Source organism: Amborella trichopoda, chromosome 11, assembly GCF_054954075.1.
Source record: "Amborella trichopoda isolate Santa Cruz 75 chromosome 11, AtrichopodaSantaCruz75HAP2 v2.0, whole genome shotgun sequence".
NCBI classification, from domain to species: Eukaryota; Viridiplantae; Streptophyta; class Magnoliopsida; order Amborellales; family Amborellaceae; genus Amborella; species Amborella trichopoda.
In genome coordinates this window covers 37640939-37713027 of record NC_142346.1, presented here as the reverse complement: position 1 = coordinate 37713027, position 72089 = coordinate 37640939, and the positions used below count along the sequence as shown (strand labels likewise).

Below are 72089 nucleotides of genomic sequence, written 5' to 3'. Positions count from 1 at the left end.
AAGGAGGAAACACATTGAGGCTCTCAATGCTTGTAAGAATGTATCGGACTAATAAAATACCCATTTTTGTTTTCTCGGCTTCTTCTCATCATAACTCCAAAAGCCATTGAAATAATACCAACAGCCGCCATTGCATAGAAAGCTCGATAAGGGGCTGTGGCCAAGCCCGAGAGATAGCAATAATAACCGGAGAAGAAGTAAACAACACTTAAACCCATTTGTCGACCTCTTGCCATTGGAGATGGGAACAAAAACGCATTACAATCTTGTTTCACTCCACTAACTCCATGAAGGATGATGACTAGTGAGAGAAGTGAATCTGCAAACCAGGGAATGCTCTGATCCTTCCCTATTCTCTGTTTCAGACCGAAAAAAAGAAAGAAAAAAAGAGTGGGATATTATCAAGTTCAAGACTACAACTAAGTAAGTCTTTTTTCCCTTGGTTCAGAATTCTATTACTGAGAGAAGTTATAAAGATCACACGTATAGGGGCTCTCTGGCATTTTACAAATGTGTTCTGGTGTATGTTAATGAGACGGTGGTCCGGCATTTCGCAACTGCGGTCTGGCATTTGCTTTTATTTGATCCGAAAAAAATTTGTTCATACGAGAAGGGTATTTTCGTTCAAAATTAGTCAACTTTTTGTATTGGGGGGGTATTTACTATGATAGATGGTTTTGTCCTAAAAGTTATTAGGGAAAATAAGGCTAAGGGTAAATTGATAGGAAAACTTAATTTGGGGGGGTTTATGCAATTTTTCCAAGAAACATCCTAAATTTTTAGAGAGACAAACTATCTTAAAATTTTTAGAAAGAGAAAATATTGTAAATTTTATGTTTTTGAGAGAGAAAGTAGCTTAAAATTTTAGAGAGTGAAATTATATCAAATTTCATATAGAGAAAGTACCTGAAATTTTTAAATAGAAACCATCTCAAATTTTTTGGACAGAGAAACTATCTCCAATTTTAAGTCTTAGAGTGAGAAAAAATCTTAAAAATGTAAGACTTAGTAACTATATCAAATTTTAGAGAGAAAAAGTACCTAAAAATTTCTAAAGAGAGAAACTATCTCAAAATTTTTAGGGAGAAAAACTATCTCAAAATTTTCAGGGAGAAATTATCTCAAATTTAAATTTTAGAGAGAGAAAGTATCTTAAAATTTTGGAGAGAAAACTATATTATGTTTTAGTGAGAGAAACTACATAAACAGTTTTAGCGAGAGAAACTATATCAAAATTATTAGAGAGGGAAACTATCTCAAATTTTAAGCTCTAGAGAGAGAGTATCTTAAAATTTTAGATAGAACAATTATGTTAAATTTTAGAGAGAGAAAGTATTTGAATTTTTTTTTGAGTATGAAAGCCCCTGAAAATTTTAGATAGAGAAACCATCTCAAAATTTTTAGAGCAACAATTTTAAATTTTATGTTTTAGAGAGAAGTATATTAAAATTTTATAGAGAAACCGTATCAAATTTTAGAGATAAAAACTATCTCAAAATTTTTAGAGAGAGGCTTATCCCAAATTTTGAGTTTCGAGTTTTATTGACTTGGAAATTGATTGTAAGGAATCCATAAATTTTATGAAGTTTATCCAAACAAGAGATTTGAAAAATCCATGACAAAAAACCTTGATACTGAAAATCCATAGATTTTATTGGATTTCAAATTTCAAAGAATCCTAATTTCCTCGTATCCCAATGGTCCTGAACAGCAAGTCTTCCAAAAATGTTAGTTTTCTATTTAATTTAATATTTTTTTTTCTAGTTTACTTTAAAATTTTTAAAAATAATGAGAAAATTATGTATTTGCCTCATTGGGACTATTAAGTTAGGGCTTCTCATTAGATTGTGTCATGAAGTTTCGGTTTTTAGGTATTATAAAGGACTTTTACATATTTTAAAGCCCCTCAAGATATTATCCGAAACTGTAATTTTAAAAAAATGTTTTTTGAAAAACCCTAGTAGTTTTTTTTGCTTTTATTGTTTTTACACATGATTCTACTTTTAAGTTTTAGCATTGTAAGTAACTTTTGCAGGATTTTACGATTAAAATTTGCAAAAACCCTTATTTAGTAGGAAAAGTATACAAAGTGTATTTACTTTTGAGCAAGCTATCTATACTTCTCCTACTGCATAAAACTCGCAAACTAACCGTCGATTCTGAATGGACGATTGAGATGACCCCAATCACAATATCACATCTCTACACTACTTTTATTTTTTGTTTTTTTTACAAAATACTCTGATACTAAACTTGCACCAATAAAAAATATAAAAAAAATATTTGTCAACAAAATAAAATGACCAATATACCCTAAAAGTTTTAAGGAGTATTTTGATAATCATATTTTATCACAAATTAATTTTAATATTTTTAAGTGTGCCCATTGAGATGATGGCACATACCAAATCTTATATTAATATAATTTATATAAAAAATAAAAAATAAAATTCTCTGAGATGTCGAATCTAGATCACTTGAGCTTAAATTGGATGGTATGATGAGGGAAAGTATATATCTTCTATGAAGTAGGGGAAGTAAAAGACCATTTCATTTTACTTTTAATACACAGAGGTCATAAACATTCTTGTCCATTAAATTTCAAAGCAAATATTTATAAATGTACTTGTTGTTAAACTAAAAGTCCAACAAAAAATTGGGCATCCAATTGGGCATCTAATTGTTAGGATTGATTGGGACTTCATTGTACTAAAGATAAATGCTCTCGTAGTCTACAATCTCTATTAGGTAAATTCTAAAAGCCTAAAACTAGAAAGAAATAAATTTTTGGTGCAACTTTTTTTGCATTTTATTTTTTAAAAGCCAATAAAATATTAAACAAAAAATGAACTGAGAATACAAAAAACAAATGAAATTGTTTGAGGGCACTTTTTTGTTTTTTCTCTTTTCTTCAATTTCCATTGGAAAATTATAAGTTTACGTTATTTTTGGTTAGGATATATTTTTTGTATTTTTTCTTATTCTTTAGAATTTTCTAGAGTTTTCTCATTTTTCCTTAATTTATTATTTTTATTAATGTTTTAACTTCCTATGCCAGTTTAATAGATAAACTGGACCGATTTGGCCGGTCCAACAAGACCAGGGCGCTCGCTGGTACGGTCCTGACATCATTGGCATTTGTAAAACTGAGCCACCATTTTAAACCAACAAGATTTTTGTAGCTTGGTCAATGCAATAAATGTTGCCACTCAATTTCACATGGTCAAGATTAATTGTGACCATTTTGTACCAAAGATAGATGGTGTCATTGTATACTTTTCGTTTATATTTATGTAGTTTTTGAGAATTTTTTCCATTTTTTTAATTCTTCCTAGCCCACCTCAAACTTGGGCCTAACTCGGGCGAGTCTAATCGAGCTCGGGCTAGAGCTGAGCCTGAGATAAAACTTCAATACCAGCCATTGGAGCTCAAGCTCAAACAAGCTCATCTAAAATTCCTAACAATGGCGCCGTAGGCTTATTTCTCCCGAGAACAACCTTCAAAAACTCGAAATGAATAAACCATAGTTTGTTTTCCTATAGTTTATTGTGTCTTTTTTTTTTTTTCACTTTAATTTTGGGGGATTAGGCGGACTTCCCTCCTGTTTTCCATTATGAAATTATTGAGTAATTGGTGAAATTAAATTTTCCATAATTTCCAAAATACCCTTTATCCATCAAAAGAAATGATCGTGTCTAAATGACCCAAATTCCACCATTGGGGACCATGATATTTGAGCGGACTCATTAGCTTGTCTTTCCTCCGGTGAAAAGGAAGATGTTGGAAGCAAGGGAAAAACCAAGAACTATGTCCAACTGATAAGCACCAAGAAACAAAACTTATTCAAGGGGTTGTTGACACAAATCGGACCAATTTGTTAAGCTATGACACAATCTGAACATATTTTTAAGCTTAAATAATCACATAATTATTCTTTTAACAAATCAAAAGCTTCAAAGAAACTTTCAAAGGGATTATGATACATAAACCAAAATAAAAAAGTAGGTCTATTTTACATTTTACAAGAATCAGACTAGAAACGAACAAAGAAAGTTTGACAGCCATAATTTGGATGGCCACACTCTTATCTCCTAAGAAAAACAAATCAAGGATTACAAATCCAGTTGTTAAAATATCATTTATCGACTTAGGAAACATGGAAACTAACAATTTTGTTGCTTGTCACCGGCTCTTCTTGGTCCCTTTTAGAGCTCTACCTTCGGGGCTTAATGCATGGTGGATGATTTACATCGCCAAATCATGAGGACTAAAACCCTGACCCCAACCCTAACCCTAACCCTAACCCTAACCCTTCCTCTCTTTCTTCTTCCCATTCGACAACTAGTGAGCGCCTTCCGCACGTCGGATGATTATGGGAACGAAATCATCCACGTCGACATGTACCACAAGCCCACTTCATTTCTCACTCATGAGGAACGGCACAAGTCCATGCTGGCATCAGTTTCAGCCGAGGCGGGCCACCTCTACACCTACAGCACGTCATGCATGGCTTCAGTGCTAGACTCTCTCGAGCCCAGTTGGCACGGCTTGAGCAGCTGTCGGGCCATTGCGCTACCCGGCGCGATACGTATGCCAAACTCTTCACCACCAGCACCCCGCGGTTCTTGGGCCTAAGAAAAAGGAATGGGATTTGGCCGGTTGCCTCCTTTGGTCGTGAAGTCATCGTGGGGATCATTGACACTGGGATTTGGTCGGAGAGCGAGAGCTTCTCCGACCATGGGTTGTCTGTGGTGCCGGAGAAGTGGAAAGGGGCATGCGAGAATGGTACCGGATTCACCCCATCCCTTTGCAACCGGAAACTCATCGGTGCTCGCTCCTTCAGATAAGGGTTTACGAGCTGCTGGCCGACCAATCTCTCAGCATTTACTCTAATTAGAGTTTACTCTAATTCCTGTCTGGTTAAGCGTAAGAACCAGTCATGCCGATTGAATTGGTCACAACCTATGGATTGGCTGGTTCAATTACTGGACCGGCCGGTCCAATGGTTCTGAAGTGAACCGGTCAGTCCAAAAAAGGATGTTTTGTACCTCTTCTTTTATGTTTTTTGTAGAACATAAAATAGCGTATTGTTTTTTAAGGGCAAAGAAAGTTTTTATTTTTATTTTTGAAAGTTTGTTTATTATTATTACTATTATTTATTTTTTTAAAAAAAGATACAACGTATATTTTGCCCTCGCAGGAGGATGCTATGTATCTACTCCCTCACTCAAAATATCTATTTAAGAGGTTTTTTTTTTATGTCTAAAGTTTTGGGAGCCAGATAACAACTATAAATTATTATTTTCAGAATAAAAATTTGAATTTTGAGTTTTGTAACACCAAGATCTAGCCCTTAAAAAATTGGACATGCTCTTTTCAATATTGAGGCATTAGTTTTTTATAATACATTAAACGTTTATTTTGGAAATTCTTTTTATTAAGATTAGTCTATAGGTTGTAGAGGTTACATCCCAAAAATTTGAGATCCAAACAAATATCCCTAGCATGTGTTTTGCCCGAGAGAGTTAGTAAAAATGATACTGCCTTGGTTATGAAATCTTTTAGGAAAAAGATCAAGTATACTATGCTCCGCCAAGAGCATATTATGTCTGAAATTCTTTTTACTAAGAGTAGTCTATAGGTGGTAGTGATTCATCAGTATTAGAGCCTTTTCTTAATTATTTGGAGTTGCTTAAATGAAAAAAATATATATTTAATTAAACCTGTTAGTCTCTATTTTTATGTAAAAATTTAGACGCAACATACATTTTTATCCAATTAATGGCATGGACGATTTTTATATACTTAATATATTCATAGAATTTTCTTTAAAAAAAAACGTTTTATCAAGAAAGAGAGTCTTTTGATGGGCACACACCGCACACGTTGTTAGAGAGAGTATTGATGCTGCATGATGCATGAAGGTGCACTAAGATTTAAAAAAATGATTGCGGTTTGTGTCAGAGTATAGGTGATGCTATCGATGAACCACTTTTATCTATGTTCAGTTCAAGGAACTTTCCCCTTTCACCTCACAACTCTCCCTCTATTTTAATACTACAAAGAACATTCCCGTCCACATCACAACTCTCCCTCTATTTTTACTCTCTCCTACCCTTTATCTATGCATCCAGCAACCTAGCAGTGCAACGTCCCTGGTATGCCCCTCTCTCTTTCCTGCCTCTCTTTCTCTGTCTTTGAGCCCTAATGTTTCTTCCTCTAAGCCCCTCCAATTTTTATCCTATTCTCTTTCCACACTATTTAAGCCTAACACATATCACATCAACTACGAGATTTAAAGTATTTTACAACCTTGTCGATTCTGTCCATGGCCACACCCAATTCATCCTAACTCAAGAGTTAAAGTTCAAAACTTCAAATCATACATATTTAAACAGTTAGCTATTATACAGGTGGGTTGTGTCTTATTGATTTTGTTGGTTACTATACTTGATTAGATGTGGCTTGTGAAACTTTCCTTAGTTTGGTTTGATTTAACTTATTATATTTTCAATATTTGTTGCAGATGTAGACGGGTCACATAGCCTTTGTGAAAGGAGTTATCTTCAAAAATCTACATAGTGGTGCTTGCCAAATCAAGATTGTATCATTACATTGTTAAAGAAGGTGTTTCAGCCGTCTATCTCTGTAGCCATCGAAGAACTGTGGTAGACTCTGGAGCCCATAGCCTTTTTGAACTGAATTCTCATTCCATGCCATATATCTGACAACAAGAATTTCATTTGAACTTTAACATATTTTACCATTTCTAATCTCTTTTTGAAAGATATGATTTCAAGCTAAGAGCATATAGAGGTTGTGAGATTAGGTGAGTCAGGCTGAATTAGGAAGTAACCTTTCATGTGGAGTGTGTAAATTTTCACCAAAGTTCCCTTTCGGGCCCAAAACCTGCAGTTTAGGGGTCGAACAGGTTGTGTTTTTGTCAAACTGGCCGATTTTGTTGCTAAGCGGACCTTCATGAATTGAAATTGCGGTTCGATTCCTAACCGGCGTACCGGTTGTGATTTGAAAGGGTGGACTTTCATGCCTTTTGAAATTTCCGTCGTTTCATCTATATCGTCCTCAATAGCCAATGGTTTTTGATGAACTTTGATGGTTTTTAATCCTAATCGAATTATCTACCATATGCTTCTTTCAATTTGTTAGAAAACCAAATTATTGGGGGTTGATTTTGGGCTGAAAAGCTACTACTCGAATTCCTTGTGTTCGATTAAAAAAAGCAAAATTTGCATTGATTATTTGGTTGTTGTTTATCAAATTGATCGTATTTTGATCATCAAGGCTTCGTCTGTCACATAAAATAGGTATGGTTATTTATTATTAAGTAAATATTTTTATATGAATTTTTTTCTTGCTCGATATCGCATATATGAATTTCTTCAGGATTTTTTCCATTGAATAAAATACCCATTGTTTTTTTTTGTGTATTTGAAAGGATGATCGAGTCCTTTACAGGGCTTGTGTATTGATTTATTCGATAATCCAAATATTGAGGGTCGTTTCTTGCTTGAAATATTGCTTAATTTAGAAGTTTGTAAGAAATAAAGTTTTCAAAAAAAATTTATTTGCTTAATAAAAATATAATTTTTTAAAAATTTGGTAAGTGTTTTTGCTCAAGGCCATTGTGCCCGAAAAAAAAAATTATCCTCAGTCGTAAAGCAAATTAGGTGGCGCCTGACAGAATGCAAGTTAAAAAATGACAATATTTGGAACCTGCCAAGATCTCTAATTTTCAATTGTGGAGAACCAAAAAACAGAAATTTTACTGGGCTTATGTATTGGTCGTTTCTTGCTTGAAATGTTGCTCAATTTTAGAAGTTTTTGAGAAATCAAATTTTCAAAAAAAATTATTTTGCTTAATAAAATTATGGAAAAATTACAAAGACCCCCTCAAGTATACTATCTATGCAACTTACCCACTAGCTAATCTTTCCTCTAATGTTTTTCCCCATAACTATCTTTTCTCGCAAAAACTACCTAATCCAAAACAAAAGGAAAAAAAGACTAAGCTACCCCCCTCTCTCTCCTCGTGGTTTTTACCCACGATTCTCTCCCCATGTGCTCTGGCAGTCCATTTAAATGCTCCGGCAATGAAGACACGTGCTCCGGCAATGAAGACACATGCTCTGGCAATGCAAGAACTCGCTCCGGCAGTACACGTTCTGGAGCCATAGTACTCCAGCGGTTGAATAGGTCGCTCCGACAATGAGGACGCACACTCCGGAAGTACAAAGACACGCTCCGGTAGTACACCTTTTGGTGCCACAATGCTCTAGTGGTTGAATAGGTCGCTCCGGCAATAAAGACAAGTGCTCAAGCAGTACAGATACGTGCTCTGGCAGTACACCTTCTGGAGCCACATCGCTCCGACGTTTGAATTGGTCGCTCCAGCAATAAGCGTCTTGGGACCATTAATTGACTTTTTTTTTGTAAGGAAGGGCATTTTTGTCAAAAAAATAACAACTTTTTACCTTGAGGGGTTTTTGCAAAGAAAAGTGATTGTGGGGAAAAAAGTGAGAGGAACGGTTAGCTGGGAGAAAAGCTGCATAGATAGTATACTTTGAGGGGTTTTTTGTAATTTTCCCTAAAATTATCCTTTTTTATGAATATGGAGAGTATTTTTCTAGTTTTCTTAATAAAATAATGTTTCTTGAAAAAATTATTTTTTTGATAGTAAATATGTTATTTTCATTAATATGACAAAACCTATATGTATTGGCCTCTCTCTCATGTGATATCTTGCCTTTTCCAGATGAATGTTTAGATGGACATGTAAAAGTTGTTGGATCAAGTTCTTTTCTATTGTTTCTAAATGTGATTAGCAGTATCATGAAGTGTTGTAAAACTTGAAACTGGAGTGCGTAAACTTATATGTGTGCTTATATATTTTAGTAGTAAGCATAGGCTAATGTAATTTTTCTGCAACACCCGCATACTTAGAATATGTGTTACACTGGGGTAATACATTTGTGGTAAGGTATGAATTTTTAAATGGATATGTAAAAGTTGGTGGATCAATTTCTTTTCCATTGTTTCTAATTGTGATCAGCAGTATCTTGAAGTGTTGTAAAACTTGAAACTGGAATATGTAAACATATATGTGTGCTTTAGTAATAAGCATAGACTAATATAATGTTTCTACAACACCTAAGTATGTAGAGTGCGTATTTACACTAGGGTATTTCATTTGTTGTAAGGTATGAATTTTTAAATGGGCATGTAAAAGTTGGTGGATCAATTTCGTTTCTATTGTTTCTAATTGTGATTAGTAGTATCTTGAAGTGTTGTAAAACTTGAAACTAGAATGTGTAAAAATATGTGTGCTTATATTTTTTTGTAATAAGCATAGACTAATGTAATGTTTCTGCATCACCTAAATATCTAGAGTGTGTATTTACACTGGGGTATTTCATTTGTTGTAAGGTATGAATTTTTAAATGGACATGTAAAATTTGGTGGATCAATTTCTTTTCTATTGTTTCTAATTGTGATTAGCAGTATCTTGAGGTGTTCTAAAACTCGAAACTGGAGTGCGTAAACATATGTGTGCTTAAATTGTTTTGTAATAAGCATAGACTAATGTAATGTTTCTGCAACACCTGAATATCTTGTGTGTGTATTTACATTTTTACACTAGGGTAATACATTTGTGATAATATGTTGTAAACTTATTATCAGATTTCATTATAGGAAACAAAAAGATTCATGCAACCTGCTTGGCTAACTTGGTATGTGTTTTCTTGCTTGAGGATATGGCTATTCAAAGGGTTACAATATGAGAGGTTTAGAAGCAAGAAATTTTGCTTCAAGAAGCTTTGCCTCTCCAGGCATTGCCTCTTGGAACTGTGGGGAAGACCTTATATGAATGGGAATTACAGGTTAATTGGGGCCATCTATCTATGAAGATGTCATCCCAAACCGCTACCCCAAAACATCTTCTCTTAGGTCTCGTGTTGGCCTCCTCCCTTGGCATCTCTCCCATATTAGTGACTGAATCCTCTTCTGAAGAAGACGTCTCTCTTAGGTCTCGTAACTAGTCCCAAAAGCTGTAAAGAGGATGGAGGTCATGGGGAAGAATGATAAAATGCTTAAAGCCATGAAAGTGGACTATACGGGGGAGATTGTTTTGGTGGAGGAAGATATTCCAGTCGTAGACTTGAATTGGAACCAGGCACCCAGAAGAAGGAGACCTCGAAGGAGAGAGTTCCAAAGATTACTTGCGAAATTCCCGTATGACCCGCTATTTGCTAGCCCCTCTGGGGTCACCAGGGGTGGGACAGAATTTCACATGTATTGATGATCGCTCCTGAAACATCAGGGGTCTTGGGGATTTTAGGAAGAAGAGCGATTTGATATGATTATTGAGGGCTTCCAAACCCGACATCTTGCTTCTTCTAGAATATCACTTGTCTTCCCTTGATGTGATGAATGTGTGGAGTTCTTATTCCTTCTTTTGGTGCTTGGTGGTTTGCGATGGCCTTTCAATCCCTCTATGGTTTTATTTGACAATTTCAAATTGTGCCATGTATGAACTTCGTATTTTGGGAACCATTTTATAGTGATCCAAAAATTATGCATTGAACTTTATATACATATATGTTTAATTTGGATGATTAGTATCAAACCTTATTTTTTTTTTCTTATATATGTTTAGTCCAAACATTCTGTACTGAACATTTTGATACATACATGAATTCTGCACTTAATATTTTGATACATATATGAATTCTGCACTGAACATTTTGATACATATATGTTTACTAGTTTGGATTTTTCACCTTATTTCAATTCTTCTTACTCTTGATTACTGGGTTCAATCTCTCTCTCTCTCTCTCTCTCTCTCTCTCTCTCTCTCTCTCTCTCTCTCTCTCTCTCTCTCTCTCGCTCTCTCTTTATGCCTTGGAGATTATATTTGTTGAGGTGATCTATTGATTGATACTAATTCATTTTGTTGACACAGTGAGTTGCTTGTGTTTTTGTGTTTGTTTATTTTTTTTTGCAAACTATTTTTAATGAGTAATGATCCTATGAGACCCTCTCCTACCCAAGTGTATGAGACCCCACCTGATGACCGTAGGATCCACATCTCGAGAAAATGGGATGGCAGTAATTACTTGGTTAACCCATATAGAGAAGCTTTCTCTTGGAGGAGGCGCATACGTTTTTTACCGGATAGTAGCCTGCCTTATCTCTTGCCCTTTCCTTTCTAAACTTCCTCTACTTTTCATCCTTGTCTTTGGTTTTCTGCTTACATCCCCTCGAATCTCTTGCTCTCTCTATTTATCGACAAATTTGGTTTTCTGAAAAGGGAAAGGTTTCTATACGTCCCCTACATCATAGAAGATCTATGCTTCCCCTACCATCTAGCCGTCTGATTTTGATCAAGAGAGCCACTCACTGTTTGATCTTAGATCTGACGTCTCAAATTATTTTATTTTTAGTATTTTTTATACAAATTGTATGAATATGAATTTGGTACGTGCCATCTTCTCATTGGGGCGCACCTATAAAAAATATTTAAAATAATTTTTTGATAAAATATAATGATCAAAATACCCCTTGAATCTTTCAGGGGTATTTTGATCATTTTATTTTATTGAAAATATTTTTTTTATATTGTTTTCTAGTGCGAGTTTAATAAAGGATTGGATGTCCAAAATCTGGTGTCAAAATAATTTATAGAAAAAAATTAAAAAGAAAATAGTGTACTGACATGACATTGTGATTGGGGCAATCTTAGCCCTCCATTCAGAATGGTTAGTTGGATAAGAGGAAGTACATAAGTTTTATATTGTAGGGGAAGCATAGAAAGCTTGCCCTTCTAAAAAACCCACCAAAACAAAAAACTATCAGCTTTAGAGAGAGAAACTCCGACAAAGACAACACTGACTGTGTTCTATGGCCCAAAATCTTGACGAGGAGGCAAGAAAATGAGGCACCCCTTCTAAAATCAATAGAAAACTCCCAAAACTTCAATGAAGCTTCATTTTCAGGCGCCATTTTCGATCGCTCAAGTGCAATCAGTGCTCGAATCATGTTCATTCCTACAATTCTAAAGATCTAGGGTGTCAGTCCTGCCATTTTCTTGGCGATTTTTGTTGGATTTTGATGAATTTGTCGGAGCAAATTAAGCTGAAATTAATGAGTGCAGTATTTCTACGACTTGTAATGGATTAATGGGGAATCATTGAAAAGATTGGGTCAATTCTTTTGCAAAATTGTGTAAAAAAACCTTATATTGCGTCTTGTATTGTACGGTTAAGGTGCACCTATGAAACCCACTAGTAAAGGTTCTTCCTGTGCTAAAAAACTCTCAAATCGATCATCTCAACCTCGAGATTCATAGACATGAAAAAAGAAGAGATTGAGAAGTCCTAAAAATAGTTCATCTTCTAACGCATTATCTAGACCGTCCATTTTCAAGATTTTTAAGTGTTTATAAATTTGTTCGATCATCACTATTTCTAGAACTTTGAATTTCATAATTGAAGGCAAAAATAGATTTTCATATTATTACAAGGTTTTGTGGCACCGAAACTACATTTTGGCCATAGTTTTGAGGCACCGAAACTACATTTTGGCCATAGTTTTGAGGCACACCTTACGTCAATAGTATAAGGTTGACACCTTATACAAACCTCACCCCTTTTTTATTGAACTATAAATCTTTATGAGGTTATCCTTCCAAACGGTTCTTATATTCTATCTTAATCATTTTTTCTTGGCATATGAGAATATTGCAATTTTGGGTACATAAACTGACACTTAGTCTTTCTAAGTCTTGTCTTCTTCACTCTCTATATCTGAGTATTTCTTAGCTTTGTCTTGTTTACTCTCTATTCTGAGTCTTTTTATCTCCAAGGAAAACCTCTAATTTTTGTGAGAGCACTAACATATCTACCACAAATTTTTTTGATAGAAAAGTCTATTGTTGGACTATTAATCTTTGGGAAAATATTTGATGAATCTAGTAACACCCTCAATTGTACGAAGAATTTTGCGTCTTGCAACATATTATCTAGATTGTCCATGCTCAAGATTTTTATAGGTTTATAGATCTACCCGATTTTAACCATTTTTGGAGTTTAAAATTTATAATTGAAAATGAAATTAAATTTTAGATAATGTTAAAAAAAAATTACACAAAATTCCATATTATGATAAAATTTAGATGTGCGCCTTAATTGGATTGTTTAAGGTTGTAACCTTATAGAAATCACGCCCTATACAAAATTAAGCCTTTTTTTTTTTGAATTACTATAGGCACAATTAAATGCCCATTGCAGAGTATAAAGCACCGACTACAATGAATAAATAAATAGACATGGAGTGAACATCTGAGTTCCTAAGGGTTGCAATCCCAGATTTCATAAATCGAGAACCTTATACTTTCGGGATTGGATCCACTTTCCTCATGAGCGAGCTCCATAGATTATAGGATCGGGGTCACAGCCTTGTTAGGATCTAGTTTCAAGAATGTCGGGATGGTGATCTTAAAATTCTGAGAGCGGGGATCTAATTTGTTCGGGAACCACATCTAAAATGTTACGGAACGCGTTCCGTGAGACAAGGGGAGCGAGATTTGTTAAGTAGAGGGAACGAACTCTATTGTGAATGAGTCGAGATTCGTGAATTAGCGGAAGCGAGCTCCGTTGTAAATGAAAGCGAAATCCATGAAGTAGAGGAAGCGATCTCCATTGTGAATGGGAGCGAGATCCTTGAAGTAGAGGGATCTGTTGTGAATAGGATCGAGAATCCTAAAAATTGGAGCGAGATCCCAAAAAGATGGGAACGGGTTCTGGGCGAGATCCATGCTTCGAAAAGCTGGAGCAAGATTCCAAATCTGGCGGTGGTGCTCGCGGTAACTATGGTTTGCCCCACTGGTCATCTGGAGAGAGAGAGAGAGAGAGAGAGAGAGAGGGGGAGAGAGATGGCTTGCTAGTTTTGGGGATAACACATAGATGTCGGTATTTCAAACACTAGACAACTGTTTTTCTTTGCACGATATAAAACCCACCTGTCCAGTGTTTGTATTACCGAACAAGGGGGTAACTTGGGAAAAAAAACACCACGAAAGGGGGTGCCACCCGTAATTTGAGACAAACGTGATCCCATTTTGTATTTGACCCCCCTAATATGGTCCGTACGTAAATTTTTCAAAATTTTTTGAAGGGAGATATTTAACAAAAAAAAAAAAAAAAATGCTTCTATTTGGGCTGGCCGAGGCCCAGCCCAATAGATCATTTCGAGCCCTGCCGGCCTCCTCACTTGTAAATTTTTGGCCAGGCCAAATAGTTTTTTGGGCTTTTCCAGGCCCCGAACCGACCCGGTGGAAGCCCTATCCATCACTAAGGAACTATTGAAGGATCCGATACCCTAGTATCTCTAACAAATGCTGAACGTTGTCAAGTTCCAGTTTTTGGCAGGTCCAGAGTACCCTAACAATGGTGCACCTTAACAATCTGCCACACGATTCACAACTCCCCCTTTCCCCCGCCAGTGGACTGAGGATTAGAACGGAAAAGAAAACCCATATCATTAATGAATGCTAGTGCTTTAGTAGTGGTCAAGCTCCCTGTTTTAGCTTGTTAAAAAATTCTACTAGTATAATTTTAGAAAAGGGAATAGATCCTAGGCTCGAGTGTCAGAGTGGGGGAGCGATAATGTGATGTCTCGGTTTCATTCATATTATCCCATGAACAGGTTCCAAAAAAAAAAAAAAAAATACACGATTTTTAAAAAATCAGCCGACTAACTTGGGATCAGTCACTGGCCGATCCCGTTTTGGCCCGATTCTAATGGTCATGTATGCATGAATTTTTTTTAGTGCACTAATCGGCACTAATCGGCCAATTGGTGCACTAATAAGCGATTTGTTCTAAAAATCAACTAATAGGTGCACTGTCATAGTGCAGAGTCTACAAAGTTGTCATTTTAACATTTTTTATATATTTCTCCTTTTTTTTCTTTTCCCCATTCTTCTATTTCTTTACTTAAAGCTTTATATATTATTATAATTTTTTTATTTGCTAACTATAGGGTTTGCCGCCTTGGGCGAGTTGACTCAGACGCACCATAGTTGGTCGGCGCGAGAGGGTGCCAAGCCTGTAATTCCCTCAACTCGGGGGGATAAAAAATTTAATCATTGTTCATCTGATTTGATCTTCAATCTTATACCCTACATCACCAACCCCCCGAGGGGCACATAGACACAAATATGAGAGAGATGGAAATTTATCAAAATTGTCATAATGAGACGAACATTTTTATATTTGCCCTTTATTTTTAATTGAATTCCAAAATACCCAAAAAAACAAACATGGTCTTGAGTTGAAATATTATAATATGTTATATTATTTTACCATATTATATTATATATTGTATTTATTTTTATTTTATTGATGTAATTTATCTTATATAGTGTATATTGATTACATATTAAATATTTATTATATATTGATCACTGAAAAAGTATTGCTTCAGGTGCCTAATCATTTTCTCCGAAACCCAGTTATGCTTATAATATATTTTTTTTTTTTTGTTTTCTTTATGTGCCAATATAAAAAAAACAATACATGTAAATTTTAAACATTTTTTACAATTTTTTGGTATATTTTTGGGATTTTTACCAAAGTTGTATTTTTTTTTTTTTAGAAAAAATCGGGGCACTAATCGACCATCTAGTCGGAATTGGTCAGACTAATCAGATCGGATCAGACCAGGACCCACTAATCAAATCTGGCCACGAACAACTAGTCGGCCCGATCCGTTGTTTCGAGCACCGATATAAAAGAATAACCACCAGAGTTTACATAAGAGAGTGGAAATGAAAAAAGTGATCAAATGAAAAGAGAAGCTTTCAAAAGTTTTACATGAGTGACGTTTCAAGAAATCAAAAAGTTAAAATGCTAGATAAAGCCCAATATAAAGTGAAAACGAAGAGAGAGAGGGCATGACCTTATACAAGAACAACGTTTAACTTGAATGAGGGAAAATCATGGAACAAATGGAAAACGCAGTAAGATATAGATCCGTATAGAGAAATAACTGTCCTTAAAAAAACAAAAAATTGGAAGAGAGATCCAAGGTGGTCATATTAATAGCTGTAATCATTTTATTGATTAAATTCAAACTTAAAATTTTTTTTTTCTCAAACTTTGTGACACATTCAACCTATAAAATTCTATAAAATTTCACATTGTATGTTCGTAAATAATTGTGACCAAAGGTAAATGGTCTCATTGTATACAATCCCTAAAAAAATTGCATTAAACTTTTCAGTTTGGAATTTAAAGAAAGAAAGTGAAAATGGGCAGTCTTCCTCTTCGCATTTCATTGAAGAAACCTTATTTAGAGTACGATATTGAGATAGAGAGAAATAACAATTCCATTAAATTAAGCTTTTATTTTGAACTTTGCAGATTAAAACAGAAGATATTGAAAGGAAGAGAAATAATTCCATCAAAATTACGTAAAGCTTTTCTTTTGAACAAAACCATTGTTCATCAAAACTTAAGTTATAGAGAGATATAGAGACATGAGAAACGTTTTTATATTTCTCCTACAGCATAAAAGATATATATTTTCCCTACCATTCAACCATCAAATTTTGTTCAAGAGAGTCACTCACCGGTTGATCTTAGATCTGACATCTCAAAGTATTTTACTTTTTGTTTTTTTTATACAAATTGTATGAATATGAAATTTGGTATGTGCAATATTCTCCTTGAGGCGCACCTATAACATATATTAAAAATAAATTTTCGATAAAATACAATGACCAAAATACCTTTTGAAACTTTCACAGGTATTTTGGTCATTTTATTTTATTGAAAATATTTTTTTTTTATATTTTGCGCTAGTGTGAGTTTAATAGAAGATTGGACCTCCAAAATTTGATATAAAAATAGTATATAAAAAATAATTAAAAATAAAATAATATAAAGATGTGACATTATGATTGGTGTAATCTTAACCCTCGATTCAAAATGGACGGTCGGATAAGTACATAAATTTTATGCTTTTGAAGAAGCATAAAAAGCTTGCCGTAGAGACAAAACCAAGAATCCATCGAAACTTACCGTTTCGAGTTTGGACTTTAATAAAAGAAAAAGAAGAAGAACTTATGTTTGTAAATCCAAGCATAGGGTTGGCAATAGGGGCGACCAAGCCAGCCCAATAAGCGGAGCCCTAAAAAAAAAAAGTAGGGCTTGGACGTCCTGGCCTGGGACCGATGCCAGCTCATTCGGCCATGATCAGGCCTGCTCTTTTTATTTTATTTTTATTTATTTATTTATTTAAATCTTCATGTTTTTAAGCCCAACCTAGCCCCCACCCTTTATTCCCGAACTTCATTAAATAAAAAAAAAAAAAAAAAAAAAAAAAAAAAAATTCTTGGGGATGTAACGATGAGATATGAAACACGCTGCCGTCTTCTCTATTCGTCGGAATTTCGTCCGCCTACTGAGTTTCCAAACACCTGACATGATTCCTTTCTCAAAATTAAAAACCAACCCCCTCTCTCTCCTGCATGCAGAAAAAGATATGCATCTAAACAAAACCTCCTCTTTTCCCTCTCTCTCTCTCTCTCTCTAAAACTAAACCCCCTCTTTCCTCTCTCTCTCTATTTCTAAAATCTTCCCTCCCACCTAAACCCCACTCCCGTCTTCCTCTCACCCATGGCTAAATCCTCGTTCTCTCTCTTGATTATACTCTCGCTCTTCTTTCTCTTTCTAAACCCTGTCAAAGCAGATTCAGTCCATGAATTGCTGCAGAGCAAGGGTTTGCCTGCTGGTCTTTTGCCCAAAGACGTGAAATCGTACTCTCTTGAAGACGATGGCCGCCTCGAAGTTCATCTTGATCAACCCTGTTACGCCAAATTCGACGGCATGGTTTATTATGATCGAGTAGTTCGGGGGAACCTCAGCTATGGCGAGCTTATTGGAGTTGCAGGTTTCTCTCAAGAAGAGCTCTTTCTGTGGCTTCCTGTTAAGGGTATCAAGGTTACAGACCCCGATTCTGGTGTTATTCTCTTTGATATTGGGGTGGTTCATAAGCAGCTCTCGTTCTCTCTCTTCGAGGACCCTCCGGATTGTAGGCCAGAGGTCAAGCAATCGTTGAGGCTCATATCAAGTTCCGTTTTCTCTCTCTAGTTTTTCCCCTGTTTTAGGGGTATTTTAGGGTGCAATCATGGTCCTATCTTGTTCTTCGATGGAGAGTTTGTGGTTTTAGGGTTTATGTGATGGGGTTTCATATTCTTGTTTAAAACCATAAACTGGGTTCCTAAATTCAGAATCGGATGACTCACCTCGTTTCTTTATTTTTTCCCTTGAGTTTAGATGATCAAATTTGCTCTGTTTTTCTTAATGAAATAACATATAAAACCAAATATATATATATTTGAAATATTTCCTTTGATATATATTCCTTTTGTTTTATGGAATCTATTAATGAAGTTGTTCTTGATTTCCCAGTTTCTTATTTGGGTTTCTTGCTTTTGTTCCTTTAAACCTTCATGGGTTTTTTTTGCTCTATTACCTATACCATAACTGCTCTGATTTTGATGCAAATTTATCTTCTCTGCAGATGATTTGTTGGGTAAGATTGACAAAAATCAGGAGGAGTACTTCTAGTATCAAGGCGGGGTGATTTGGGTCGTTAACACTTCAAAACTAGGAGCACAATAATCAAGACTTTTATGCTAATCTTAGTTACCTCCTAATCACTAGAGTTTCTAGGTGAATCTTACTGGTGTATGAAATAGGGATTAGGGCTTCACTGTAAATGGGATGGCATTAATGAGGTTTCTTTTATGTTTAAGTCTCTTGAGCATGAAAAAGAGGTGTTGCTTTTAAGTTTAACAAACTACTCTCTGCACCGCTTCTGAATTGGGTGGGTATTGAAGAAAACTGTGGGTGAGTACAGTACATAGTCTCCCGGAAGATCATGTGAGCGAGTTTGTTTTGCAACCCACAAAAAGGCCGTCTCCTTTTCAGGTTTCTCTATCTAGGTTCTCTCTCTAAACCATCTCTAGGTTTCTCTCTTTCTCTCTGTAAGCCTGCCTATTGTTATTTAATTTTTTTTGGCGTTTTGGCAGCTTCTTAATGGCTCTCTCTGCATCTTGTGTCTTCTTGAGTTGGGCTGGTCATGCGTCGATTCAGTTCAGAGTTTGATGCTCCAGTTGAGCAAAAAATTCTTGGACTTCTTATTTTTTCGAGATGACGAATATCTCCTTGTGAACTTTTCCAATAGACAAAATTGACCCTAGTTCATCTATCATTTAGGGGGTGCGGCTTGTATACGGCTGCAATATTAGTTTGAAATGCTATATGTGCGTGAGAGTTACAAAGATTTATACTTATGACATCGAAGTTCAGGTCACATGAGTCCGACAAGGTTACAAATTATGATGAAAAATGGAATACTTGATAAAATGAATGGGGACTTAAAAGATAAATGTGAATCATGCCTAAGGGAAAAATGGGTAAGAAATCACATAAAAAAAGGTCGATGGGGGTATAAGCTTTTAGAATTAGTTCATAATGATATAAGCGGACGAATGATTGTGACAACAATAGGTCACATGAGATACTTCATTACTTTATCGATAACCACTCGTATCTTTTTAGGACGAAAAGTTAGACCTTGAGTAAATTTTAAGACTACATAGTGGAGGTTGAAAGCCAAGTGGGGAGTACCATTAAGAACCTTAAGGTAGGATAGGGATATAGAGTAATCTTAAAGCTTTTATGACGTTACTTACCAAACCACCATGTCCTACTCGCTTCGACAAATGGAAAGGCCCAAAAACGAATAAGCAGTTGTTGGGTGTGTTGTTAGTCACATGCATGACTAGATGGATACTAACAAATACTCGATGGGAGAATAAGATGATCATGACTAAAAAGGATATGTTTCACCTTTAAACAACTATGAGTAGTGATCTTGACGTCTTCTCTCTCCTCTTTGTCTAGCATAGTCGATGAATCTCAACGTCGACTGTGTCCTCTCTCTTTTCTTCTTCCAACACAGCCGGTGATGCTTAGCACCGACTGCGTCTTCTCTTTCTTCTTCTTCTAACACAGCCAGTGATGCTTATCGTCGACTGTGTCTTTCTTTCTCTTCTCTTTCTAATACAGCTGGCGATGCCAAGCGACGATTGTGTCGTTCTTTCTCTTCTTCTTCTAACACAGCCGGCGATGCCAAGCGCCGACTGTATCTTTCTCTCTCTTCTTTTCTTAAATACAGTCGGCGATGCCTAGAGTCGACTGTTTTTTTCTCCCTCCTCTCTCCTTCCTTATCTCTTCTCTCACATTCTTCTCCTTTTTCTCTTTCTTTCTCTTCTCTTCTTATTCTCTTACTTCTTATTCTCTTTTTATGATTTCCATTCTTTCTGTTATTCTTTCGTTGATTAAGAGGGGTCGAGATTAGCCTTTCATGATAGTTCTGTTGTCTAACCGTAATGTTGTTGTGCCAAAATTTCTGTGCCCGCTTTATTGCTACGACAAACTAACCATCGTGTCTAGCTAGTCAGTATCGGTATTGACGTCTGGTAGTAATTCTGTTGAGTTGATTTGAGTTATCGAGCCCGTTTTGCTACTACGTCAGGCCAATTATCCACCAGCTCAGTCATTGTGCTGATCTCCCCACTTGGTTAAATTCTTCTCTCCCCCATCTTCCTACTCTTATTCTTCTCTTCTTCTTATGAATGTGCACGCTTGTGTACGTTCACCAAAGAGGCAATGTGAGGTCTGTTTATCCACTTGTCTTATAACATTTGCCATATATTTGCGATTGCAGAAAGCAGGAGACTACAAGCCAAGGGAGGCGATTTCGAACCAATTTTACGACTGGGGGGCATTCTTCGTGATCTAAGAGAGTGCCCACGCGAGCCAGCCTGAGTAAGTCCCGAACCCACCTTAAATTCCTCTCTCATCGGTTTGTAATACCTGTCTTTGTTCTCGAACAAGGTTCCCGAGGGAACGATCTCAAAAGGTCCCAAGTCTTCGTTGAAGCCCGAGACGCATGCCACCAGATCATCCACATTTAGAAGGCAAGATCGAGGCACCTAACCGCACACATTTTTGATAGACATAGTTGAGTAGAAATAAGTGTTCTTGTGGGTTTTTTACCTCAGTAAGAATTAAAAGTGGAAGAGAGAGTTGAGATATTCAGGACACGAGGAGAGAGATAATCGTCTCATACGATTTACTTGAGACCTGATCTCTTAGGAAGACCAGACCAGAAGGATAATATCCCCACGTACGTCCACAAGTATCTGGGTCGATATGCCCTCTATGTTATCTTTTCCCTTTTGATATGTTTGTATATTTTCTTCCTTAGAAACGAATGTATAGGTTTCAAGACTAGAATCTAAGGTGTTTGGCTTAATTTTCTTTTATTTAGCGGATGCAAATTGTAACAAAGGATTAAACCTTTGGAATTGTTTAGTGCCTAGTATAATATAAAGCTTTTGTTTCTGATATAGAATGCACGAGTGAATTTGGCCTCGAATGTGATGTCCTCTGGTTTTCTATTTGGATTCTAATGTTTGTTTAAACATTTCATTTTAAGCATTCACATTTCGGAGCATCCAAATCTCTGACAACTCTACTAGGGAACAATTCACTTTTCATCTCTGGTTGAGTCTAGGAAGTCGAATCTCTCTCTAGGATATGTCTTGAGTCATGATCTTTACCACATTTACTCTCTTGCCTTCTTTACTCACCCTGACGAGCAAACCCCTGCGTTAATCATAGGTCGTCAGAGGTATAAATGGTTGCGGTAGTGACATCTTTCGAAGTAGGAACCATGGAGGTCCCACTACACTTCTCCCCAACAAGGGGACAATCTGATTTCAATGAAGCCACTGCTAGGCCATGTGTTATGAAGACAACGATGGCAAGAAATGAGTCCAAGCCATGAACTTCAAAGGCTAGGACAATGCAGAAATTCCAGGCTCAAGTGGACTTAGTCCCAGGTAGTAGGTCGTTCAAGGTAATCTTGACTTACCCCAGCAAGGGTTGATGAGCGAAAATCAATAACAGTGCCTTGGCACGTGTTATCTCAAGGCAAACACGACCACAACGTCCCATGAGGCCCACCATCCTTGCCTGTAAGAAAGATATCCATGCTGCTCCTGCAAGGTTCAAGCCAGGATCCTCGAGTTTTAATCCCTCCATTTCATCACCTTCAGATTCCTGGTTCTTGCCTTTAATCATACGGGTTCTGTGCTCAGCTATTCGAGATGCTCACCGGATGGCTGTTAGGGATCCTCACGATGCTAACCATCCAGGCCGCCATATGCTGCTCACATGCCGAAAGTTAGGCATCTTCGCAACACTAACATGCCCAACCCTAATAATGCTTATCGGTTGGCGATAAGGAATCCTCGTGATGCTAATCCATCCAGGCCACTATATGCTGCCCACATGACGATAGTTAGGCATCTTCACAACGATAACTTGCCCGACCCCAATAACGCTACTAGTTAGCAATTAGGAATCCTCACGATGTAACCCATCCAGGCCTCCGTACGTAGCTCACATGCCGGCAGTTAGGCATCTTCGAAAGGCTAACTTGCCCGGCCCCAATAATGGTCACCGGTTGGCTGTGAGGAATCCTCGCGATGCTAATCCATCAAAACCGTTGTATGCTGCTCACATGCAGAAAGTTAGGAATCCTCGGGGCTCCAGTTTCTTGCCTTTGATCATATGAGTTCCGCGCTCACTTGTCAATACAGCCCAAATGTCGGAGGTTAGATGTTCCTATGGAGATAACTCACCCAATTCACGCGACACCTATCGGCTGGCAGTTAGGAATCCTCATGATGCTAACCTTCTTAGTTCGCCGTATGCAACCCAGATGCTGGCGGTTAAACGTTCTTATGGAGCTAACTCACCCAACTCACACGACACCCATCGGTTGGCGATTAGGAATCCTCACGATGCTAACTTGCCTAGATCGCCGTATGCAGCCCAGATGCCCGCGGTTACACGTTCTTATGGAGCTAACTCGCTCAGTGGCTAGGAGTTCTCGTAAATATGAGCCACCTAGATCATCTTGTACTGTTCTTTCACAGATCACCGTAGTAGAATGGGATTTGAGGCAAGTCGATTACCAGCCTTGCTCGTGGTCCCAAGGCAGAGTCCAAAAATTCACACTAGCTCATAAGGCACATTTTAAGATTGTTCTCAGGCATACGCATGGGGTTATTACCCAATACGTCTTGGACAAAGCAAGGGACGCCATTCAAATAGATCAATGTCGTACACGACCACTGCAAGGTCAGAGACCGGAATCGATCTAGAAGGAGATCACGCACGACCTAGGAGAGGATTTTCTCGAAATTTGGTCGTGTAACAAGATCCGAGTAACCACCCAAAAGCTCGATGGAAATGACGAAACCCCAAGGGGCCAAATTGCCATGGGTCTTGGTGATGTCTAATCCCTCTCGTCTGAGCTCCCACCTGCTAAGCCTCTTGCAAAGAAGGCAAGCGGGGAGAGGAAAGAATTATCCACTACAACATGCGTAGTGTCTCCAAGGTGCAGAAGGATCCCCTTGTACCTCTGTTGTGTTTCCTTTTCAAATTCCCCGAACAAGTCTCGGATAAGGAGTCCACTGGACCTTTTGAACAAGACCATATCATAAGTGTGCTGCTGATGGGAGTGGGGAACGACCCATCCGAAATTGAGGAAATGGAGCACCTAAGGGCAATATTGGCCTAGAAAGAAGCAGAGTTCCGAGTGTAGACAGCCGAGCTCGAGGTGCTAAGGGCCACTAGAGAGGCTCCCAATCATAGTGGCCCTTCAGGACAACAGTCCTCGAATCCGGCAATGGAGAACTAATCAGACCCCGCACCTACACCGCTTCAATCTCTAGCTAATACTGCCTTAATGAAGGAGGCAATGCGAAATTTGGTGATGGAGAAACAACAGTCACTCCATATTTTAGGGGTACAAACCCTAGACACGTATTGAAAACCATACCCAGCATATGTTGATGAAGTATCGTATCCTCCAGGGTACCAGCGCCCCAAATTCTTGAAGTTTGATGAGCAAGGTCCCCTCATCAACACTTGGCCCACTTCGTGTCTGGGTGAGCAGACTCAGCCAATAATGGGAACCTCCTGATGCGACAATTTATATAGTCACTATCGGGACCAGCTTTCACTTGGTACTCACAACTAGCTCCGAAGACCATATTTACATGGAAGAAAATGCAAGAGGCATTCTTAGCAAGGTTTTACAACAGAGAAAGGATGGTCCATTTAGCTGAACTCCTCAATCTGAAGCAAATGGATCATGAATCTATGCAAGTATATATGACTCGGTGGCAAAATATCATCATAGGACAGGCAACCCCGCTCCCTGAGGCCTAAGAGGTGCTCATGTTTATTAAAACATGAGATCTGACATTGCAGTACACCTACATGCTTCCAAATCCCAAAATTTCAATGACTTGATAACTAATGTAATTAACTTAGAAAGTCTTATGGAGCATTTTAGCCTAGGCCTGAAGTTAGTAACCATTAGGAGGGACTCAGATAGAGCTAAAACTAAAGCTGCTCAGTCCAAAACTTCCATGACTACTTCAGTGGTTACCCAAGCGAGGAGAGGAAAGAATTATCCACCACCAAGAAGTTATGACTCTCCACAACCGTTGGGATGTGGACGAGGAACAGGAGAAAGAGGTGGATATCGTAGACGTATCAACTGAGAGTACTCTTTCGAAAAATACCAGGTTCTCTAGATTTTTGAAGAGCTTTTAGCATCTAGGACCATTACGCTTGCCGCGGACAAGGTCAGTCAAATAGATCAAACCGACCATACCATCGGATGAGAGGACATGTGGTAAAAGATTTATATCCCTTAAAGGATATCATCGAAGGCCTCATTAAGGACAGAAAGCTCAAATGTGCTGTGCAAGAGGCACTAGAGGCAGAGACTGTGCCGGCCAACATGGTTTATTTCGTAACAAGCGAAGCTAGACCCCAATCGGTAGCTGAGAACCTCCTGTATCAGGGGCCTTATGAAACTTCTTCCCCCTCTGAGAAGGTGGAAGACATCGAAAAGAAGGCCTCCCTTAAAAGGAGCCCCCTTACAACCAATACCCGTGTTCCCGCACCCACGGGCTGGAAGATTGTTGGACGATGATGGATTTGATATAATAATACATAAACAAGGGGACTATATTCACAAGTAAGCACATCCATGAAAGCTCCTCCCACGCCTCGAAATGTTACGAGCCAGGTTAGGAAGACAAAGAAAGGATGAAACATAGGCCCCCATTTGGCAGTACGACCTCGTCCTACTTTGAAAGACTTTATGCCCAGACCCTTGATGATGAACGGTCTCCATGAGCCAAAATCAACAGGTGAAGCCCCTCCATGAACGACTGCTAATGTGACTTGGTTAGTAGAGGCTGAGTCCAAGCCCCAAACCATGCAGTGGGAGTTAAGATCTGGCAAGAAGACTGCAAAGATCAGACCATCTAAAGTCACTCCCCTTTAGAAGGTGATGCTTATGGAGGAGGCGCAGGCTGAAGCATCCAATGTTGCTGGACATTCAAAACAGCCGACAGATGGAAAGACTGGCGACTACAATGTGGTCTCTCATTTAAGAAGAATCTTGGCCGCCATAAGCGTATATGATGCCCTTTTTCTTTTAAAAGAACTTCGGGATGCTTTGATACAAGCCCTATCATCCCCTGAAGAATTTCAAGCTGAAGTGGACCAAGTCGAACTTGACCCAGCAGTTCTGCCTGGAGCTATGTTAGCCACCAGTTCTGACACACATCTACAACTAGGGATGAGGCCCCATAATCACACTTTGATGGTGGAGGGGACCATACATGGCGTATACATCAATCAGATAATGATTGATGGTGGATCAGCTGTGAATCTACTTCCCCTTGAAGTCTGTGGGGATGGATGTCTAGAACTTGCAAGAAGGGCATATGGTGATACCAAGTTTCAACCAGGCTATCCAACATGTTGTCAGAAGCATTACACTGAAGCTCTGAATTGGTGAGCTGAAGGCTAATGTGACATTTCAAGTCATTGAAACCGAGGCTTCCTATAATGTATTGCTAGGGCACCCATGGTTACATGCCAATGACATCATCCTCACGAGTCTGCATCAATGCTTCAAATATTTCTATGAAGGGAAGCAACATACAGTTTATGTCGATCAAAAGCCCTTTATCAAGGTAGAATCCCACTATGCAGATGTCAAATTCTATAATCTATTGAGAATTCTGACCCCCTCCCCATTTAGGAATTAGAAAGCGAGAGTGATTCTGATGAAGATTATAGGATTGGGCAACCCTTGATTCGAACGCCTATATATTGAAGAAGGAGCCAAACCGCTCATTGCTATCATTCCAACAAGTGTCAATCTAGATACGTTGTACCAGATCAAAAACGATGTACTCGATTCTCTTTTGAAAATGAAGTTCAAATAAGGACAACATGAGGAATATGACCCTCGCCCTTTGAATGATGGAGCTTCAAAGCCACAATGGTTCCTCTATAGCCCTCAGGCTCACAGAATCATGAGAAGTATGAATTATGACCCATTTACCAAACAAGGCCTAAATGGCTGAAAAGAGATGATATCGCCTTTTCAAGCAATAAAAAGTGCATCCCGAAAGAAGTTCAATATTCAGGGGCTCGGGTGTACCTTGACTTTTAGGGCTGGCTCAAAGAACATGCACAAAAGGAAATGGACAGTCCAATGTGCCATGGCATCTTTAAGTAGTCATGATGACTAGAATTCAAGGTTAGAAGAAGAGATGGAGCCCACCCCATGCGAACTGGAGGGCGTGGTTTAGGCTACAATCGACGAGTTGATAGAAGTCGAGTTGGGTGAAGAAGGAGATCATAGACCCACCTTACTGAGTTCATCTTTGAAGCCAGAAGAAAGGAAGCAATGTGTTGATTTCCTCCGTCTTGATCGTGACATCTTTGCGTGGAATTACCATGAGATGCCCGGGTTGGACCCTGCCGTGGCAACCCACAAGCTTGTTGTCGATCCTCACATCGAACAGGTGAAGCAACCTCAGAGGAAGTTTCATATTGATATAACACCCCAAATCGAGGTCGAGGTTAACAAATTAGTTAAAGCCGGGTTCAAGGGAAGTCTTATACCCTGAATGGCTTGTTAGTATTGTACCGGTCGAAAAGAAGAATGGGCAGATTTGAGTGTGCATTGATTTTCACAACCTCAACTCAACTATCCCCAAAGATGACTTTCCTTTGCCTCTCACTAAAATCATGATTGATTTGACTGTAGCATGTGAAACCTTCTCATTATGGATGGGTATTCCATCTACAATCAAATCAGGATGGCCCCTGAAGACGAAGAATTGACAACCTTCAGAACCATAAAGAAGATATATTGTTATAAGGTGCTGCATTTGGAAGTTTTGATACCCTCTTTGAGGATGGAAGTCCATTACGGACTAACCAACGACATGCAAGTCAAAATCCAACACAATGATTTGAACGCACTCGATGAGAAGTGATTAGAAGCTCATCAAAAGCTAGAAGTTTATCAAGCAAGAATAAGTCGAGCTTTTGACAAATTTTTCAAGCCCAGAGATTTGGTTTTGGCTGTGAGATGTCCTATTGGCACACCTTAGTCTAAGTTTCAGCTCAAATGGAATGGATCGTATGTCGTTAAGAAAGCATACTCAGCTGGAGCATACCTCCTCTATATCGAGACGGGAGAAGATGTCATGCCTCCGATTAATGGAAGGTATTTGAAGAAAATATTATCCTTAAAAGATCAACAGATAGTCCGTGATGTACGACTTTAAACTACCTATCAAATAGCTGGAGCTGCAAGACTTTAAACTATCTAGCACATACTTGGTCTCTTTTAAAAGACCAGGCATTGATGTTATATAAACATCTACCATATAGTCCTTACCCATGACTATAAACTGAGTCAAGTTAAGGTCCGAGATGGATGACCATCAATAGGTCCATGGCATGTGGCCCAACAACATCGCCAGATTGTCTTCCCTGTATGACTAAAAACTACAATACTCCTTGGAGTCCTAGGACTCTCAATATTGGCTAACCATACCATTTTTATGAAGGGTTAGGAAGGGTTTTCATATGGTCTTCTCGACTGATGTTAAAGTACGGTGTTTGTTTATTTTCTCTGGAGGTTCTCAGAACCACAAAATGCTAGGCCACTCATATCTCTTCATGAAAGGATATGAGAAGCTTAGGTATTTCTTCTAAAATCTTATGTTAGAAGTATGCAAGAATACGTGCTAATTAGCGTGATGCTGCAAAAATTATTTTGAAGTCTTAAAAGCATCAGATGTATTTACTGATTCTAAAAGTCAAAGAGAAATAAAGTAAAGCATCCTAAGAGGAAGCATAGTTCTTTTACAAACAACCACAAAGTTTTAAAAAAAAGACAAAAAAAGAAGAAGAAGAATTGAAGATGATTCAGAAGCTCTTGACGCAGTGCAGGAGTTTCTTCATCCTTCGGGTCTTCTCTTCCACTCGCTGTTTGGTTGGCTCCATGTCGGCCCTCATCTGTGCAAGGCCCTCTTGGCCACAAAGGCTGCAGATGTCACTGCATCTTACTGACGTAGCTGGTCAACAATCTTAGGGTAGGAGATTTCTAGCCACGAATCTCTTGAGTTCCCTCTTTTGTGCTACTAGCAAGGTCTTAGTTTTATAAATAAAGTCCAGAATTATGGTCTTACGAGACTTTGCATGATCATGTAGGTCGCAGAGATGCCCACTAAACTCTGAATAGCCTCCAAGCCTTGCCTTGATATTATAGCTACTTCTTCGAGCATAGCATAGGCTTCTTCCCCTTTGCTTATCAAGATGGGAAATGTATAATCAAGGTTCTCTTGGACCGAAGCTATGACTTGGGCGTCTTGAGTGACCCAGTCAATTAGCTCTTAGAGCTTCTCTTCGTCGGCTCCAATTGACCCAACCCATGATATCATCTGGGAGATTGTTGAGGGAATCTCTTGGAGATCAGAGAGGGAGCTATTCCCAATCGCTCTGAATAGCATCCTCACTACATCGGCACCATGTCCCTCTGAAATTTACCAATGGAAGAAGGATATTTGAGCACCAACTCTACAAGGCTCTCGGGATCCTCGACAAGTTCAATCAGGTCCTCTAAAAGGTCATGCTCTGGCACCTCAAGGACTTTGGGAGTGCACGATACCTTGGGAACCTTGGTCTCGACTCCTCCAGATCCAGTACCCGAGAGATGATCTGCAGAGGGCATAGCTTCAGTGCTTGCTACAATGGTAGTAGCATCATCATTTGGAGCTCCATGCGGCACAACGGTATCCGAAGAAGCTTGAGTGGTTTGAAACATAACCCCATCCGTGGTTTGAGTGAAGAACGAACATGAAAAAGTAATGAATAGAATCTGGACCGATTAAGTCCTTCTCAAAGAATGAAGGAGTTCTAAATACCTAGAAGTTTGGTCCAATCAAACCTGATTGACGGAGTTGGAAGTCCGAACATAGGTGGATCACCATAGGAGAACTCACCTTGATCCAGTATACCATGGACCATGGAAAGCACTGCATTCACGTTAGCTTGGGTTAGTAATGCATAGATGACGAGCCCACTTTCAACACAACAACTACAATGGATGAGTCAACCACTAGAGGATCCTTCTCCTTGAAGCGAGCCTTTCCTTTTTCTTTCTGCAGATCATCCATCGAAGATTCAGCCTCTGGGGCAAGACTCTTTGTCCTGTTGTGATCGGAAAAAGAGTTTCTGCTTGGCACAGGAGAAAGATCAAGTCCCTTCAAGGCATCGGTAAGCCCCTCTTCTTGGTCCACTGAAGTATCCATTCTCTCACCAACAACTGGAGGATTTTCTCCGAGCACCTCTGAGTTTAAAGCCAAAGAGTCTGGAGAGGAGGACTTTATTTCAATAACCTCTAGCTTTGAGGATTTTTAGCCGTCACTTTCTGTTGAACCCCTATTGTAGAAGGAGTCACTCTAGCCTCAGAGCTTCGCGTGATTCTACTAGGAATGACCAAGGCCAAAGCAGTCGACGACGGAAGAGTAGCAGATGTTTCCCTGGTTTCTTCCCGGAGGTCTGAACTCTTTGCCTTCTTTGACGACCTCTTCAAAGGAGAAGAGTCGTTTGCCTTTCTCTTTCCTTGGGAATTTGGGTCAACAGACTCTAGAGCCTCCTACAGAATTATGTATGATATAAAGGCCTTTTGGGCTAAAGGAACAATATCATGAGCCACAAACAGCCCTTGATCTCTTGATTTCTAGCTCGAATCATAAGCCCCATTGGTTTTTTCAGACCGGTGGGGGAGGGAGAATGCCCCTTCCTCATTTTTCTTGCCACCAAGCTTCCTTGGACGAAAGGAGGGTTCGACCCCTCTTCCTTTTTCTCTCTCCTATGCTTAGAGTGAGATTCTCTTGATGAAGCAGTTAGACCCTTAAGCGACCTATCGCTCTTAGGTTCGACAAATACTACAAGAGCTTCGTGAGGCCCACCTGATCCTCTTATCTTCTCGTAGTCTCGAGATTGATGAGAATGCCCAGAGGTGTTTGCTTAGGAGCTAATAATTCATCAAGATGATGATAGAAGGAGGTTTGAGTCTTCTCAATTTCCCTTTCTAGGACAACTTCACCCTGGGGATGATCAACGCTTATCACATTCCAGCCTTCGACGAAGTGCAACCAGGGTTCCCAACTTGATGAAGCTCTCTCAAATTTTGTTTTGAAACGAGTTTGAGGGTTCCCTGACTCTCATTGTCTCGAAATTCAGGCATATCGTCAATAGGCTTGCAAGAAGCCTCATTGATATTCATGATACCAAGCATAGTAGCTGTGGGTCATGAAGACATTTTGACTGTTGTTGGGAATGATGAAGATTGACCCAGCAAGGTGCAGGAATCCACGTGGACTTCAAATGGAGATTTGAGCAGGACCCATGCCTGGAGAAGTCATAGAGAATACAACAACCTTGGTCCATCCGATGCTGTCTTGTGAAGCGATGAGGGTTGTAAGGCTTCATCAACCTACAGTTGCCCACCTTTAAAGGAAGTTCATGAGAGACATGATCTCCCAATCAGTGCTTGGGGTCCTCTTATTAATCCTGAGAGCATACTCGTCTACGAAGAGTCCTTCTCGGGTACCCTTGATGGGAAAAGGCTTGAATCGAAACAAGTTATCGTCCTAGAACAATAGCCTTGCTTGAACGTATGAATGGAAGATTGCCACCCATCAAGTGGAGCAAGAAACGAAAGGTGTCGATATTCGAGGTCAGAGAATATTTATAAGTGCCCAGAAAATAGGCACCAATGCACCCATAAATGTAATGGATGGGGAAAGGAGTTCGGGAATCTCCCAAAAATTTCACAAGGTCTGTTGCAAAGGTTAGCCCACTGTAGATGCAGCATAGCAAGGGCTAGGCTAGAGCATACCTATGGCCTTTGGCCATATTACAAGTGGCGAATAAGCATTTCGGATTAACCACATGGCCTTTAGAATCTGGAAGTGCGAAGTGGCACAAGACCAAAGTGTTATAGGATGCTAAGTAGGTTGGCTGGTCTTAGACATCAGGACGACGAGGCATCGTCGTAGTTAGAGGGGGAGGAGTTTCAAAACCATTGTAGAGAGGATTCTTTGGCTCCCCTTTAGCCTTCTCCATGTCAAAGAAGTGGTCGATCCAAATTTAAAAAGGGATGTCTTTACTCCCATTTGCCGTAGCCAGTTTCATGTATTCTTTGAATCCGCTTCTTAAGCAACTGGGCCTTCAAAGCCCAAAGTCAGAACTATCTCCGAAGATAATCTTGTTCTCCGGAGTAAATTCCTCATAGTGCTCTCCCAAAAGGGAGAGGCCACTAATGAAGTACAACTCCAAGAGAGGCATGCTGCTCTCACCATAACCGAAGAAGTGGGTGTTTGTTTCAACACACCAAGTCTCCAAGAAGACTAGCATGAAATATGAACAACGGTCGTACGGAAAGGCCGAGCACGTGCAGGTACTAAGAAGCCCTGCACTTTCAAGAATAGAAGGAAATTGCTCGCATACACCCCGTGTCTAGGAGCAGTAGCCCCAGATGAATCCGCTCACACCGTCGCATATGAAGCCTGCATTTGACCAAGAAGCCTTATAGTCACGGATTTCAGGCCCTAGGAGAAAGGTCTTGCGGTCAACAGTATTCACATGAGAGAAATGAAGAAGGAGATCTCGTCGAGGTAGGCCATGGTATAAGTTAGGTGTAAACTCCCCGCATTCAACCTGGTTCAGCAGGAAGTTGATGTCTTCAAGCCATGAAAGATGCATTGGAAACTTGCCATCAAACCAGCACATGGGAGAGTTCCGTGATATTGAGATGACGGTGCACTTTTTCTTCCAATTTTCGTCTTCCTTTGGGAAAGGAATGGAACGCATGATGCCTGCAGCAAAAAAAAGAAGAGAGAGGTCATATGGCTGAAAGATTAAGAATATGACTCCATAAGATTTTTTAAAGATAGGGACGAAGCCATTATGGCTCGGATCAAGTTTCGACCCTTTGGTCCCACTCAATCCAATCAAGGTTTGATATTTTCAAACCTATGCCTGATACGTTCTTGGCCCAGGATGAAGTCTGAACCTTTGAACTAAGAGGGCAACCGATGCTCCGGTTAGGCCAACAAGCAAAGGTAGCCAAGAACATCACATGCATAGATCTACGACCTGATGTGTTGAAAACAGTTGGCCTCAGCGTTAGAGTCTATCAAAACGACTCACTGGAAGTCTTTTGCTCCTAGATAAACATTTAGGAAAATTCAGCTTGACTCTGAAAAAACACCGAAAGGGAGTTGACAAATGGCCGGTGAAATCTCTCGAAGAAGTATTGAAAACTAGGGCATAGTCCCCTAAGACCAGAAAATTGAAGGTCAAATCATGATTTTAGGAGCATCAAACGTAAATAAAAAGGGGAAATTGATCCTGAAAATACTGAATCCTATTTCCAATATAAGCATGTGCTTGGGAAAAAAGGAATACATGTAGGATAAGTTAAATAAATAGGGATGAAAACAAAGAAAACTCACCCTGGATAATTAAAGATCAGAGGTTTGAAGCCGGAAACATCCAAAAAAATAAAAAAACTCTTTGAAAGTTGAAAAAGATGAAGGAAGCTCTTCTTGAAGAATAAGCTCTGAGGAAGGTCCTTGTCTTTGAAGGAAGTCCAGAAGGTTTCTCTAATGGAGAAGATCTGCTGGAAAAGAAAGAGGGCAGATGTCAAAAGCGATTAGTTGAGGTAAAAGATTTTCAAAGCAGAGGATGGAGATGAAATGATGCGAAGGGACGGTGTTTTTAAAGAGTGATACAATGCTTTACTTTCTCATCTCAAAAACCGAAATGCCTTGATGGCGAGATAATGATGGCGTATGGACATTTTACTAGATTACCCCTCGTGGAATGCGAACAGCTATTTTCATCTTATTATTGTATTTCCTAGTTTCCTTTGGCATTGTTTGAATAGAAAGGGTAAGGAATTCACTTTTTGAAATCAAGATTATCTTGCATCAAATAAGCAAGAGATAAGAATGCAAACCGACGGTGTACGAAATGATATGTATATCCGGAAGATGAAGAGAAAATGCAGGATGTAGAATTATGAAGTGCAAGCCATGAATTCAAACCCAAAGAAGCTTCATTGATAGAAAAAAGGGGGAGAAACTTAGCCCTTATATAAAAAATAATAATAAAAATAAATAAAAATGAAAAAGACAAAAGAGAAAAGCAAGAGGAGAAAAAGAATCTTTGCCTATCTTCACTTTGGGGCATTACTCCCCAAGACGGATTGCCCTGTTGACCCTCATCAGCTTTCGCCTCACAAAAGCCCGCTTGAATTCTCCTCGATAGAAGTCAGACATATTCTGGCGATGTTCTGCCTTTCGACAAAGACGCACCACCATATGCTTGAGGTATGCAATTTACCTGGATTTTCGGTCCAATATAAGCCGGGCATCAAGAACCTCCTTTGCAGCTATGGAGGCAATTTTAGCATCTTCCTCAGAAGAAGAAGTCAGACCCACAACATTAAAAGTTGTGGAGTATTCTTTTTCACCCTCTACTAGGCTAGCAGTCGTAGGAGAATTAGTGTACAGCCCCTCCTCTTTCCCACTGCCACAAAGAGAGGCAGTAAGTTCTCGATTCAGAGAGATAGAAAGTCGCCTGGGAGGAACATGGGAAGAAATTTTTAGAAACGAAGATGAAAATTTGAATACTGCTAGGAAGGTGAACTGACCACTGGGGTAGTCGATGGATTTATAGAGCCCGGTGAAGAAGCTGAGGGGTCTTTTCCTTGAAAATGATGATGGCCGTATCAGGGAGTGACAGATGAGAAAGTTATCCTTCCCGAATTAATTAAGACGGCTGGGAAAAGGGGCGCATGCATCGCCTTAATGAAGAAGGTGTAAGGTGTATGATGATTAGAAGTCCACCTGAGATTGGCCGAACGCTACACCCCTTTCGAGGTTTTCCTCTCTCGTGTGTGACGCGTCCGAGGTAGTTTTGTTGGATGTAATTTTATCACATACAGGACCAGGTACATTGATCGAGTTGTTAATGACTCAGACTTTTTCCTTTGGGAAAGTATGACCACTTAGTCCCAAAGAAAGATTAAGGATAAAACCACTTGGAGATATGCAGTGAACCTACAGAGGATGAGTATGGTTCTCATCATTCAAGTATACCTGTTTGACTATGATTGAAGAATGGCTTAGTCTATGGATTTCGAGAATAGGCAAAGGATCGTTTCAATGATAGTCTAGAGCTGCTCAGGATGGCTTAACCCATATCAGTCTCAATAGAAGTTTAAAGCTGCCCAGAGATAGCTTAACCCATTTCAGTCTCAACAACAGTCTAAAGCTGCCCACAGATGGCTTAACCCATCTCAGTCTCAACAGCAGTCTAAAGCTGCCCACAGATGGCTTAACCCATGTCAGTTTCAACAGCAGTATAAAGCTGTCAAGAGATGGCTTAACCCATCTCAGTTTCAACGGTTGTTTAAAGCTTCCCAGAGATGGCTTAACCCCTCTCATTCTACAATAGTCATGAACTGCCTGACGGTGGATTAAGCCCTCGTCAGTATCATTGTCTGGCAGTTAAAGCCATAAAAGCTTTACGTATTGTGTGGCCAATTGATTTCCGCTAGAAGGGAATTGTTTCTTAGGGAACAAGGAATTATCTCATTTAATCATTGTCATTGAACTCTAAGCTTCTTGCTTTCTCACCCTTAAAAAGGTAGCATGGATTGAGTTGAACAACAGAAGTGGCTACAACCCACTAACATCAACAATGATGATAATGATGAATCTTTAATTCTGTTCCTACGAAATCACGAGGTTCGAGAAGCGTAAGCGACGAGGAGATAACCTAACAGAAAGAGCAACAGTGTGAGGAGATAAATACAGAAGGTAAACTGAAGATAAACACAAGAAGGTAAATTATGTATGAAGATAAAGATTGCACCCTGCGAGCTTTGTGATTCAATTGAGTAGATAAACTCAGATGAAGATGGAGGGTGAATATTCGAAGGGCATGGTTAACCCCTAAATAACCATAATTTAGCGCTATAAAAATTGATACTCCTTGGTTGAGGAGGAGGTCGAACTTTTGTGAGACACAATTTTTAAAGAGATAAAGAGTTCTTCAGAGGTTGTGCCTCGACAAGAACCAAGAGTAGAAAAGAGAGTAATATTCAAGACATGAGGAGAGAGATAATCGTCTCCTACAATTCATTTGAAACCCGTTCCCTTTTAAAGACCAGACTTGAAGGATAACGAGTCATTACTTACAGGTATATGGGCGGATATGCCCTCGACGTTATCTTCTCCCTTGAATATGTCTGTATTTTCTTCTTTAGAAAAGAATGTATAGGTCTTCAAAAGTCAGAATCAAAGGTTTTTGGCTCATTTTAATTCTTCAAGTCGATGTAAATGTAACAGATGATTAAACCTCTGGAATTGCTCAATACTCAATATAAATAATAAATCCTGTGTTTCTGATATGAAATGCAGGAGTGAATTTTGCCCCGAATGTGATGTCCTTTGATTTTCCATCTGAAGTCTAATGTTTGTTTAAACATTCCATATTTCTTTTGAACGCATCCACATTTCTGAGCGACCAAAACCTAAAAAGAATTAGACCTATTTGCTAGAAAATCCATAGTTGTTTTACATCGTTCAAAGCGTCCACAAAAGATTGAAGAAAAGAGAAGATCAAAGACGACAAAAAAGTTCTTGAAGTAGTGCACAAGTTTCTTCAGCTTGCGGGTCTTCTCTTCTACATGCTGCTTGGTTGTTTTCATGTCAGCCGTCATTTGTAGGAGGCCCGCTTCTCCCACAGAGGCTGTGGATGCCACTGGATTTGACCGAGGAAGCTGGTCGACAACCTCAGGGTGGGAGATGTCCACTCATTCGTAAAGATGACATGAATGGGCTACGATCCACTCGAGTTCCCTATTTTCTGCAGCTAGCAGGGTCTTGATTTTATCAATGAAGTTCAAAATCATGGTCATGCGAGCATTCACTAGGTCATATTGGTCACAGAGATTCTCCACCAAGCGACGATCAACCTCCAAGTCCTGCTTTGTTTTTATAACCGCATCCTCAAGCCCAGCATATGATTCTTTCCCTTCACTTATCAAGGCGGGGAATATATGAGCAAGATTCTCTCAGTCAGAAGCTATGACTTAGGCATCTTGAATGACGTGGTCGATAAGCTGACAGAGCATCTCTTCATTATCCCCCATGGACTCGACCCACGATATCATCTGGGAGATTTTTGGAGAAATCTCTTAGAGGTCAGATAGAGAGTTGTTCCCAATCGCTCTGAAGAGTGTCCTCATCTGCCTTGTAGGTTTACTAATTGAAGAACGACCTTTGAGCATCGACTCCACAAGGCTCTCAGGGTCCTCAGCAAATGCAACCAAGTCCTCTAGGGGATCATGCTCCGACACCTTAGGGACTTTGATAGTACTTGATACCTTGGGAACCTTAGTCATGGCTCTTCTAAACCCAATACCCAAGAGATGAGTTGTAGAGGGCACAACTTCAATGCTCGTCACAGTCACAACAGCATTATCCTTTGGAGCTCCTTTCGACACAGTATTATCAGGAGAGGTTTGAGTAGCCCAAGTAAAATACTTGGATCCTATCGGATTCAACCATTCTGATCCAATCATATCCAGATCCCATGTTACTTTTCATATCCAGATTAGGATCTGGGTATATCTGGACCCTCTAAATTCTCTGCCCTATTACCACGTGGTTTTTATTTTTCGATTATTTCAGTCAATTACGACGTTAAAGTTTTTTTTGGCAATCAGTATTAATTTGACAATTAATCCATATTGGAGTGGTTGTTTAGTCATTTAATGTAAAGCACAGAAGTATGAAACCCGAACCAAAGCCTCCTATAAAAAAGAGGAAAATTTACGTACGTATCGTTTTTTCCCAATTTATTAGTGTACGCTCCATATTTTCTGAAATTTACATTGACACCACTCTGCCAACCCACGTCCTTTTTTTAGTTTTGCCTCCAGCTTGGTATTTCCAATATTAGACAGGTGAGAAATTCACTTTTATTTTTTATCTTATAACTTTTCTTTTTCAAGGCCTATTGGAAATCGAAAATGCTGAACACCCCTATTTATTTGTCTTCTTGATATTGATAATGTTGGATAGCCCTAAAACCCACAACACATTCGACTTTAATGATGACATCTCCAAATGTTTGCCTTTGAGTTGTTTGATATTTTCAACACCTCGAAGATTTCTCTTGCTAAGAAACGAGGTGTCCGGTGTTAGCAACATTAATCAGCCAAGCATTTCCAAATCCTTGCCTTTCAGCGATTAAATATTTTCAACACTGGTCAGGGACTCTTGCGAAGGAACATGGTGTTCGGTGTTAGCAGCATCAGATAACCAAACATATCCAATTCATTCCCCTTGGCTGCGCGATATTTTCAACACTGGGCATGCCTCGAGCACTCGCAACATTGGACAACCTAAAGGCAAAGAATTAGGGGTGTCAGACATCACTAACATTGAACACACCATGGTTTTAAGGTTCCGACATTTTCCTTTGGGAGTGTTCGACAGGGTCCAAATCTAGGAATAAAAAAAAAAAAAAAAGGGTGGGCTGGTGTGGGTGGTCTTACATTTTTCAAATGATAATGATATGTTATCAATAAGTTCACAATGTGTAGTTTCGAGGTACAAGAGCCTTTGACAATAATTAAGTGTTTTAGAAACAGGATTAGTGGGATACAGCCGATTACCCGTCTGTTCTGAGTAAGGTATCCAAGACTTATTTTGTATTACAAATAATAAAAAGCCAAAAAAGGAACGAGGGAGATTATGTGGGAAGCGGGCAAGACTAGGCTGATCACACTCCCTTATTCCAATCTTGCTTGGGTGGTTTTGACAGGAAAGTTATTTTGTGAGTTGGGGATGCATACATGCCCTATAGAACGTCTATCTTTAAGATGGACATTAAAGAAACGACAACCAAAATAGACAATGCAAAAAAAAAAATTAATAATATATTTTGGAAGTTTAAAATTTTATTTTCTCATTTTCATTTTCATTTTCATTTTCAAGATCACCTTAGGGTAGAACATGGATGTCTGAACTGGAACTCGTCTTTCTTAAGAGTGGACAATGCCTTGCTCTTTTTTTTTCAAAAAAAAAAAAAAGTTATTATGATTAATCTCGAAATGCCGAGGACTGTTTGGAGATTTTTATAGTTAATTTTATTTGACAATCATTATATGAACATTTTTTTAATGAGTTAGGTCTTTGAGTTGTCAATTAATAATAATAAGGAAAGTTGAACTAACGAGTAATTTCCTCATAAAATATAGGGGCTGGCGGCCCAGATTAGGAACCAATTGTTTACTAAAACAATATGACTCCCTATATTGAAGTTGACTGTGCATAGAAAGCCCATCCAATTAGGAATTACGATTGATAAAATATATTGAAATATGGAAAAAATTGTGTTTCTATGTGAGCTCTCCTCTCTCTGTCCGTAGAGAAAGGAACTGTAGTCGATCTAGAAATTCACAATGAGTTATATTCTATGGAATAAAGCTTCGTAACCAACTAAACTTAACAACCAAGAGATAAGATATGGAGATTGTCAAATCAATTTTTTCAAAATATGTGAAGATTTGAACCCATTAATTGACATATAAATTGTGTTTTGTGTAGGGCAATTTTAGTACTTGAGATGGACCTCACCATTTCAGAAAGTGTGGCATCTACCACATGGTCAGAGTATAACAACATGGGGGATATTGTAGAGTCCATGGACCAAGATCCCCTGCTTGCAACCCTGCCTCCAATAAGTTCACATTCCCGAAAACGGGGAGCATGAGTTGTCCTCCAAGGGGTCTGAAATAGAACCGTGTGGGAATGAGATTTGGTGATGAAAGTGATGCATATGAGTTTTACAAGGCTTTTGCATTGGTGGAAGGGTTTGGTGTCAGAAAGGGAATTACTCACAAGAATAAGGATGGAAAGAGAATTGATGGGAATATAAATGTTCTAAGGAAGGATTCCGTACGGTGAATCAAGCGCAATCTAGAAAATTTTGCCTCAGAAAATATGTGGATGTGGAGCGAAGATGTGCATAAGCATAATTGCCAACAATGAGTGGGTTGTCACAAGGTTTTTTACGGAGCACAATCACAATCTTGTATCTCCAAGGAAAGCTCGACTCATCCGTTCGCACCGAACAATATCGGATGCGATAAAGTTAATGATAAACTCCATGAGCTCTGCTTTGGTAAAATCTCATAATATGTATGATATCTTATTACAGCAGGATGGAGGGATTGGTAATTTCCCTTGCTTCCAATCTAGATCACCTGCTTTTTTCATAAGGCTCTTTGATATACACTTCATTCCCAACAATTGAGAGCTTGCTACTGAAGATTGGAACACTTACAAGGCCAATCTGCATATTGTAAGTTTCTTGGACCTACAAATGTTCTACAACTACAACATGAACCATTTTCTTACTTTCAACTATAACATTAAATGTAATAGGAGAATGAGTTGCATTCCACAATAGAAATAATTACATTAGTAAAAAAGGAACACAAAAAAACTATAACATATTTTGAATAAGGACTACAAAAATAAAAAACATGAGCGCAAGAAAGCACACATTTATTATACACAAGAAATACAATAATTGTTGCAAATGCCCAAGGGGCACGGAGTAAAAATTGTTGTAAACGCCCTATGGCACAGAGTATCGTATCGTGGTCAATACTTGTTTCTTGATTGACCATGACACGTCCTTGTGATTCATGCATTGGATTCCACTGTTGTGCATTGCGATGCCTTAAATTGACATTTTGCACAGTGGTAACATATTCATTACACCATTAGAAGAACGCACATAGTAGACACTTATAGTACATCCTATTTGGGTTATTAGGGCTTGTCAATGCTTTCGTAGCACAATCTAAACTGTATTTAGGGCATTGTCGAGGTGTATATCCTCGATTACTTGTAGAATTAGATGACATTGATAGGGCCTACTAGAAAAATGCAAAGATCATGAATAATTGCAAACGCAAAGCTAAATATGAAAATATTTATTGACTTCACTATGTGTATATCGTTGTGTATAGCAAATGCAAGGTTAAAGATAATGAAGGGACCAATAACACATGCGGTGAAATATCAGAAGCCAAAAATGAAATTTAAAATTTTAACAAGGAGCCCTATTTCGTCATTCACAATCATTCACCTTCAAATCTCAAACTAAAAAACTTGAATTTTGTTCCAAAATGATGATAATGCCAAAGGATGTACAACGTATTATTTATCAACATACATACTGAAATTTCCTTGAAAGAAAAATACAGATCTACCTTTTCAACTTTAGTCCAAAAGAATGGTATCAAATGATAGTAACCCATAAGCAGTCTTATTTATCTTTCTTCTGATTGCTAATCTTTTAAATGAAGTTATTTTTACCACACATTTGAACCTCCTCTTATAAAAGTTCGGATGCACCCAAGATGAGAGAGATAGAGAGAACAAATCTAGATGGAGATTTTGCGGAGATAGAACTGTGATGGCAATGCAAAAGCAAATGTTGGAATCGTTTGCAAGCAGTTTGGAGAGAGAGAATGGTGAAGAAATATGAGTAAATAAATCATAGTAAATGTACAAGACGAAGAAATAATTTAATTCATAAAAATTTCAACCTAAATCCCCAATATTTGCTAATGGTGTACTTGATTTTGGGCGTCACAATCAAAATAATCGGAAAACGATTCATAGTAAATATACAAGATGAAGAAAAAAATAAATCCATAAGAATATAAACCTAAACCCCAAATATTTGCTACTGGTGGATCTGATTTTGGGCATTAAAATCGAATTAATTGAATTCAGATCATGCAAAATATACAAGACGAAGAAAACATTAAATCTATAAGAATTTAAACCTAAATCCCCAATATTTGCTGAATTAATCGAAATATGATCATACAAAATGTACAAGATGAAGAAAAAATAAATCCATAAGAATTTAAACCTAAATCCCCAATATTTGCTGAATTAATCAAAATTAGATCATACAAAATGTACAAGAAGAGGAGAAAAAAATAAATCCATAATAATTTAAACCTAAATCCCCTATTTTTGTTGAATTAATCGGAGTCAGATCATACAAAATGTACAAGACGAAGAAAAAAATAAATCTATGAGAATTTAACCTAAATCCCCAATATTAGCTACTGGTCTACCTGATTTTGAGCTTCACAATCGAAATAATCGAAATCAGATCATATAAAATGTACAAGGACCACCCAAAAACTATCATATTTAGATCCATAATAATTTAAACCTAAAATCCCCAATATTTGATCATACAAAATGTACAAGACAAAGAAAAAATTAAATCCACAAGAATTTAAACCTAAATCCCCAATTTTTGCTGAATAAATCGAAGTCAGAGCATACAAAATGTACAAGATGAAAAAAAAAATAAATCCATGAGAATTTAAACCTAAATCCCAAATATTTGCTACTGGTGTACCTGATTTTGGGCTTCACAATCGAATTAATCGAAATCAGATTACACAAAATGTTTAAGGAACACCAAAAAACTATCACATTTAAATCCATAAGAATTTAAACTTAAAATCTCCAATATTTGATCATAGAAAATGTACAAGACGAAGAAAAAAATTAAATCCACAAGAATTTAAAACTAAATCCCTAATAGTTGTTGAATTAATCGAAATCAGATCATACAAAATGTACAAGACAAAGAGAAATAAATAAATCCGAAAGAGTTTAAACCTAAATCCCAATTTTTGCTGAATTAATTGAAGTCAGATCATACAAAATATAGTAAATGAAGAAAAAAATAAATCCATGTGCGTATAGAAAATGCGCAACGGCCCAGATTGAATTTGGGCCGATTTGACGGTCACGGCCTCATTTCGTGTTTGAATTTTATTTTATTTTTCTACAAATCCAAATTACTTGAACTTTTAGATGTGCCTTCTTAAAATAGGCGAATCTAATAAAAATATCAAAAAAAATATTTTACATGAATAAAGTGACCGAAATACCCATGAAATGTTTTGGGGGTATTTCGGTCAATTTATTTTTTGTGAATTATTTTTGTGATATTTTTATTAGGTGTGCTTTGATGAGAAAAACACACATCAAAAATTTCAAGTGATTTCGATTTTTAGAAAAAAAAATAAAATTCAAACACAAAATGAGATCATGGTCGTCTCGAGACCATCAGATCGGCCCAGATTCAATCCATACCGTTGGGCTTATTCTTACAGGTACACCCGTCGACGTACCATAGCATCTATATATATATATATATATATATATATATATATATATATATATATATATATATATATATATAAATAGCTCCATTGGACCCCATGTACCTGTCGTTTGATATTATAGTTCATATACGGGAAAAGTGATCTGCTAATCCGGTTAGCCTTTCTTTTGTTGTAAACACCTTCTCTCTCTCTTGAGACCCTGCTTCTTTCTGTAACCCTGCTCGCTCCTCTCACATGAGTTCGAGTGTTGAAGTGCTCGCAAGGTATGGTCAAGAAGACTGCTAGAATGGGCAGGAAGGTGGGTTGCTGGCCTTATCCTCTTCATTTGATCTCTCTCTCTAAAATAAATATGATGTCGTTCTCTTAAAGTTTTTTTTGGACTTGGGTCCTCTATAAAATAAATCTGGCGTTGTTCACTCAAGGTTTTTTTTGGATTTGGGAGTAAAGTATGTGAATGGCCTGAGGTATTTGGGATTGAAGATTTGGGGTAGAGAGATGTAAAGGATATGTGAGATATCCTCTTCATGCTGATGATCTCTCTCTATTTAGGATAACTAGATTAGTATTTATAACTAGCTTGATGATCTCTCTTACTTCCTCTTCCTTTGAATTTCTCACTAGACCATTAATTAAAACGCCCAAAGCCGCCAAATCAAGAGCTTTGTTCTTGTTAATATGGTCCTTGAACCGTTCATGTGCAAAACCTAATCATCTATTTCATAGAGAAAATGGAGAAAAAACATGAATGAGAAATCTATATGCGAACCACCCTTTTTCGCCATCTCTTCAATTTCTCTATTTTTACTGTAACAAATCAATAGCAAATTAAGTAATGACATTGGCCTTTTTCCCCACACCTTGCATCTTTGCATGCACTTAAAAAGCATTGAAGTAATCTACAGGACGACAGATTCCATACTCATCCATCTAGTAAGTGGTTTGCTCCACCATTTTAGCTCGACCATAAGAGATAATAAGGCCATGTTAGAATTTATGTGATTTGATATAAGGATTTTTTCTCTTGTTTTTATTAAGATTCGATTTCAGATAAACATCGGGCTTTGGTAAGCTACCTAATCACTAGATCCATCTAATATCGATCCCTAACTACGCTTGCTAGCTCAAGAGTTGAGTTAAAGATCTTAATGATTTGATCAGGGCTGCTCAAATGGCGAAGCTTCGATTTTGCCGAGTTGATCAACAATGGGTTTTTGAGGCATTTTCATTAAGAAAGCAATCATGGGAATGCATTGCTCAATGTCTTCAATGTTGTTAACCCTAGGAGCTGTTGGAGTTGGTTGAGTGAAATGGAGACAAAAAGTGGTACAATTTCAAAAAATTAAATCTCAAAATCTTTTTGTTTTTGGGCATGTAGGAGGGTTTTCTCAAAACGATATTTGCCCCCTTTCGATATAGTATTTGATCTGCATAGGGAGAGCAATTGGTCCTCAAGATACATGTTAACATACTTGTATTTTTAAATGTTTCTAAAGTCTATGCACTTGAGCTTGGAACCTACATAATAGACACCAGAATCTTGATAGTTTGGAGCGAGAAATAGACAAAATCAAGTAGAGAGAGAGAGTTTAGCCCAGTGGTTTCCTTACAGGAATTGCAGAGACGATATGTTCTTGAGAGGCTCAATAGTTGTTCTAAGTATCTTTCTCGTATGGGATAGAGTCCCCATTATATAGAGCTATAAGGTGGCTGCTCATTAATTGTAGTGGTGGTTACATGTACCACCAATAGCTACAAGTTACATGCAGTTCCTTAACTCACTTATTGTGATGGTTACATGTACCATCAACGACTACAACTTACATGCACGTAACTCTCTTGGTTATAATCTCCTTTTGCCTCCATCTCATCAACGTCTAGATGACCATTGGATGTCCCACACGCATCAATAGCTATATGATCATTGGATCCCCCTACGAATCAGATTCACAAAAAGATAACGAGCCACGAGCCTGACCCGCATACGTGCTCGGGTGAGGGGTGCCTCATGTGTAGATACGAGTGAAGTGTAAAGTGCCCATCCAAAAAAAATTTGGTTGGAGGAAGATCGCATAGAAAGTCTAGTCTGGGGAGTAGCCCAGACTTAGGAGGGTCACCATAGGAGAAATCGTGTCTATCCAATATACCGTGGACCATGGAGAGTCCTACATTCACGTCAGCTTGGGTGAGTAATGACGTAGCTGACGACCCCACTTTCAACGTAACAACTACAGTGGATGAGTCAACCACCAGAGGATCCCTCTCCTCAATGCGGTGTTTTCCTTTAGCATGCCTTAGTTCATCCACCACAGGTTCAGCTTCCGGAGCAGGACTTTCTATCCATCTATGATAAGAAGAAGAGTTTTCACTTGACCTTGGGGAAGGTTCTAGCCCTCAAGGCATCAACAAACCCCTCTTCTCGATCCACTGAAGTCTCCATTTTCTTGATATGCATTCTCTCACCTACAACTAGAAAATTTTCTTTAAGAACCTCTGAGTTTAGAACCAGAGAGTTCGGAGAAGGGATGGAGTCTATCTCAATAACCTCTAGCTTTGAAGATTTCCTAGTCGTCACCTTCTAACAAAGCCCCGACGTAGAAGGAGCCACTCTAGCCACAGAGCACCGTGTGATTCTGCTAGGAATGGCCAAGGCTAAAGCAGTCGACGGTGGAGGAGTAGCAGATGTTTCCCTAACTTCTTCATGAAGGCTTGAACTCTTTTCCTTCTTCAAGTACCTATTCTAAGGAAAAGAGTCAATTGGCTTCCTCTTCCCTTGAGAGTCTGGGTCAACAGACTCCAGAGCCTCGCTCAAGATTATGTATGATATAAAGGCCTTCTTAGGAACAATATCACGATCCATAGTGGACCCCTAATCTTTTGACTTTCGGCTTGAATCACAAACCCCACTGGCTTCTTTCATACTAGTGGGGGAAGGAGAATGTCCCTTCCCCGCTTTCCTAACCATCAAGCTTCCTCGAACAGATGGAGGGCCCAGCCCCTCTTCCTTTTTCTCTCTCTTATGCTCAGATGGAGGCCCCTTGATGAAGCAGCTAGACCTTTATGTGATCTATCGCTCTTAGGTTCAACTATCAATATAGGGGCCTGACGAGGCCTGCCATATCCCCTTATCTTCTTGAAGTTCGAGGATTGATGAGAATGCCCCGAAGTCTTAGACCTAGGAGCCAGTAAATCATCAAGTTGATGATAAAATGAGGCTTGAGTCTTCTCAAGTACCCCTTCCAGGCCAACTTCACCCTGGATATGATCAACACTTATCACGTTCCAGCCTTTGACGAAGCGTAACTTGGGTTCCCAACTTGATGAAACTCTATCAAATCTTGTTTTGAAGTGAATTTGAGAGGTTTCATGACTTTCATCTTCTCGAATGTCAGGCATACCATCAATAGGACCCTGAAAAAAGCCCTGCTAATGTTCCTGAAACCAAGCGTAGTAGCTGCGGGTCACAAAGACTTCTCGATGGTTGTTGGGAATGATGAACTAACAAGATTGACTCAGCAAGGTGCAAGAGTCCCACGCCAACTTCACATGAAGTTTTGACTAGGACCCATGCCTTGTGAAGTCGTAGAAAACAAGGCAACCTTGGTCCATCTAATGTTGACTTGCGAAGTGATGAGGATTGTAGGGCTCGATCAACCTTACAGTTGCCCACCCTCAAAGGAAGTAAACATCCTTGTATGTTCAGAAGAGACATGACCTCCCAGTTAGTACTTGGGGTTCTCTTATTGATCGCAAGAGCATACTCGTCTATGAAAAGTCCTTCTCGGGTGCCCCCAATGGGGAAGGGCCTGAAACAAAAGAACTTATCCTCCCATAACAGTCATCGTACATGGAAAGATGAATGGAAGATCGCACAACAAACCATAAAGTGGAGTAAGAAAGGGAAGGTGTCGATAATGGAAGTCAAAGAATATTTGTAAGTGCCCAGAAAGTAGGCACCAAGCCACCTAAAAACATAATGGATGGGAAAAGGAGTTCTGGAAACTGCCAGAACTTTCTCAAGATCTGTTACAAAGGTTAGCCCACTGTAGATGCAACAAAGCACGAGCTGGGCTAGAGCATACCTATGGCCTTTGGCCATATTGCATTCGGCGTATAAGCACTCTGACCTGACCACATGGCCTCTAGAGTCTAGAAGTGCAAAGTGACACAAGAACAAAGTGATGTAGGATGCCAAATAGGTTGGCTGATCCCAAATGTTGGGGTGACGAGGCATCCTTGCAGTCAGAGGGGGAGGAGTTTCAGAACCATTGAAGAGGGGATTCTTTGTCTCCCCTTTAGCCGTCTCCATGTTGAAGAAGTGGTTGATCCAGATTTGAAAAGGGATGTCTTTTCTCCCACTTGCAGCAGCTTGTTTCACGTATTCTTTGAATACGCTTCTTAAACAATTGAGCCTTCAGAGCCTAGGATAAGAACCATCACCGAAGATGATTTCATTTTTTGGGGTAAAATCCTCATAGCGCTCTCCCAAGAGGGAAAGGCCACCAATGAAGTGCAGCTCCAAAAGGGACATGCTAGTCTCGCCATAGCCCAAGAAGTTGGTGTTTGTTTCAGCACACCAAGTCTCCAAGAAGACTCGCAGGAGATTCAAACAATAGTCGTACAAAAAGGCTGAGCATGCGCAAGCACCAAGAAGCCCTACTCATTCAAGAATAGCAAGAAATCGCTCACATATATCCCAGGTCTAAGAGTAGGAGCCCCAGATGAACCCGCTCACATCATCACATATGAAGCCCGCATCTGACCAGGCAGCCTTATAGTCATAGATTTCAGGCTCTAGGATTGAAAAGGTCTTGGGTTCGGCAGTATATGCATTAGCGAAATGAAGTAGAGTGCATGGTACAAGTTGGTAGTGAATTCCCCGCACTCAACCTGGTTCACCAGGAAGTTGATATCTTCAGGCAATGAAAGATGTATTGGAAACTTGCCATCGAATCGGTACATAGGAGAATTCCGAGACACTGAGATGCCAGTGCCCATCATCTTCCATCTTCCATCTTCCTTAGGGAAAGGTATGGAACACATGATGCATGCAGCAAAGAAAAAAGAGAAAGGTCATATGATCAAAAGATTAAAGAATATAGCTCTAAAAGTTTTCAAACTTACAGATGATGCTTCTATGGCTTACATCGAGGTTTGACCCTTTGGTCCCACTCATCCCAATCAGGGTTCAAGATTTTCAAACCTACGCTCGATGCCTTCATGGCTCAGGACGAGGTCTAAACTCTTGAACTCATAAGGTGATCGATTCTCTTATCAGACCAACAAGCAGAGGTAATCAGAAGCATCACAGGTATATATCTAAGGCCTGATGCGAAAAAAATTTCAGCAGAGTCTATCAAAACGACTCATTGGAAGTCTTTGACTCCTAGATCAACACCTTAGGGAAGGCTCAACCTGACTCTAAAAGAACACCCAAAGGGAGTTGAACAGAGTTCGATGAAATCTCTCCAAGAAGTATTGAAATCAGGGATAGTCCTCTTAGACAAGAAGATTGAAGGCCGAATCATGCTTTTAGAAGCATCGAACCTGAATAAAGAAGGGGGAATTGATCCTGAGGATATTGAATCCTCTTTCTGGTATAAGCATGTGTTTAGGAAATGGATTGCAGGCATGACCAACATAAAGAAACATGAATGAAAGAAAGAAGGCTTACCCAAAATGATTTGAAGATTGGAAGTTTTGTCTAAACCAAAAGCTAGAAACTTCTCTTTGAAGTTCGAAGGAGATGGAGAAAGCTCTTCTCAAAGAATATGTAGAAGGATTGCCCTAAGGAAGGTCCTTCTCTTTGAAAGAAGGTACATCAAATTTTCTCTGATCTATTGAAAGGAAAGAGGAAAGATGTTAGAAGCAGTTGCTTAAGGCAAAAGATTTCCAAAGCAAAGAATGGAGATGAATGATGGGAAGGGATAGTGCTTTTAAAGAGCAATATAATGCTTGGACTCCTCCTCTCGAAAACTAAAAAGTCTTGATGGCAGGATGATAATGGCCTATGGACGCTTTTAATAAAATACCCTTCATGAAATGTGAAAAGCTGTTTTCGTCTTATTATCGTATTTCCCAATTGCCTTTAGCATTGTTTGAAAAGAAAGGTTACAATTTTTTATTTTTGAAAACGAGTTTATCTTGCACGAAATAAGCAAGAGATAGGAATGCAAATCGTATGGCATATGGAAGAATATGCATATCCGGAAGATGCAGAGATGATGCAAAATGTAGAATTATGTAGCACAATTCATGAATTCAAACCAATGAAGCTTCATTGATAGAAAAAAAGGGGGGACTTAGCCCTTACATATTGAATAAAAAAAGAAGAGAAGAAAAAGAAAAAAAAGTAAAAAAAAAGGGAAAAGCAAGAAGAAGGAGAAACTCCACCTGCCTACACCATGGGGCATTACTTCCTAAGACTGATTGCTCTGCTAACCCTAGCCAGCTTCCGCCTCACAAAAGCCAGAAGCTCCTTGATCCGTTTGACTTCTCCATGATAGAAGTCAGACATATTCTGGTGATGTTCTGCCTCTTGACGAAGACGCACCACCATTTGCTTGAGTTTTGCAATTTCCCTAGACTTTGTGTACAGAATAACCTCGACATCAAGAACCTCCTTTCCAGCCATGGAGGCAATTTCAGCAGCTTCCTCTGAAGAAGAAGCCAGATCCACAACAGTAAAATTTGTGGAGTAAGTCTTGTCCACCCTCGGCCAGGCCAGCAACCATAGGAGTATTAGTGTGGAGCCCCTCCTCGCTCTCACTGCCACAAATAGCTTGGCAGTAAGTTCTCGATTTAGGGAGATGGAGAGATGCCTGGGAGGAACAGGGGAAGACATTTTTTTTTTTTTAAAAGAGGAGGATGAAGAGTCAAAAACCACTGGAAAGATCAAATAACCATCAGGGTAGCAAATGGATTTATAGAGCCCCGTGAAGAAGCCGAGGGGTCTTTTCCTCGGAAATGATGATGGTCGTATTGGGAAATGACGAATGAGATGATTATCTGTTCTCGAGTTAATTAAAATTGTTAGGAAAAGGCATGCATGCACTGCCTTAATGAAGAAGGTGTAAGTTGTACGACGTTAAGAAGTCCACCTGAGATTGGCCAAATGCTACACCCCTTTCAAGGTTTTTCCCTCTCATGTGTTAAGCGTCTGGGGCAGTTTTGTTGGGCGTACTTTTAGCATAAACAAGACCAGGTACATCGATCAAAGTTGTTAATAACTCATACTTTTCCTTTGTATGCGCACTTAGACCCAATGAAAGACTAAGAATAAACCACTTGGAGATATGCAGTGAACTTACGGAGGATAAGTATGGTTCTCATCACTCAAGTGTGCCCCGTTTGACTATGATCAGAGCATGGCTTAGTCTATGAATCTTTAGATTGGACTAATGATTCTCTCAATAGTAGTCTAAAGCTAATGGCTTAACCCATCTCAGTCTCAACCGCAATCTGTAGCTGCCCATAGATGGCTTAACCCATCTCAGTCTCAACGACAGTCTAATGCTACCCAGAGATGGCTTAACCCATCTCATTCTCAACGACAGTCTAAGGCTGCCCAAAGATGGCTTAACCCATCTCAGTCTCAAAGGAATTTTAAAGCTACCCAGAGTAGGCTGAACCCATCTCATTCTATAATAGTATTGAACTGACCAACGATGGCTTAACCTATCATCAATATCATTGTCTTGTAGTTAAATTCTTAAAAGCTTTACAGATTATATGGCCAATCGGTTACCACATAAGGGAATTGTTTCTTTGAGAACAAGGAATTCCCTCATTAATCAACACCATTGAACTCTAGGCTCCTTAGTTTATCACCCTTAAAAGGTGAGCATGGTTTGAGTTGGACAATGGGAGTAGTTACATCCCACTAGCACCAGCATTGATGATAATGATGAATCTATGAATCTGCTTCTGCAAGATAATGAGGTTCGAAGGTTCGAGAAGTACCACTGATTACATCTATGAGGATAACCTAGCAAAGAGATCAACAATGTGAGAAGATAAATACAAAAGGTAAACTGAAGATAAAAACAAAAAAGTAAACTGCATTATGAAGATAAAGATTGCGCCTTGCAAGATCTATCATTCAAATGAGTAGATTAACTCATATGAAGATGGAAGGTGAAGATTAAAAAAGTGCATGGTTGTCCCCTGAATAACCATAGTTTAACATATAAAAAGGGGTACTCCTCGGATTAGAGGGAGGTGGCACTTTTTTGATAGACACAATCTAATAGAGAGATAAAGAGTTCTTCCGAAGTTGTGTCTCAGTAAGAACCAAGAGTAGAAAAGAGAGTAATATTCAAGACACAAGGAGAGAGATAAATCGTCTCCCATGATTCATTTGAGATCCGTTCTCTTTTGAAGACCATATTCGAAGGATAACAAGTCCTTGCTTACTTTTACAAGTATATGAGTCGGTATGCCCTCAATGTTATCTTTTCCCCTTTAACATGTCTGTATTTTCTTCTTTAGAAATGAATGTATAGGTTTCAAAGTCAAAATCAAATGTGTTCGAGTCATTTTAATTCTTCAAGTCGATGTAAATATAATAGAGGATTAAACCTCTGGAATTTCTTAATACCTAGTATAAATAATAAAGCCTGTATCTCTGATATGAAGTGCATGGATGAATTTGACCCTGAATGTGATGTCCTCTACTTTTCCATCTGAAGTATATTGTTCGTTTAAACATTCCACATTTCTCTTAATGCATCCACATTTTGGAGCGACCGGTGCATCCTCTTTGTTTCAGGCCTTGGCTTGGTTGGATGGATTTCTTAATCTAAGGGTTGCGGGTGGCCTAAAGCTAAGGTTTTCTTAGATCTAGGTTTTTCTCAGGTCTCACCATCTCGAGGTTTTCTCTGGGCACACAAGCTAATGAGGTCTAAAGAGTCTAACAGGGTCTAACAAGGTCTACCTTAAAATGGGTCTCGAAATAATCCTTTTAAAGGTGAAAAAACAGTTGGAATAGGTAACAACCCATAACAAAGAGATTTCCCAGCCTGGACTGCCATTTTGGTTGTGAAAGGCTTGGGCAACACTACCCGTTTGCCCAAACCAAAATGGTCCAAGTTCAATGAACTTGACAAAAAATGATCCTGGAGATGAGTTGGGTCAAAGATACGTGATTATAGACAGTTTTGGTTGGGAGATACTAGGTGTGTCGAGCAAACCCAATATGTCTAAAATCGATCGATTTCAATTCTGGGGTGTTCCAAAGGCTTTTGAGATATCACATGTAAAAAATCAAGCGATTCTGGACAATTTTGGTTGCGCATCACTAGGTGTGTCGCTCATACCAAATCTGCACAAAATCAATAGTTTTTTATTCTGAGGTGATCCAAAGGCTTTTGAAATATCACCTGCCAAAAATCACACGACTTTGAATTGTTTTGGTTGGGGGACACTAGATGGTCTCCTATATCAAATCTGCCCATCGATTATTTCTGATTCTTGGGTGATCTTTAAGCTGTTGGGATGCTGCCTACCAAAATTTACTCGATTAGGGCCAGCCTAGGCTAGGCGACCCTAGTGGTGTCACCCAGACCAAATTTGCCAAGAATTGGAAGATTCTTGTCTAGGGTGATTTTTAGGCTCTTAGGATTCTGCTTGTCAAAAAATCACCTGATTTGGCTAGTCTCAGTGGGGCGACAACAGTGGTGTCTTCCAGATCAAACCTGCCCAAATTAGTAGATTCCAACTCCCAGGGGATCTACGGACTCATCCTGGTACACCATTCTCTATCAAGGAACATATTTTCAATGAGGCTATAAGTCCCCATACCTTTATTTAGTACTTCCAACCAATGTTTAAAAAAAACTAATCGGTGACCCGAATCGATCTCACCCATACCCGTGTTGGATCAGTGGATCGATCGGAGAATTGGCAATTATTGTCCCAATTTTTTTTTAAAAAACCCACTATAAATCTCTAAAGTGATGCAATATGTACTTTCATTACTTTGTAAAATTAGGTAAATCCTGAGACATTGTTTTCTTATCTAGATGTCTGTATAATTATTAATTATTTTATAGTAGTATGTATAATATTGTATTAAAATAATTTAAAAATATTAGAAAATACTCCATATTATAAGATTGAAGAAAATAATTTGTCATATAAAATGAAATTAGTATCACATCAAACATTAAGTAATTCTCTTTCCTCGTCCAAAATTATCACAATCTAACTAACTATAATCTTATATATTGCAATTAGAATTATTTGTTTATATTTTACAATCATTTTACTATACAAATAAGAACAAATTTGAAATTTGTGTCAAAATATTATCTAATTTAAAAATCTAATTTACAACTATAACAAAAAATTAATATATTGTATAATTTATAATCTAAATATATTATTAAATAAAATATAAGATTTGGTTATCATTGTAATTAGTATAATTATTAATTATAATATTACAATAAATGTGATTCAAAAAATTTAAGGGCTCTCATAAATAAAAAAATTTAATCCATAATAATTACTTTAGACAAAAATATAGAATTTAGAATCATAAATTTGCAATCATATTTTAATAAAATTAAGAAAATAAATAAATAAATTCATATTTGCAATGTGGGATAATTAATAAAATAACTTGAAATAAATTTTAAAGTGGTATGAGCTAGTATTATTTTTCTCTCTTAAAATATGTCATAAACTAGTTTTTTTTTTTAAAAAAATAATAATAAACTAATGTTAGTAGTATTTTTTTTTTTTTTAATATCCTATGAGCGAGTACTATTTTTTTAAATCCCAATTAACTAATTGAAAAGTATACAATGAGACAATTTACTTTTGGTATAAGGTGGTCACAATTAATCTTGATCATTGGATATGAAATTTGATGGTCATATTTATACCATTGACCATGCTCAAAGTTCAAAAGAAATTTTATCGAACTTTGTGACACACCCAAGTTCTCAAATTTCACATTGGATGGATATAAGTAATTGTGATTTCCATATACCAAAGATAGATGCTCTCATTGTATATAATCCCTTAACTAAATAGCCAAATATTAACCATATAATAAAATAATCCCATGAGCTAAGAGCCTAATACTATTAGTCAATGTAACCGTTGTATTACATGTTGTAAATAGGTATTCCAATAGAAAAGGGCATATAAAATGGTGTGGGAGGAAAATGGGCTATGATAGTTGTCCCACATCAAAGAGATATGGGAAGAAAATTACGTATAAAACAAAAGAAAAGGTTTCTATGCTTCCCCTATAGTATAAACAATATACTCCCTCTTCATCCAGCCATCCAATTTAGATCAAGTGAGCTGCTACCTATTTAATCTAGATCCGACGTCAAAGAGTATTTTATTTTTAACTTTTTTACTAATTATATGAATATCAAATTTGGTACGTGCCATCACCTCACCGGGGCACACCTAAATAAAATATTAAAAAAATATTTTTGATAAAATATGATGACCAAAATGCCCCTCAAAATTTTCAAGGGCATTTAGGTCATCGTATCTTGTAGGGAATAATTTTTTTTTACATTTTTTATAGGTGAGCAGTCAAGAGAGGATTGGATGCCTAAATTTTTGTGTCAAAATATTTTTATAAAAAAAATAAAAATAAAATAGTAAAGAGGCATGACATTGTGATTGGGCCATCTGAAACATAGAAAGCTTGCCCTAAAACAAATTGATCTAACATTCACACAAATCAAAGCGGCGGAGGGCCACGTTCAAACTCCAACTTTAATCCCACGCAACAGTGTTGCATAGATGACATCAAGGGCATTAGACGAGCAACAACTTCTATTTTTTTAATAGAAAACTGGTACGCTCGGGGTAGACCCGGCGATCCACGCGATCCATGACTTCAACAGGGCGATTCAAGGTCGAGAATCGACTTGATCCTAATTACTTTATAGATCCGGGAGGGCTTAATCGACACCCTATCCATATTGCCCGATTCCAGATTGGCTCACCAATTTTTTAAACATCGCTTCCAACCATGTCCTTTTGCGCTTATCTCTTGCTTTTTTTTAATCTTCAAATTGAACCAACTCATAGTTATTAACAAGTATTGTATTGGGTTTGTGTTGCACATGGCTAGCCCACATAAATCAACTTTTTCTCATCTTATCGCATATTAGGGTCACACTTAAGTTATCCCTGCTATATTTATTTTGAATTCTATCCATACTTGTATTAGTAATAGTAACAGTAATAGTAATAGTAATACTATTACTATTACCATTAGTATTACTATTACTATTAATAGTAGTACTAATATTAATACGAGTATTAGTTAGGTCTTCTCGTTAGATTGTAATTTGAAAATGTAGTTTACTACTATGAAGTTATTTGAAAATGATATTATTTGAAAATGTAATTTACTAGTATGAAGTTAGGTCTTCTTGTTAGATTGTCACGAAGTTTCGGTTTTTAGGTTATTTTAAAGGACTTTTACAAGTGTAAAGCCCTCAAGATATTATTTGAAAATGTAATTTAAAAAATTTGTTTTCTGAAAAACCCTAGTACTTTTGTATCTTTTATCGGTTTTACGCCTATGGTTCTACTTTTAAGTTTTAACATTGTAAGTAAAAATCCCTTATTTAGTAGGAAAAGTTTACAAGGAGATTATTTACTTTTGAGCTAGCTATTTATACTTCGCCCTTATTTATTAGGAAAAGTATAAAGGGAGACTATTTAATTTTGAGCTAGCTATCTATACTTCCCCCTACTGTATAAAACTTATATGCTTCCCTCAATCCAACCATCTGAGATGACCCCAATCACAATGTCACATCTCTACATTATTTTATTTTTAGTTTTTTTTTTACAAAATATTTTGATACTAAATGTGGTCCGATTTGGCCGGTCCAACAAGACCAGAGCCCTCGCTGGTACGATCCTGACATCATTGGCATTTATAAAATCGAGCCACCACTTTAAACCAGCAAGACCTGGAAAACGAATTTTGTATCACCAAGTGAGACTTGAAACCCCATGTTTTGGTGAGAGGCATCGGCTTCCCTTATTGTCTTCCTGCTAGACTCAGAGGAAGTGCAGTGTCTCCCTTCTAGGCATGGGCTTATGGGTATCCATATTTTATCGCGTACTCTCTTTAGGCACCATGGAGGCACCATGGAGGGGTCCCCTTTCGACATGCACCATGGAGGGCGTCTCCTTATCATTAAAATTACTTGGAGGTGCTTCAAATTTGAACAAGGATATGAGCTTATTTGTTGACACAAATCTTCTGAGCAATTTTTTTTTTAAGCTTTGACACCAATCTGACCGTATTCTTAAACTTAAGTAATCACATAATTATGCTACTGTACATTGCTTTCAATAACTCAAGAAGCTTCACCGAACTTTCCAAGAGGGATTCATGATACATAAACGAAAATAAAAAAGTTGGTGTAATACACATTTTACAATGATTAAACTAGAAACCAACAAAGAAAATTGTTACATGTATCTGGCGGACATAATTTGGATGGCCGAACTATTTTGTCCTTAAACAATTCAAGGATTATCGATCCAGTTGTTAAGATAGGACTTCTATAAATCCAGTTGTTAACATAGGATTTATCGACTTAGGAAACATCATAAATAACAATTTTCTTCCTTGTAACCGGCTCTTCTTGGTCCCTTTTAAAGCTCTACCTTCGTGGCTTACTTCATGGTGGGTGCATTACATCGCCAAATCATGAGGACTAAAACCCTAACCCTAACCCTAACCCTACTTCTCTTTCTTCTTCCCATTCTACAACTAGTGAGTGCTTCGGATGATTATGGGAACTACATCATTCACGTGGACAATTCCCACAAGCCCAATTCATTTTTCTCTCATGAGGAATGGCACAAGTCCATGCTGGCATCAGTGTCGGCCGAGGCGGGCCACCTCTACACCTACAGCCACGTCATGCATGGCTTCAGTGCTAGACTCTCTCGAGCCCAGTTGGCCCAGCTTGAGCAGCTGCCGGGCCATCGTGCCACCCGGCGCGACGCATATGCCAAACTCTTCACCACCCACACCCCGCGGTTCCTAGGCCTGAGAAAAAAGAATGGGATTTGGCCCGTAGCCTCCTTTGGTCGTGATGTCATCGTGGGGATCATTGACACTGGGATTTGGCCGGAGAGCGAGAGCTTCTCTGACCATGGGTTGTCTGCGGTGCCGGAGAGGTGGAAAGGGGCATGCGAGAATGGTACCGGATTCACCCCATCCCTTTGCAACAGGAAACTCATCGGTGCTCGCTCCTTCAGCAAGGGTTTACGAGCAGCTGGCCGACCGATCTCTAAGTATGATTACGACTCTCCAAGGGATTTCTATGGCCATGGCACACATACATCCTCGACAGCTGCAGGCAGTGCTGTGCGTGGTGTTAGCTACCATGGCTATGCGAAAGGCACAGCTATGGGTGTCGCCCCTGCGGCTCGGCTTGCCATGTACAAGGTGCTGTGGTTGACCGACTCGTACGAAAGTGCAGCAACGGATGTTCTTGCAGGCATGGACCAAGCAATAGCAGACGGAGTGGATGTCATGTCTCTATCGCTTGGCTTTCATCAGACACCCTATTACGACGACGTTATCGCAATTGGCGCATTTGCGGCAGTAGAGAAAGGCATCTTTGTTGGCTGTGCGGCTGGAAATGATGGGCCGTCCTCCAACTCCACACATAATGGTGCTCCCTGGATTATGACTGTTGGGGCAGGGACCATCGACCGTAGCTTTGCCGGGTCGGTGACCTTAGGTAACGGTGTTACGGTCGAGGGGGCATCCTATTACACAGGAGGTGCCTCTTTGTCTGGTGCCCCTCTATATTACGGTGTAGGTAATGCAACCGAGATGGCATGCTCATCTCTTGACCCAGCCAAAGTTCGAGGGAAGGTGGTCTTCTGCTATTCAGGCAAATTGTCTAGTGTCTATGGTCAGCTTAGCGAGGTGAAACGCTGTGGCGGAAAAGCCGCAATTTTAGTGGCCGACTCAACGAACCTCGGACCAGAGGATTACATTGTTCCTGCTGTGATCCTGGGAACTAGCGATGCGAGCCAAGTGACGGATTACGTAAAAGGATCAAGCAACGCCACAGTGTTAGAGATGAAGTTCGAGATCACAAAGATCCATGTTAAACCAGCTCCCCAGGTGGCCGACTTCTCTTCGCGTGGCCCCGACCCAATAAACCCTGGGGTGCTTAAGCCGGACATTCTAGCGCCGGGTGAGAACGTGCTAGCGGCATGGAAGCCAGAGGCTTCATCATCTAATGGTAATTATGCGCCTGCAGAATACTTATTTGGATCAGGGACCTCAATGGCATCGCCACATGCAGTCGGAGTGGCAGCCCTACTGAGAGCGGTGTACCCAGACTGGAGCCCTGCAGCCATCCGCTCCGCGATTATGACCACAGCGATCACTATCGACAATGCTCGAGAAACAATCAAGGACCAATTCACTAGGGACCCTGCAACCCCTCTACAATTTGGTGCTGGTCATATCAATCCAAATCGCGCCATGGATCCGGGGCTAGTCTATGATTTGGCGACTCAGGATTACATTCAGTTCATATGTGGCCTGGGTTACAATGTGAGTGAGATGGCCAGTATCATAAGGGGAACCATGTGGTCATGTCTTGACAATCCTCCTGAGCTCAACTATCCATCTTTCATGACTGTGATTCTGATGAGTGATACAGTATTCCCAAAGACCAAGAATTTCACGAGGGTCCTCACTAAGGTTGGTGATGGACCTGAGGACTACCATGCTCAAGTTGAGGTCCCAACAGGAATGAAGATCAAGGTGGTGCCAGAATCTTTATCTTTCAAGGGCGAACGCGATAAGCAAACGTTCATGATCTCCATGGAGATAGATGCAGAGCTTTTTAGCTCAGGGAGTGTAGCCTATGGATTCCTCAGGTGGGTTGGTTCGAAGAAGCCCCATCTGGTCTCGAGCCCTATTGTGGTGGCTCTGCAGTGATTCTATCAATTAGTGCTTTGAATAATTGGGTTTGCCGGGTTGAATACTAGAGGACTATTTACCTTTGGCACGAGTAGGTGACACTCACCAGTTACTATAGATATTTGTCAAAAAGTTCAACAAATTTTTATTATGGCTACCTGATATCATATTTAATGGCTAAAAATGAGTGATACCTCGCTGTGCAAAAGATAAATAATCTTGCTATAGACTTTCCCTTGTTATAGACTTTCCCTTGCTACATGTACCATGTTACATTTGAATTGGTTGCTCTCTGTCCATCTTGTAATGGACATATGGTGCATGAATTTTGGTTTTTGTTTATATAGAATAAACAGTCTAGTGTGAAGTTATTCTCAGGATAAGAGCTTGTTTTAAAACCTTTTTCTATGATTTTATGCTATCTATAACATGATATATTGGTTATATATGCTCAACATGCCAGTTTGAGGCTTGAACATGCCAAGTGCCATGGTCCAAAATCTGATTTAGAACATAGGCATTAGGAATTCTTTTCTGCAATTTGACAATTTTGTTATGGGAAAGTAGACAATGAGATGATTATTTGGCTGTAAATTTCCTCTTCCGGCCTGGCCTGAAAAACGTTTTTCTTTTTGTGGAACAATCTTCGAATTTGTATGACCATCTATAAACCCAAATTTGTCAATGTCCAACATAATATATATAAATATCTTCTTTACCGTAGAAAATTTTGATTGCATCTATCCATCTCGATGCAAGGAAAGAAAAAAGCTCAAAAGTGAGAAAGCTTTTCCTAATTTCACACGACCACTTCTCCAATATTGCATTTGTTAACCTTGGTAGACCGGGCCCGACCCGAAATACTCTCTGAAACCCAGCTTGAATTATCTGTTATGCTAATTAAACCCCAAAATTATCTAATTTGTTGGCTTTAAAAGATCCAAGTGTCCAAAAAAAAAAAAACCTAACCAAGAAAAACTTCCAATTACATCAATCACTTCAACAATTTTTCAAGCCAAAGACAACCTAATTCATAGCAAACTTACATATGAGCTATCAAACAACAGACTCGAACTACACATTCAAACTACCCACAAAGAGAGAGAGAAAAGGGGAAACAAGGCCTATAATCAATGGCTTGGATCTAATTTCACTAAGGATGATTAACCCTACAAATATCCTAATCCTGAAAACTCTATAAATAGGGCCCTCTCTCCCATCATTCTTTATACCTTTTATCTCTCTCTCTACTCTCTCTCACCAATGGTGGCATGCCACCCCTGGGATCTATCTTATTAATGCTCTCTCTCTCATCTATCCCTTAGGATAGTTAGATACTAAGAGAAGGCATGCTCCAAGCTTACGTGCAAGAGGAGGCATGCCCATACGATTTTTAAAGCATTGAGGCTTAACTATGTTAAGTTATATTCAATTGCTCTGATGCTCATAAAGGGTAGTAGCCAAGATTTTCTCATATTTTGTAGATCTGAGATAGACCATTGATCTTGTACGTCATTGGAGGAGGAGACCTAGTGTGGAGTGTCCTAAGCTTGGTTGAGATAATTTTAGGCATCTTTATTTTGTGTTTTACATTCTTTTTATTTTATGTGCTTTCTTATTTCTATAAGCATTATGTTCGTTTCACTTTATTGAATAAGAAAAATTGTAATTAGTAGCAGCAAGTGAAAACCAAATTTGGTTATTTATTTGTCTATTCAAGTGAGTTTTATTGTATGTAGATCTTTGTACGTGTTCTAATCAGTAAGAAAAAGAACAATTAAAAACTATATATACTATGGTAGATCACCCTATCCAACTTTCACGGTCCCACCCATCTAATGGCCTTAATGGCCAACCCTTACTGTTAGGTGTCCAAAGAGAATTGACAACAATGTATAAACATTCAAGCATTTGGATGAACACCAGCTTTAAAATGTGCATCAGCAGCATCGAACCAACACTGTACTCATTGTTTTTCATAATTTCTCTGTTTTTAACTTTAAAATTGTTTTTGCTTTTTTTCATTCATCCTGAACCCATCTCAGACTCGGGCTTAACTCAGGCAAATCTTCTTGGGCTAGGGTTAGGGCCAAGCACGAGCCATGCTAGTTATCTTTGACCAAAAAAAACTGCGAGATAAATATTCAATAGTAGCCATTGGAGCTCAAGCTCAAGCAAGGCAATCTGAATTTTCATCAACATGAAATTCCTAAAAATGGCGCCACAAGCTTATTTCTCCCATTGAGAACAACCAATGAGACTATTCTTAAGCTAATCACGACCCCACATTTCCCCTCGCTGCCATTATGGGTAGGCCATAAACCTTCAAATACTCGTAATGAATAAACTATAGTTTATTTTCCCATAGTTTATTGAGCCTTTTTTTTTTCCTTTTTCCGTTCAGGGGGCTTCCCTCCAGTTTTGAAATTATTGAGTAAAACTCGAAATTAGTGAACCCAATTTGTCCATAATATCCAAAATACTCTTTATCCATCAGATCTTGTATAGCTTACCCAAATTGCACAATTGGGGAAGCATATATTTGAGGGGACTCATTAGCTTGTCTATTCTCGGGTCAAAAGGAAGATTTTGGATTTTGGAAGCATGGGAAAAAGCCAAGAAGAATGTTCAACTAATAAGAACCAAATAAATAAATAAACAAATAAATAGAAACCTTACTCTATGGTTTGACACAAATCTAACCCATTTTTAAAGCTATGACACCAATCTGACCAAATTCTTAACCTTAACTAATCACAAAATTATGCTAATATGCATTCCTTTTATCAAGTCAAGGAGCTTCAACATGACTTTGTAAGGGATTCATGATAGATAACCGCAATAAAGAAGTAGCTGTAATTCAAATTTTACAATCATCAAAACTAGAAACCAACAAAGAAAGTTGTAAATAACATGTATATTGCGGACATCATTTGGATGGCCACACTATTATGTCCTTGTCAAAACAATTCAAGGATTATAAATGGAGTGGTTAACATAAGGTTTACCAACTTAGGAAACATCGGAAATAACGTTTTTCTTCCTTGTAACTGGCTCTTCTTGGTCCTTTTAAAGCACTACCTTCGTGGCTTAGGGCATGGTATGTGCATAACCTCGCCAAATCATGAGGACTAAAACCCAAACCCTAACCCTAACCCTACTTCTTTTCCTTTTTCCCATTCTACAACCAGTGAGTGCTTCTCCCACGTTGGATGAGTAATCCACGTGGACATGTCCCACAAGCCCACTTTATTTTTCACTCATGAGGAATGGCACAAGTCGATGTTGGAATCGGTGCCACAAGCCCACTTTATTTTTCACTCATGAGGAATGGCACAAGTTCATGTCGGAATCGGTGTCGGCCAAGGCGGGTCACCTGTACACCTACAGCCACGTCATGCATGGCTTCAGTGCTCGAGCCCAGTTAGCCCGGATTGAGCAGCTACCGGGCCACCCGGCACGATGCCTATACCAAGCTCTTTCCCACCCACAGCCCGCGGCTCTTGGGCTTGAGAAAGAAGAATGGGGTTCGGCCTGCACCATCCTTCAGTCGTGATGTCATTGTGGGGATACTGGGATTTCGCCAGAGTGGGAGAGCCTCTCCGACCATGGGTTGTCCCCAGTGCCGGAGAGGTGGAAGGGGCGTTCGAGAATGGTACGGGATTCACCCCATCGCTCTGCAACCGGAAACTCATCGGTGCTCGCTCTTTCAACAAGGGTTTACGAGTCGCTGGCCGACCAATCTCTCACAATGATTACGACTCTCCTAGAGTTTCCTCTGGCCATGGCACACATATATCCTGGACAGCTGCAGGCAGTGCTATGCGTGGTGTTAGCTACCATGGCTTAGCGAAGGGCACAGCCATGGGTGTTGCCCCCGCTGCTCGGCTTGCCATGTACAAGGTTTTGTAGCCGACCGGAACGCTTCAAAGTGCAGCAACGGATGTGCTTGCAGGCATGGACCAAGCAATAGCAGATGGTGTGGATATAAGGTCTCTATCGCTCGGCTTTGATCAGAAACTCTATTACGACGACGTTATTGGCGAATTTTCAGCCGTAGAGAAAGGCATCTTTGTTGCCTGTGCGGCTGAAAATGATGTGCCATCCCCAACCTACACATATAATGGTGCTCCCTGGATTATGACTGTTGGGGGCAGCGAGACCGGAGCTTTGCCGGGTCAGTGACATTAGGTAACGGTGTTACGCTCGAGGGCACATCCTTTTACACACAAGTTGCCTCTGTGTCTGGAGCCCTTCTATAAACAATGCAACCGAGATGGCATGCTCATCTCTTGATCCAGCCAAAGTTCGAGGGAAGGTGGTCCTCTGCTATTCAGCCAAATTGTCCCGTGTACACAGTCAGCTTACCAAGGTGGTGGCGGACTCAACGGACCTCGTTCCAAAGGATTACATTATTCCTGCTGTGATCCAATTTGCGAGGCCTTATATAATAATTCGATTTAAAATAATAAATAAATATTAAGGGCGAAGAGGAAGCAGTATTCACTCACAAAAAGAAAAAAAAATTCAGTATTGTATTTGAAGCAAAGATATGACACGTTACGGTGTTAAGACCACTTTTGACGACCTTTTTTTGGTTCTCTTTTTTCACACGCACACGACATGCACGAGTTCTTTATATAGAGGTATTTGTTCCACCTCCTTTTTAAGTGGTTACTCGCTTTTTTTATTTTTTTTGAGAAAATATCTCTATAAACCTCATTTTCAAATTTTATTTTTTTTTAAACCCAAAATTTTAAAACCTATTTTCTAACTCTCAAATAACTTTATCTATTTTTATTCCAACTTTTAACTCAAATAAATTAAAAATGACATCTTTTCTAACTCTGTCTCTCTCCTCACGTGTTTCAATCTCTCTCCTCATGTGTTTCTCTCTCTAGGCTGTTCTTCCTCGCTCTTTCTGCAATCCATTTCTTTCCAGCACAACAATGGTGGAAGCCGGGAGATTGTAGAGAAAATGGGCCACCTCGTGCCATCAAGCTTCATGATGGAGCTCTACTTCATCGTCGCCATCTTATCCGCCATTGCAGTAGATTGCAGTACCAAAGGCATCTATGGCTTCTCCTCCACCTTCTTCTGGTTCATCTAAAACGCTCTGCAACTCCTCTCCTTCAAAGGTATGGATCACCAGGAGACTGTTGATTTGTTGATATGCAACTCCTCTCCTTCAAAGCCTAATGAAACATCGATGAAAGCTTCTCCATTGATACCTAAAAACATAGTTTCAGGGTTTCAGAGAGATTCATATTGTAGTGTTTCTGGAAAAAGTTCACCAATAAAACATGGAAAGTTGCCTCTTTCTAAACTCGACTCAAGGGATTTGTCAGGTAAAGGTGTTAACACCAAGGGTTCAGCCTTGGTATCTGGTCATGGAGAGCGAGCATCTGCTACCCCAAGATTGAAATCTTCTCCATTGAGACCTAAAGACTTAGTTTCAGGGTTGGATGAAGTTTTGTAAGGTAATAGTTCAGCATTGCCATCTGGTAATGGAGATCAAGAGTTCATCACCCCAAGATCGAAAGATCTAGATCACTGCTTCTTCTATGTTCATGCACAATGTCTTGTGGGTGATTTGGACGCCATCGATCAAGACTTTGGTGGTGTCCCCAATTTTTTCCAATTGCCCAAATTTAGAGTTCCTTGACCTTTTAGAGAACAACGAGCTCCCAGATTTAGGTTCCTTGACTCTAGAGTTGGGGGAGATAGAGAGAGAGGGGTTGGGAGGTTGATTGGGGGAGAGAGAAAGGGAATCTTGTCAAGAGAGAGAGGGGTTTAGAAAAACAATATCTTTTTTAAATTTGTTTGGGTCAAAAAAATTAGTTAAGAATGGATAAAATATGTTTAGAGGGTTAGAAGATATAATAGAGTGAATTTTTATGTAGTGAGATAGGTTTTACAACTTTAGGTCAATGGAGAAATGAATATTGAAAATGGGATCCATAGAGATATTTTTCCCTTTTTTTTTTTTTTTTAGCTTTATGCACCGCCTTTCTTTGGTGGTAAGGGAAGATTTTAGAGAGAGAATTACCTTTATAACCCTTAACAAAACCCAGTAGAGCAAACCCTTTTTAACCCGCTCTCCCAAAAGGCACCATGATCTCTCATCTCTATTCCATAACTAGACCACTATCTAGGAAGAGACCATAACTAATAACTGTCTAGGAATAGAACTTTGAAAGCAACCGAGATTTTTCTCACTAAATGACAAAACCATCCAAAATCTTCATGGAAACCGTTTCTCTACAAGAAACTAGCCTCTCAATCTTCAGGAGTCTACAATAGGCACTTTCACAATATTTTCTCCCCATATGAAGCTCTCTTCTCTCTAAGGGAGACCTTGCATCTCATGCACAACTCTCTTCTCTTTAAGGGCATCTCATGCACAAAAGGCCCTACCCCCTTCTCTCTAGGGGCCGTTTGATACGAGGAAATATGACATTTCTACCATTTGGGTACACTTTATAGTACATAAATGGAAAGAGCCCGAGATTTCTCAAAAAATTATGAAACACAATACGCGTAGTGAAAGGTGAAAAATCTATTACATGTTTGATGGGTAATCTTTAGAAATGTTTTGCGTGTGTCTCTCTACCCTATCTCAGCTTAATAAAATGCTAATCCACCTATTTGCATAGGTACTCTCTCCCTCTCTAAGCCTGTCCCCTCTCTCTTGAACCCTACTAGCGGGTTTGCTCCCTCTCTCTTTAAGCCCCTTTTTCTCACATGTATTTTTTTATTTTTATTTATTTTTATGTCCCTTCCTCTCATCTATATTTTTTCTTTTTTTTTAAGCCCCCCTTACTCTTCCTAGCAAATCCATTCTGCTTAGCATATAGAAATTACATAGCACAATTCTAATAAAAACTTTCACCCAATATAAGAAATTATAAAACACAACTATAATAAAAAATTTCACCCAACATAATTCTCATAAAAAATTAGTAAAAGCTAAGTTGAAATAAGATATCTGCTTAGTTTTCTCCAATACCTCAAAATTTTATACTGCAATTACCAACCCTTATAGTTTGCTAATCAAACTTATTCCTGTTTTTTAACTTATACCATAAAGACTTTTAATTTGGTATCATAAATTTATTGCTTATTTAAAATTATATAGTTAAACATTTGAAAGACTTCTATAAAAAATAAATAAAAATAAGGCTTATCACAATAAAAACATGTTATTCCAATGATATTATTCCAATGAATTATCATGTTGAAACCAAAGTCTAATCATGTTAGAAGACATGTGATTCCATGTAAATGCTAAATGTATGCAAAGTAAGTAAGAAATTGTAAGATGATGACTTTAGAATGGTACAAGTTATTATTAGAAAATCTTTTTGGCATGGTGATGATGTTATTATTAGAAAATCTTTTTGGAATGGTGATGATGGCATTATTAGAAAATCTTTTTAAAATGATATGATGATGACTTTAATTCTGTATTTCAGTAGAATTTTTGACAAAAAAGAAAGAAATAATAGTTTATAGGCAAGTGCTGGTAAAATATTGGTAATGCATTTCCCATATTTCTTCCAGACATAGCCAAACAGTAGCCATGTATTTCCCAAGTTGCATCTATATACTACCCAAACAGTAACAATCCATTCGCAGGTAATGCATCATGCCAGTAATATATTTTACAGACAATATATTTTCAGTTATCCAAAAGCCATCTAGATAAACTCACTTTTCCCATATGGTGACTCAAATAAGGAACACATATTCTCTGCACTTCCATCATATATATATATATATATATATATATATATATATATATATATATATATATATATATATATATATATATATATATATATATATATATAAGGTTAGGAGTCCATACTAAATATGAAACTTCTTATAGATGTTATATGTATCTCAAAAACCAAGAGATATACCCAAAAGTCCTAACAATTTTAGATTTCTATTTCTTTTAGAACACTTATCAATATCAATCTCAATCCCACATAATGGATTTCCTTATGTGGGTTACTTTGGATAGCACCAAATCCAACATTAAGTAGAAAATCTTGTAGGGAAAAAGAAACATTTAGGCTTTATAAAAGAGATTTAAGAGTCAAAGAGAAGTTATTTTTCCAATTTCCATTCGATACTCCCTCACTCTCAACTTCTCAAGTCTCGCACATTGAAGCCTCCACCAACGGCGGGATTTTGGATTTCCAGCCAATTTCTTGCAAGATTCATAAGGCTTCTAAGAATGTTAGTTTTCTATTTAATTTAATATTTATTTTCCAATTTACTTTAAAAATTTTAAAAATAATAAGAAAATTATGTATTTGCCTCATTGGGTCTATGAAATTAGGGCTTCTCGTTGGATTTTGTTTTGAAGTTTCGGTTTTTAGGTTATTTTGAATGACTTTTACAATTTGTAAATCCCCTTAAAATATTCTCCAAAAATGTCAATTAAAAAAAAAAAAATTGAAAGCCCCAATACTTTTGTTACATTTCTTGTTTTTACACGTATGGTTCTACTTTTAATTTTTAACCTTTAACATTATTAGTCACGTTTAGAGGCTTTTACAATTGAAATTTGCGAAATCCCTTATTAGGTAGGAAAAGTGTACAAAGAGACCATTTACTTTTAATACAATGAGATCACAACCATTCTTGTCCATCAAATTTCAAATCAAATGGTTATAAATGTACTTATTACTAAACTCAAAGCCTCATAAAAAATTTCTTAAACTTTGTGACACATCCCAAACCATCCAATTAGACATCTAATGATTATGATTAATTGTGACCTCTTATATTAAAGATAAAATGGTCTCATAGTATACTATCCCTATTAGGTAAATCTTAAAATCCTAAAATGAAAAAGAAATATATTTTTGGTGCAACTTTTTTTCAGTATTAATTTTTTAAAAACTATTTAAAGATGGGTGTAGTTGTCTTACGGATGCATCTGTAGCTGTAGAGGTAAGGTGCACCTTCAAATTTTATCATGGTATATAATTTTGATGTAAAATGTTCTTAGGATTATCTCAAAATCTATTTATTTATCTAATTATAAAATTTTAAATTTAAAAAATGGTTAAAATCAAGTAGATCTATAAACATATGAAAATCTTGAATATGGACGGTGTAGATAATATGTTGTAAAATGCACTATTTCAGAGACTTAAAATCTTTTTATTTTTCATTGTCATACATCTAGATGTCGAGATGATCAATCAAAGGGTTTTTCAACATTAAAACTACTTTTTCCGATGGATTTTTGAGATGTATTCGTAGTTCTACATTATAAAGTTGCATCCTTATATAAACTTTTTCCTTAAAAGATTAAACAAAAAGCAGACTGAAAGTGCAAGAAAAAAAATTGAAATTGTTTGAGGGAACTTTTTTGTTCTTTTTACTGTTTTCTTCGAGTTTGGTTTGAAAATTATAAGTTTACTTATTGATGAGTTATTTTTGTTTAGAATTTTTTTCTTGAAATTTTTTTTATTAGAGTTTTTTTCGTATTCTTTAGAATTTTCTATATTTTTGCATTTTACCTTATTCAACTATTTTATTAAGTATTTAATTTTTTATGCCGGTTTAACAGATGAATTGGTCCACCAATTTAGCTGATCCAACTAAACTAGAACCCTCAATGGTCCGAACCTCACAATATTGACGTTTGTAAAGCCAAACAAACATTTTAAATCAGCCAGACTCACATAAATAATTTTGTATCACAAGTGAGACTTGAAAACTCCATTTTCTGATGAGAGGCATCGGCTTCCTCGATTGTCTCCCTAGTCCCTACAAGACTGGGGAAATGCCCCTGTCAATGGGCTTATGCGTATCCATATTTGGTCGAATACTTTTCTTTGTGCACCATGGAATTAAATCTATCTGGAGGTGCTTTCCAAATCGAACAAGGATATGAGCTTTTCATTGTAGGTTGTTGACACAAATCGGACCGGGTTTTTATGCCATGACACGAATCTAACCAAATTCTTAAGATTAAATAATCACATAATTATGCTAACGTACCTTCCTTTTATTAACTCAAGAAGCTTCAGCCAAACTTTCAAAGGGTTCATGGTACATAAACCAAAATAAAAAAATAGGGGTAATTCACATTTTACAACGATCAAAACCAGAAACCAACAAAGAAAGTTGTAATAACATGTATCTGGCGGAAATAATTTAGATTGCCACAATCTATTCAAGGATTACAAATCAAGTTTGTTAACATGGGAGGAAGAATCGTAAATAACTTTTTTCTTCTTTGCAACCGGCTCTTCTTCGTCTCATTTAAAGTTCTGCCTTCATGGCTTAGGGCATGGTGTGTCCTCAACATCGCCATATCATGAGGACTAAAACCCAAACCCAAACCCTAAACCTAACCCTAACCCTAACCCTAACCCTAACCCTACTTCTCTTCTTTCTTCCCTTTCTACAACAAGTGAGCGCATCTACCACATGGGATGAGTATGGGACCTACATCATCAACGTGGACATGTCCAGCTAGCCCATGTCATTTTCCACCAATGAGGAATGGCATAAGTCCATGCTGGCATCGTTGTCGGCGGAGGCGGGCCACCTCTACACCTACAGCCTCGTCGTGCATGGCTTCAGTGCTAGACTCTCTCGAGCCCACTTGGCCCGGCTTGAGGAGCTGCCAGGCCATCGTGCCACCCATCGCGATGCGTATGCCAAACTCTTCACCACCCGCACCCCACGGTTCCTGGGCTTGAGAAACAAGAATGCAATTTGTCCGGCAGCCTCCTTCGGTCGTGATGTCATCGTGGGGTCATTGACTCTGGGATTTGGCCCGACAGCGGGAGCGTCTCTGATCATGGGATGTCCTTGGTGCCAGAGAGGTGGAAGGGGGCGTGTGAGAATGGTACCGGATTCACCCCATCACTCTGCAACCGGAAACTCATCGGTGCACTCTCCTTCAGCAAGGATTTACGAGCCACTGGCCGACCAATCTCTAAGTATGATTCCGACTCTCCAAGGGATTTCTATGGCCATGGCATACATACATCCTCGACAGCTGCAGGCAGTGCTGTGCGTGGTGTTAGCTACCATGGCTATGCGAATGGCATCGCTATGGGTGTCGCCCCTGCAGCTCGGCTTGCCATGTACAAGGCGTGTGGTTTACCGACTCAGACGAAAGTGCAGCAACGGATGTTCTTGCAGACATGGACCAAGCCATAGCAGACGGAGTGGATGTCATGTCTCTGTCGCTCGGCTTTGATCAGACACCCTATTACGACGACGTTATTGCAATTGGCGCATTTGCAGCGTTAGAGAAACGCATCTTTGTTGCCTGTGCGGCTGGAAATGATGGGCCATCCCCCAACTCCATAAACAATGGTGCTCCCTGGATTATGACTGTTGGGGCAGGGACCATCGACCAGAGCTTCGCCGGGTCGGTGACATTAGGTAACGGTGTTACGATCGAGGGCGATTCCTATTCCTCAGAAGATGCCTCTGTGTCTGGTGCCCCACTATATTATGGTGTAGGCAATGCAACCGAGATGGCATGCTCAGCTCTTGACCCAGCTAAAGTTTGAGGGAAGGTGGTCCTCTGCTATTCAGCACAACCGTCCAGTGTCTATATGCAGCTCAGCGAGGTGGTACACCATGGCGGAAATGCTGGAATTTTTGTGGCCGACATAGCTGATCTCTATCCAGAGGATTACATTATTCCTACTGCGCTCCTGAGAACTAGCTGTGCAAGCCAACTGTTGGCTTACATAAATGGAACAATCAACGCCACCGTGCTAGAGATGAAGTTGCAAGTCACAAAGATCAATGTTAAACCAGCTCCTCAGGTGGCCTACTTCTCTTCGCGTGGCCCTGATCCAATAAGCCCTGGAGTGCTCAAGCCCGACATTCTAGCGCTAGGTGAGGATGTGCTAGCGGCATGGAAACCAGAGGATTCTTCCTCTAGTGGTGATTATGCGCCCACACAATACATGTTGAAATCAGGGACCTCAATGGCATCACCACACGCCGTTGGAGTGGCGGCCCTACTGCGAGCCCTGCACCCAGACTGGAGCCCTGCCGCCATCCGTTCTGCCATCATGACCACAGCGATCACTGTCGACAATGCTCGAGGAACCATCAAGGACCAATTCAATGGGGACACTGCAACCCCTTTACAATTTGGTGCTGGTCATATCAATCCAAATCGTGCAAGGGATCCGGGACTAGTCTACGATTTGGCGATTCAGGACTACATTGAGTTCATATGTGGTCTAGGTTACAATGTGGTTGAGATGGGCACTATCATTAGGCGAACCATGTGGTCATGTCTTGATAACCCTCCTGAGCTCAACTATCCATCTTTCATGAGTGTGATTCCGAGCAATTATACATCCTTACCAAAGACTAAGAATTTCACAAAGGGTCGTCACTAATGTTGGTGATGGACCTGAGGACTACCGTGCTCAAGTTGAGGTCCCAAAAGGAATGATGATTAAGGTGGTTCCAGAGTCTTTATCTTTCAAGGGCGGACGCGATAAGCAAATGTTCATGGTCTCCATGGAGATAGATGCAGAGCTTTTGAGCTCAGGGAGTGTGGCCTATGGATTCCTCAGATGGATTGGTTTGAAGAAGCCACATCTGGTCTCGAGCCCTATTGTGGTGGCTCTACAGTAATTCTATCAAGCAACACTATCGTTAGTGCTTCGAATAATTGGATTTGCGGGATTGGGTACTACGTCGGACACAAAGTTCAAATTTTTTTTAATCATGACCCTGACAATAGACGCTCTTAGCCATCACTTTTCATGTTTAATGGCTAACAATAATTGTTTCCTCGTCGTGCCAAATATAAATACTCTTACAATAGACTTCGCTTGCTAGATGTACCCATGCTACATTTGAATCGGACGCTTTCCATCTTGTATGGGTATATGGTGCATTGTGGTTTGTCTACAAACTTTAAATAATAAGAAAATTTAAGGATATCCCCAAAAAAAAACTTGCATATATTCTATCCCTAATACTTTTAAGGCGTGTTTCATACCCGGAAGTGTCTTTCTCGAAATTTAGAACTTCTTAATACTGTTCAAGTTTCGTGTTTGATAAAAAAATTGAACTTCAAACAAACTTTAAGGAACTGTTCAAGTTCCAATCTTGCTTTAAAAAGGAAGTTCCAACTCAAGGGTTCTAACTTAAATTTGGAACTTTTTTTTTATGAACCTCCCCCTATATATAAAATGTATATATTTTATTATTTAATATAATTTATTGTATA

At 38.8% G+C, this 72089-nt stretch overlaps 2 protein-coding genes, 1 long non-coding RNA gene and 1 pseudogene across 3 annotated transcripts; all 4 read left to right on the top strand.

Moving 5' to 3' along the window:
• The first annotated feature begins 17457 nt into the window (after positions 1-17457).
• Positions 17458-19119, top strand: LOC18436814 (uncharacterized). The gene is made up of 2 exons (XM_006847036.4): positions 17458-18153; positions 18607-19119. The coding sequence occupies exons 1-2, from the start codon at positions 17700-17702 to the stop codon at positions 18651-18653; spliced, it is 501 nt and encodes a 166-aa protein (XP_006847099.2). The 5' UTR covers positions 17458-17699; the 3' UTR covers positions 18654-19119.
• Positions 19120-20820: 1701 nt separating this feature from the next.
• Positions 20821-21505, top strand: LOC148779892 (uncharacterized). Its single transcript, XR_016045103.1, has 2 exons — positions 20821-20921; positions 20991-21505. It is a non-coding gene; the product is annotated as an uncharacterized LOC148779892 (long non-coding RNA).
• Positions 21506-56568: 35063 nt separating this feature from the next.
• LOC18436812 (subtilisin-like protease SBT1.7) lies at positions 56569-59084 on the top strand. Its single transcript, XM_020668750.2, has one exon. The coding sequence runs from the start codon at positions 56594-56596 to the stop codon at positions 58856-58858; it is 2265 nt and encodes a 754-aa protein (XP_020524409.1). The 5' UTR covers positions 56569-56593; the 3' UTR covers positions 58859-59084.
• A 3713-nt stretch (positions 59085-62797) lies between these two features.
• On the top strand, positions 62798-71602 carry LOC18436810 (subtilisin-like protease SBT3 pseudogene; annotated as a pseudogene).
• Positions 71603-72089: the final 487 nt, after the last annotated feature.

Coding starts and splice junctions, on each gene's coding strand:
- LOC18436814 (XM_006847036.4), top strand. CDS start 17,700: ATGGCTAAATCCTCGTTCTCTCTCTTGATTATACTCTCGCTCTTCTTT. Junction 18,154..18,606: donor ATCGTTGAGGCTCATATCAA/GTTCCGTTTTCT, acceptor TCTTCTCTGCAG/ATGATTTGTTGGGTAAGATT.
- LOC18436812 (XM_020668750.2), top strand. CDS start 56,594: ATGAGGACTAAAACCCTAACCCTAACCCTAACCCTACTTCTCTTTCTT.